This window comes from Callorhinchus milii, unplaced genomic scaffold (genome assembly GCF_018977255.1).
Source record: "Callorhinchus milii isolate IMCB2004 unplaced genomic scaffold, IMCB_Cmil_1.0 Scaffold15, whole genome shotgun sequence".
In the NCBI taxonomy this organism is placed as follows: domain Eukaryota; kingdom Metazoa; phylum Chordata; class Chondrichthyes; order Chimaeriformes; family Callorhinchidae; genus Callorhinchus; species Callorhinchus milii.
Window position 1 is genome coordinate 12,563,664 of NW_024704756.1, and position 72,089 is coordinate 12,635,752.

The window sequence follows — 72,089 nt, forward strand, 5'->3', positions numbered from 1 at the left end:
ATCCAAAGCATCTTTTGTTCCAATATGTTACAAAAATTACATGTTCATGCATGTGTGTGAGCTTTAGAATTTGCCTCCACCAAAGAAAAGACAAAAATTAATTGAAAGATTGCCTTTATTAATAATATTCCTCTCTGCTATTCAGAAAATGCTGCTAACTTCGGGAAGGCAACCTGAAAGGCACCGAATGAAGGACAGAGTAAAAATAATGTAAATGTGTTAAGAGAAATTAAATGTTGAGTAAAGTTAAAACTAAATTAAAATCAGGGTTCTACCTCATTTTCGCGGAAACCTATCAAATAAACTTATTATTCACCATTTGAACCAGATATTCCCCAAGATTGTTCCAATTTACACTGTCTATCAGGATCGACAAATTTGCGTAGACATTGGCAATACCCTCTCCCCAAGCACGCAGAACACTTTCAATGACAAGGAAGAATTTGCACTATTCCTGGCATGAACTCAATAAAACCCTCACTGATTCTCTCCACACTTAATATCAACGCACGTGTAATGGAGTCTCTGAGATTAGTTAACTCAGCATTGACTGGGTATCAAACCTGTACGCCTTATTGCTGCATTAGGTGGTGCTTTACCCACTCCTTGTCAGGCCTTAAATGGTGCTCCATAAATTCTTTTTTGCCCTGTTTTTCTACTGTCTGTTATTACCCTTGAGCCATAAACCCAGCCCCCTCCATCCCCCCACATGCCCCCCCAGTGTGGTATCCTTTTGTTAAAGTATCTTTTCAGATGATATGTGCTCAGAGCTAAAAGAGGAGTATCAAACCTGATGGTATTATGAATTCCATTATGTTTTTGAACCTTTTAGCAGAAATCAATATTGCAACATTCAAAAAGTAACCACAGCCTAAATTACTGTCACCGTGTTGGATACCCCTGATTCTGCTCCCTGGAGTTTTCATCAGCAAGGTTATAACAGTTCCTTTAAAGTTGATATATTTTCTCTGTGCTGCACAAATTGTTTGCATGGATGGCCATGTCAAATTGACCCTGAAATGAGCTGAAAGCCTCTGAATTGCTTGAGTGAATATGGCAGAGACAGTACTAAAGCGTTCACACCCATGTATATCATGTGCAAAGTATAGTGAAATCCCTCCAAGATCTGTCATATACAATATTTATTTGGACATTCAATGAATTAAAGATCTGTCTACAAAATCATAAAAATTACAGAATAGGCGGAGTTCAAGATGATGCTAATTCATCCAATAGATAAAATAAATATAATACTCCTTGAATTTGATATAGCGCTTTTCACGTTTTCTAGACGTCTCAAAGATGGAACAACTCTAAAAAAATGTTTTGCTTTTCTCCCATATTCCTAAATATTGTTGCTTTTCAGATGGTTATCCAATTTCCTCTGAAATGAAGTGGCCTGAGGTTCAACAGCCACTTGTGCAACCATGTTCTAACAACCCTTTGAGGGAAAAAAGATGGTTCTAACCTGGCACTTAACCCGGTGGACATTTTGATATATTCAGTTCACATAAATATAGTAAAATACAAAAATAAACATGTAATAATTATTAATGATGTTTTCAAATCGGTGCTGTAAAAATATGCAAAGGAATTTCTATGCAAATATTTCTGGCAATTTATCTCTATACACTATTTTTCGGTAAAAACTGAAAATATTGAAAGCACTTGAATAATCTGGCAAGGCATTCGGTTTGTAAGAAATTATAGGCTTAGGCTGTTTGTCAACAATTCTGAATATACGCTGAATATACCAAGCTGAATTACCAGAATAAATATTCACTGCTAGTTAAGTGAATTTTGACTAATTTTCTAGAATTAGCAAAGAGATCAGCAATTGAATGAATCCACTTGCGTGACAGCTTGTGATCAATTTGTGTATAATATGTTTGATCTTGATCTACAGTAGGGTTACAAAATTGGAGTCAATTGAAATTTCAGAGAGAAAGAAGTACACAAGTAAGAGACATTTTATAGTGTTACAACATTTCCAGTTTTCTTCTTAAACTAGCCCGAAACTGGTTTTGAATTTCAGTTGAAGTGATGGTAATTATTTTGCAACGAAGAGTATAATTTTATATCTAAAAACATAAAAAATCGAGAGGAATTGAGAGGAGGCAGTAAAGACAAATACCCCATCTCTAAATGCATTCAGCTTGTGCTTTGAGATATCAGAGTGGGCTGGAATCACTTCCACTGCCTGTTAACAACAATTGGCAGTAAATAGAGTGCAAACTACTATCATATATGATGTTTTTTCAGCAAATGACATAAGGCATTTGTCATTTTGGAGTTTAATTTATAACGCACACCTTTTTTTCTCCAAATAGATTCAAGGAAGAACTTTGCTCACCAACCTGTAGAGGGTGAGCTAACCTAACCTAAGAACATAAGAGAATAAGAATGTGCTAGGAAAAAAGACCAAGGTCCATCTAATTCGCCTTCCACCACCCTGGCAGTCACTTGACATGTCGTGTCCCAAAAATATGCACTGTATCCCGCGATATTATTTTCTAGCAGAAATCTGTCTAATTTGTTCTTGAAACAAATGACAGTTTCTGCTTCCACTGCTTCCCTAACTGTCCACTATCTCCCTAATGTAGAAGAATATTCATTGTATATTGTACGTGAGTTTCCATTCCTCAGAGTCCTGAACAGAGAAGTGGCCAAATCACCAATATGGCCTTGGGATGTTCTGACGAAGTGAAAGGAGCTATACAAAATGTAATTTGGTGTTGTTTCTGATAGACTTAAAAACTGTCCACTAACCGAGAAATAACTTGATATAAAGGAGGCAAAAGTTGGAAAGAATAAAGATTTGAAACCGAAAAATCTTTCTCTGGAAAAGATACTTTAACCCAACGTAACTGTCAATGAGAGTTGGATACTGACAGCATGATTCAGATCAGAGTAAAACATAAGGCGTACAGTAAAAATCCCAAATCACTTTACTGGTGAAAACATGTTTGAGTTCACCTCAAAAGAGCATTCAATTTCTATAGAGAAGCTACATTTAGTCACGAAGGAGAAATTACTTCTTGCAGAGAACATTTTGGGTTCTTGGAAGAGGAAGGCTTGTTCCAGCCTTTAGAGAACAATATGTGAAAAGGTTTGGGCCCTTTTGAAACAGATGTATTAATGATTATCTGTTGAGCAAACTGTGACAATAAGAGAACTCATGAAATTTAAAGACCTGATTGATGCAATCTGTGTCATTGCAGATATGCTGTGGACTGATTGATAATTTCAATGCAGTAAGCAAACGTTTAGTCACATTGATGGGCACTATTTATTGTGGAACAGAATGTTCCGGTTGAGGCATACACATGAAACACTAAAAAAGGGTGCAGTAGGCATTCATTGGTATAATAAAATTTGATTACACACAGTAATACTTAATAAGGTATCTTGGTGTCCATCTGATTAGTTATAGCCACAAGCTAATTCATCAATAATATTCAAAGAATTAAAATATAGATTGTTTGACAACCCCTGTTCCTTCCCCCACTTTTCCCGCTCACTGGATGGGAAGCCTAACCTTCAGGCACATTGTGGTCGCCATTTTACTTTATTGGAAAATTGATTTTGTGTAGAAAAGATTCAAAGCAAAATCTTGTTTATTCTTTTAAAAACTCTGAATGACTGATTACAATGCACTTTAAAGAGTGGACTATGAGAGAAGTTGTAAAACCTATGAAAACACAAACTCCCATGTCATATTATCCCCTTGTTTCGATGTCATTCTATATAGTGAACACAAGTGTCAAAATCACTTGATTTTTCTTTTTTTAATTGTACATTAATCTTTACAGCTTTTTCATTGTTTTCTTTTCTGAATGATTCCATTAATTGCACAGAAGCCTCTGTTGTGTTGGCTTTGATGTTTGGATGTTGTTATTTTAAGGTCACAAGAAAAACTCGAATATTGCACAAGTGTAGGTTGCTCTAAGGCAAGCTATGTGTTTGATTAAGATGAACTGTTCTTTTAACCAAAAGTGAAGGCAGGAAAAATAACTGCAGACTTTGTGATGTGCATTTTAACACTATGTCTACATTAACGTGCCTATATCACTGAATTCATCAGTGAATTAATTCATAACTGTTCTCTTCATCCCAAATCTGACAGGTTTAGAAAGGCTTGCTTAATGTCAGGTGGTTATCAACAACAACAACCACTTGCATTTATATCAGGGCGCTAGACAGTGAGGGTTTTTTGGGCCCGAGCTGGGAGTTGGGGTCAGGAGGGGTGGAGGGCGAGGGGGTTGGGGGTAGGATGGTGGCCGAAGGTATAACACATCAGAAGAAGGAATATGTAATATGTAGGATAGTTATTTATGGAATGGAAGTTTGATCAAAAATGAAATACAAATCCAGGCTGAATCTGCTCTCTAATCTGTTTCTTAAATTACTTATATCATCGCATATTCCTTAGTCATATTGCATGACCCTACTGTCTCACATTTGTGTTCCTTAAGCATGCCTTGTAACACTTCAAATGGAGGCCACAAAAGCTAATCTGCACCAGAGTGCTTTTATTCAATGGTCAAAGTTAATAATATTTGAAGGCCTGATGAACTACAGAACACAGTATTTGGTTATAAACTATGTTCGTCGAATAATGCTCAAATATGCCTATTAGTTTTTTCAGAATAGCAACAAACACATTCACATTTTTAGCTTTGAATGTCCAAGAAAGCAGTACTAGGTGTGAGTTCACATTCCCATGGTTAGATTTACAAAGACAACGTACTGGAGGCATATTGGAGATGAAAGCACGACCAATGGATGCAGAAAACACATTAATTTTTTTCCTGTTCTCATATATTTTCTGTTCACTTTGCAGCTCCCACCCACCCAACCCCCCACACCTCCCACACCTACAAAAATAAAAGTGCTGTTGGAAAAAAATCCATGTAAAATCTTCATGCTGAAACACAACTTAATGGTAATAAATGTACAGGAAATGTACTTTTTCTTCTTAAGCAAAGATTGTCAAAAAGTGGAAGGTAATTTGACAGCTAGTTGCAATTCCATAAATTCTGTTAAAAGGACTAAATAGGAGGGCAGTAACAAATTTAATAAAAAGGCAATTTATCTTTGATGTAACGTGGTAGATTTTTCGAAGGGATTTTTCTCCTTTCTGCCAGAGTGAATAGGCTGATTGCATCGCAGCGAACATTGCCCTTCCAAGTAACATCTTGTCTGCACCAATACAAATAATAATGCATCTCCAATTGCAGAGAGAAAAATTCAGAGGTTCCACTAGTTTTCAATATATCCTGTGATACGTGCTTCAATAGCTGAGCCACTATATATCGCTATGAATCATTCTCAATTTAACTTTTGAACTATCAGAAAGCGATCAAAACTAAAAAGAGTGAAATGTCTACAAAAAGAGTGAAAGTTATTGAGATGTTATCTCAATTTCTTATATCAATAATGACTTCTTTCCTCCTACTTACAGAATTGCATGGCAAAGCAGTCCAAGTACCTAGCTAAATCAATATAGTAGTAAGACAGAGCTACAAGTATAATGCAACTGCAAGGCTGTGACCCAGATGGAAAAACAACTCTGACTAAAAATAGTTGATTAAATCAACAATGTGATCATTGCCCTAACTGGCTCATTAACAAGTATCTGACTTCAGAAGAGATTTTATGTTGTTTGAGAAACTGACCAGAACTTTGCAGTGGATTTTATACTGGTAAAAGAATGCATTTCTGCAGAAAGGAATAGAGAAATTGCAGCCATCTACAATACTTTGATATTAGGTTCACTAAGGTGACGATTCTGAACAAAAGCAAATAACTGAGCTGATACTACACACAGCTCTGCTATTGTAGTTAACAGAGAGTTTTTCAAAAGGTTCTGTGTTGTGTATTGGCATGAGTTGCAGGTGGGAATTAAGTTCAATTACAATGGGGGCCAATCTGAAACTCAAGAGCTAACCTTAACCCTAATTGGCAGAAAATGTGGAAGACAACAGCAAAGTACTTTATTCAAGGGCAGGGTGAGTACACAGCTTTTATGCCTATAACACATGGCCTTTGGGATGGCCTCCTGATGTGAAAGGCGCTATACAAATTTAATTTTATATTTTTTGGTATTTGTAATATTCAGTAAATCCATACCAATTAAATAAATAAATGAAAGGAAAGCTTATGTTTTCATATTATCCTTTATCAAAGCTTTCAGTACTTCAAGTTTGGCTCTTGTTTGCCCCTTTTAAGTGGGGTATTTATTTTCAAATTATGCATTTTGCTATTTGTACAGACCTAAATGCCAGTCACTGTGACATATATTCTATTAATGTAACCAATCGAACAAACTGCAGGGTGTTAAAGGTTAGACTTGAATTGGAGCACTGTGGGGTGAAATTAATAGCACATCACAACAGGATTATTCTGTGTGATAAGAATTGGTTATGCAATATCACAGATTTCACCCCTTTGTTTGAGACTGTCTTCCATTATATATAAAACCATACTAGATATGTCACCACAAAACATTCTAAGAAACATTTCCTTATGAGACCCATATACACAAATGAAGTGCTTTAGTAGGTCATTGAGTTAATAGGAATTAATTGAACTGTATCTGTCTTCATAATAGATTCTGAATATTTCAGCAGTGGTCACCCAGTCACAATGGAATACTTCTGTATCTTTATAGCACAGTGGTATTTAACTAAAGCTCCAAATTTTCTCCTGTGATTGTCTCCGGATATTTTAATCAAAGCAGAACATTTATTAGAACAGCTCCCTTGAAGCAGTTTATTGCATTGCATTTTTGTATTAACATCACACCTTTGACTTATCACCATAGCAACTGCTGTTATATAACATAGTCAGCAATAAGCTTTGATGTTTCGTGGCTGCAGCAGGATATTAACAATAATTGTTGCTCAATTAATTTAAAAAATACATTTTGTATTTTTATTACTTTCTGAGAACAGAAATACAATGATAATTTAGCTATTTGCTAACACAGAACCATAATCTACCCTCCAGGAACAAAATAAATATTTATAAGATACAAAACTCAAGTTTTATATAATCAAATTGCACATCCTCCTTGACAAAATTGAACACAATACATAAACAACAGTAGATCTTGAATGTGTATTTTTGGACTTGATGAAATACCGAACCGACAATGATCCCTCAATTAAAGTCATTCACTTTGTGGCTGTTTGTGGAACATTGTTGTGTGCAAATTGACTGCCATGTCAATGCTCAGTCTAGGCTTTACAGTGAACCCTGTGAGGCGCTTTGAGACCTCCCCCACCTCCCACCACCTAACGTGATAAGGGGCTCTATCAAATGCAAGGATTGGAATGATTATTATTGGAGAGTATATTGGTTTGAGAGAAAAACAGCCAATGCAGTCAGTTTATATAACATGTTGATGCCTTGAAGCAGAATTCAAATCTGTTGCATAACACAATAAATGTGTTTGTCAGCTGTTGCACATTGGGAAGAGCACAGTTCAACTTTTAAATAGATTTTCAATAAATATGCCTATTTATAACAGAAATAATAATGGTTCACCTATTTGCTTATTGATGTATCTTTCAGGCTAATTTCTTGTGTTGAGTAGCATATTGTGGAGATTTCTAGGTTAATGCAATTTACATTTACTTTATACACAGCTGTCTGAACTGACTGAACATGTGGTTAGAAAGGGAAATAAGTCTTAAGGCTGGCTTTGAAAGAGGGGAGAGAAGGGGTGAATTGGAGGGACTCCAGGATGGAGTTCCAGAGAACAAGAATAGATTGGGATGGATTGGATGTGGGAAGGGCGAGAGTGGGGGTGGGGGAGTTGAAATTATGAATAATATTTCTGTTTCCAGATGTCCTTAAAGATCAATTGATTTTGATTGGGAAATTGTTATGTTTCAACCTCAGGTTACCTCTGGGTGCCATTATGTAACATACTCTGGTAACATATTGCATTGACCTTATTATTCTTGACAGGACCTGCTTGTTCAGTGCAAATATCTGTGATCGGTTACCATTGTGACACTGGAATGTGATGACCACTCTTAAGCAAATGGCACAATTGGACTGGGTATAACTTATAGGCTAAGTCTAAAGATTAATGGTGGAAATAGGAACAACCATGTTTGCTGGAAAATATATTTGGTTTTCTTTCTGTCCTTTGTCCAACTGAATAACACCAGTGGTTGAATAGGAGGGCTACGATTACATAAGATATCAGATATCCTCTCAGGTAAATTTGCTCTCTGCATAAAATTCTCCATAACAGGGTCAGAAGTCTCAAGCCCTCTTGCTGTCGATCTGTAACTCAATAAGCTCCACTGGGTGGAACATTCCTGTCTGGAGTAATACTAGACATTATTCAGTTGATACTGAACTACCTATTTTCTTGCTATAATCACCACAAGCTTGTTGTGTCATCACAGCCAAGCTTAAAAACAAAGATGTAATACAAAATGAATGGGGTCCTAATTTTCACAAGGATTTCCCTGCTTAGCTGCATATTTCATATTCTAACAACAATTTTTATTCTTAAAGAGCAAGGATTGTGAAGATATAGGCTCTTAGAAGATGTTTTGCCTGGTTATATAAGCTATATGACAGTGCAGTGTGATGATGCTATGATTTGGTATGCATATGATGGGAGGAAAGACATTGTCTTGCAAGCCCTATTGGTTCTAAGTAATTGGATTAACATTTCTTGTCACTATCATTGATCCAGTAACAGCCAACTCAATGCAAATTATTTGGAGCTATTTGTTTATTGGGTTCCTAGTATGCATTTTACATTGTTAATACTGAACAGGAAGAATCCATCTGGGAAATATTAAATAATTCAACTTAACTGACAGACTTCTTGAGACCAAGATCAAAATTATTAATTGAAAGACTATCTGCCCCTTCCAATAATCCTCATATCAATTTTGCAAACACTATTGTTCAGATATTTCTAATGAGCAGAACGCCTTGTGTTTTAGTCAGTATACAGCAACAAAATTACATTTGTAAAGCGCCTCTTTACTGAATGAAGAGGCATAATAAAAGTTCCTCTTCATCCTTCCAAAACTATATATCAAATCCCACGCACCCTGACAACATATTTTCTTGTAGAGAGAATTATGCATGAGGCAAAGTGCATTCACATCTTTGAGTTTTCTTGTCTCCAGTAATGTTCTTGTATGTTTGCAAAATCTGTCTTTGCAATAGCAATGTGCTGTCAGAACCACCTAATAACTATCTATAGTCCACATTTTGTTGTCACTGAAATGTAAGCTTTTGAATACATTTTAAGACAAGTACTGTACCAGATGCTAATCTATTCAATAATGATTGCAATTTATTCACCCCATGTGGGCAATGTTTAACAATGTTAAAAATACTGTAGTTCAGTGATTATCTAATGTGTGATATTCATTGTGGTTGTTTGATAATATCATTGCCTAGAAATACATGAAATTATGTCTAAGGACGTAATTGAATTTGAAGATTTTCCAGTTGAATATTTTGTTTCATGTATTGTATGAACTGAATACACACAGAGATGGTCAAACATGTAGCATTCTTTTTAAAATAACAGCTTTAATAATGGACTCACTAATTAATCAGTCACAAGTTATAATATCCCTTATGTTCCATAATTTTCCATTTTTATAAAGTGCTTCTTGGACAGGCTAATGACACAAGCTACACACGAAACATTGTTTTATTAAACATTACGCTTGATCTTAGTTGCAATTAACACAAACACTCCATTTGAAATCTATTTCCAAATATGAGCATATTTAACATTCATCAGCTCATTTGTGAATATGAACCAAAGCATGACGGAAATGGATGATCAGTCACTAATATACAACAGCGGGCCCAATGACACAACTGATGGTTGCAGGCTGAGGAAATTGTCCAATTACCTTCACAAGAATATTCGTCCCAAAAAGCATCTTGAAAGGACTTTAAATACCTCAGAGTGCAATAAGCATCACAAAGAGTTACAAAATTTTCAAATGATTAGTGGCATATTATTCATTGAAAAGCTAATGCACTACACGAACAGACAACAGGGGAAGAGAATACAACAGAGGTGAAAAATCAGAATAAAATATTGCTTGGTTTTGCTTTGTAACAATGATTTGAATAGCGAGACAAAGGCACAAACAAATGCAACAGTAACATACATCAAATCTATTTCCATTTCACTTTGAACCAAATCTCTATTCTAAGCAATATTGCATCATTTCACAATTAATTTACAGTAATGGGTACTTGATCATTTCATAAGCATACAGTATTAAGTATGTGAAACTATTTAGGCCATATCAACCCATTAATGTAACATGGCTTCACTGTGGTTTTCGTCTGTAAATAAGAAAACATAATGAACCATAAGTATTCACTAATGATCTAGTTCCACCTGCACTCACAAATTAATGTTTTAAAATTTAAATATCTTTCTTGAGTGTTTGTGGAATACTCCTGTTCAAAACCAGGCTTCACATGGCTATTTTTATTGTAAATGAGAATTGTTTTTGCAAATGTCAAATTTGTTTGCTTAACCTTAAGAAATACATAGAAATAAATTGAATGTCAGCAATACCTGCAAACGGATTAAGTAGAAATGAAGCTTAAAGAGGCATTGGCTTTGTTGAAAAGTGTTCGGTAAATCTTTTTCTGTTTGCCACACACCAACTGCTATGGTATAATGTAATTCACATCAATTTCACATTTGTGCCACATAATCATAACAGCAAAACATATATAGAGCTATTCTGCTTGGAAAAAGGCATTGCCTCATTAAAGTTTGCAACTTTGAGATTTTTATGCCATTGTGTTTTTCCAAAATACAGTGCAAATGTAAGTAAGCTTGGTGTTTTAATTCCAATCAACACTCAGCTACTACCAGGAGGTAAATCTCATTGATCCGAATGAGCTGAACCAGCTTGGCATATGTGATTGCAGATTGGAGTCAAACTGCTGGCTTTAACTTAGTTAGTAAACCTTTGGAAATATTTTACAGCATATTAGTCTTATGGCAATATTGAAAAATGTCACATTCAAGCACATGATTGCTGGATGAGTTATGATGTAATTAGTTTCATTTCATTGGGTTTTAACAATTATCAGAAAATGTAATTTGTACAATTATTAAGGCTGGGCAAAATCTTGGTCTGTTTCAGAAACACAATGACAGAGCTAGAAATTGTACCAAAAGATCAATCCAGTATACAGTTACTGTTTTTTTTAGCTCTGTACATATTGATTAAACCAGACAACATGTGGCAATTAGAAAGAATGAGGGTAAATTGTGTTATGGAATATAATTATTACATCACATATCACATTCCCTACCCCTCTCTCTCACACACACACACAGATACATACACACGTTTGATATGTATTAAAGGCAGAACTGTTAAAACACAATCATGTTTTTTTAAGATTTAAAACTAAACACTTCGCACATTGTGGAAGATTATGTTCACACTGTCAAACGGGTACATTAATTACAGCACACACCCAATGTCCTGTCCGTTGCCTGGATGTGCAACAAAATCAAGAAGTAACATGTATAAGATAATACATATGTTTTGCTTTGGCTTGCTGACTGTATAAATTAGAAGGAATATGCAGTTTTTTCAAGTTCATACCAGGTCATACCGAATGTTACTGATAATAAGGAAATCCCAAGTTTGGTGACAGCTCATAAGTTTTCAAGTAAAGAAACAAAATCTCAGAAGTAGAAAAAACCCTTTCGCAAATGATCAATCGCTGTACTGTGTTCTGCCGGCCGCCATGATGTCCCAGTGAAAATAAGCCATTTCTAAACAAATGTCATTTAAAATCAAACTGAAACAAACTCACATTATAGAATGTGAGGACCCGAAATGTTGACTTCACTTTCTTTTCTACATAGATGCTGCCTGACCTGCTGAGTTTTCCCAGCTCGCTCTGTTTTTGTTTCAGATTCCAGCATCTGCAGTACTTGTGTTTTGTTCACATTATAGAAACTGTTTGGTAGTGCAATGGCACAGGGTATGTCTGTAGCACCAGTGAACAATGCCAAAGTGTGATGAGATGAAGCCATGATCTTAATCAAGTTACCCAGGTGAGCACCAGGTGAAATGAAAAGGCTTCCCATTGGGAAGAAAGGAGGGAATGGAATAGAGAATCATAAAGAGTCATCTCTGAATTGCTTTTAGTCTCCTCTTTTCCAGTGAGCATGAATAGCATTGACAGATCCCTGAGAAGAGACTGTCCAGGGCCAGGAAACAAAGGAAATGGGAGAAAATTAAGGAGTATTATTCCCTTATAATTCAAAAGAAATATAATGTATGGCATATGCTTGAATTAAAAAAAAGGAAGTTCAAATCCATTTAAAATGACAGAGCAAATGCCTAAAATGGTGAATTCCCAGTGTAGATGTATTTAGACTTAACACATTATTTATATCCTTTAGGAGTATTTGAACCATGTAACTATGTAACTATGAATATGTAACAAAATTGTATGTAGTTTGTGTAATTTTCTTCAGATTATTATGTTTGTCTTTAAACTGAATTCACAGTACATAATAATGCATAATCTTTTAACTTTTTTCATAAATATACTTAAGATTTAACAAAATATACATTTTCAAATAAGGTAATATTAAAACAGTTTTAGGTTGTAATTTTTTTTTTTAGCAAAAACATACTGAAATCCATACGTTCAGTAATGTCACCAGCAAGACTGCCAGTTAATGCTACAGCAATTGGTTATATTATCAGTAACATTCTTTCCCCAAATCTTCAAGATTGTGCATGTGCTTCAGATATACCCTTTACATTAGAGAAGATAAAGAAGGCTTTCAAGAAACTGGTTCATTACAACAGGAAAGTAGAAAATAGTTATTATTATCATAGCGCACATGTTCAGCTACAAGTTCTACGGTGCTATTCGCGTGAGCAGGGACCGGTCGAAGCTTGTGTCACCGGCAGCGGTTATGGGTCATGAATATTAATACACGTCGGATGTTGGTCAAACGTTCTTGCAGTGAAGTCATGGCAAGAAAAGGAAGCTGGGCCCGATTTTCTAAAGGGAGGACAGCTAACAGCCACCAGCACCAGGCTGGGCCGTTAGGACTTGCCTGCAGGAAAAAGGCAAGTATTCCATTAAAAATAATAACAATGATAATCTTCCATTTGATATAATGTTAAACTCAAAATTATCGCCCACAAAATACACAGTCAATCCACTTTACAATATAGTCTGTGAAGCGCTTTCAGTCATCTCAATGACTTGATAAGGCGCTATATCAAACGGAAGGTTTATTATTATCTGTAGGATGACACATCCGAGCTCTCCCAGCTCTGTACTGGAGTGTCAGCCTAAATTGTATGCTCAAAGTCCTGATAGGGGGTTTTGAACCCTAACATTCCAATTCAGAGTGATTTCTGATTTAAAAATACCAAATAGATCAAAATTTAAATTTCCAATTGCATTAATCCACAATGTACACATGACAATCAAATCACTGTCAAATGTATTTTTCATTTCACAGATATAAAATACATGGATTAAATCAAGATACCTGAGGATCTGCATCCTTTCCTGGCATTGAGCCAAAGTGGCTTACAATTCGAGTCTTCAGGACTGGTTTGAGTGAGTTAAACCACGTATATGCTTGATCATAAACTAAGTTATGGAGACGAAGCAGTTTGGCATATTCGTCTCCCGCTACCTGTCACGTAGAAAGATAGGAGGGTTACAACATTTAATTTACACAACCTTCATTTAAACCGAGGTCCAGAAAGTGAAAGGACTTAAGTCTTCTAAGTCATAGTCTTAATTTATTTCCTGAAACATGCTGTAAACTGTTTATCAGAATTGATTTATAGAGACTGATTCCTCGCCTTTGAAATATTACAGTATCTCCTATTTATTTTTCTTTGTTTTAGTTGATGTTCGGTCTTGCACTGTTTCCATATAAGCTTTTATGTTATTGAGTAATTGTGTGTAGGGTAATAACTTCTTACTGAGATTGATAGTGTAATAGTTTTTTGTCGTGAAACACAGTGTACAAAACTCCTGCTCAGACTCTTTATAATTAAGAATGAGGTGTCCTAGCAGCATCTCAGTCAGAGTGAATCACTAATTAAAGGACTGGAGGCAGTGCATTTGAAGCACTACTCAAATCTCAGGCTTTGGATGGCAAATATAAACCACTTGTGCTTTGATTGAAATGAATACTCTGCCTTATCTATTAGCCTATATGTATTCATGCTCCGAATCATCAATAAAACCATTAAATAATTGATTCATACGAGCAAGAATTGACAGACCAAACAAAAAAAAAGTAATTAATGTTTTTCATTTCTATTGCCTGTGTAACACATTTGATTTTATTTGTAATTGCTTTGTGTTTTTTTATTTGCTCTTATCTTCCTTGAATTTAATCTTTTCAGGACATTAATTGGTTAAAATCATTTGCAATACCGTAACATTACAGATAAGATACAATTCTACATGACATGCTATGAAATCCACATCAGCTGCCCTCGGCTGCAAGTGCAACAAAAACACATGGAAGTTTACAGAACGCAACACAAAATGACAATTTATGATTCCACCCACAGTACTGCTGACAAAGTATTACCTTTTGGTCTGCAAGATATTCAATATCTGCAGTAGTGTAGCCATCCCTCTGACCATGTTGCAACACCTTAAACCTTTGTTTGCCAACAGTCTCTACAACAGAACGTCCGTCAGAAAATAGCTCTGCATTTTTGATCTCGAGCATACAGCCGAATTCAGCGAACCTGTACCAAATGAAATGAATGCAGTTACGATCTGACTACATCAAACGTAAATCATTTGCAACCAACTGTGCATTCAGAACTTTGTTAAGAGAACTAGATTTCATCTTGCATTGCAATTGCAAATTTTTGCATAAAATGACCCGTTTCTGTGCAATAATTATCAATAATAGAAAGAGGATAAATTCACTTTCTGGAACAATTATAACAACAACTTGCACTTATATAGCCCCCTTCACGCAGGGTAGAGTCTCACAGTGCTTTGCACACCACACAGTTATCTGTAACGGGAATGCAAATCAGCTTTTGATACTCTGAAAATGGAAAAGTTTATAATTTTTTTTAATATCTCAGTTCATAAACAAATCTAACAACTACGTCATTTAGACAATGTTCTACAGTTCAAGAAGGTAACTGCGACTCACCCCTTAACTGGATCGCTTAGGCACATTCCAAACATCTTGGTTCCAGTCTCCATGCATCTTCGAATCATTAACCGATAACAAGGCTCAAAGATGTGCAGTGGACATGGTACAGTGGGATAGGCCATAGTGCAAATAAATATAGGCACATTTTGATATAGACTGGAAAAAATATAAATATGACATAGACTTAAGAGTTGATACATAAATCAGCCTGCTAACTATTTCAAGGTACGGTATGTCATATATAATTCAATAAATCTCATCTGAAAAACATTGTGAGCGACTCAACTTACAGCGTTGCTATTTTTAAGAGAAATATATAGCTTTCTTTTCCTTTGTCAACAAGATGTTCGACCCACACAGAAAACCACCACCATGCTTAAAAGTTTCAAAAACAAATTGAGAGTTCAACATATGCATGACACCAAATTACGGCAATTTGCCTTTGTCTGGAATGGAGTACTCACTCTATCCATAGAAGCACCACATCCTACTTAGCTAATTCTGGAAAGTATTAGGTGCAGGTTGGCAAGAACCAAGGATCCCAGAGTTTACGTTTAAGTACCATGGATGTTTAAGCAGCTAAAACTACAAAGCTCACCATTGCAAACATTGTGTGACAAGTTTCCCATTGCTTTTTCAGCTAGGATCACCCTAACCTTTAAGGCTTTAACTTGGAGGGTTAAGAGGATTCAAGTTGGATGAATCCCTGTCTCCTCTGAGTTCTGCTCATGAGCTAGGCTGGTTGGTACTGAAGAGTCAGTCGTTGCAGTGATTAACCCATTTTGGTTTAACAATCTGGTCATTTGAAAAGTGTGTCGGTTAATTTTAATTGTGAATTTGATTCATATCATTGAGCTTCTGGTAAATTCCATCAGCGCTCACCATTTCAACAAAGGCATTTGAAAACACCAACACAAATAGATTGGTAAAAAGTGTTCTGAAAAACTACCTGTATGAAGGGAGCTATATAAACATACGTTTTGGTGGTGCTAGGTCAATAACTCTTTTAACAGTTTGTCTTTTAAAGGGGAATACTGATGACAAAATATCCTAATTTGTTAGGATTTTACATGAAACTTGTCTACCTTGACAATTCTGCCACCTCTTCCTCATAGACAGTTTTTCTTTCTGCAAGTTCTCCAGGCAAGTAATGAGCAATTAGTTCCTCTATTAGAACAGTCTTGTTGTACTTTCTCAGTTCCAGATGCTGCAGAAAATAGACAAGAGATATCTTTGTTAAGTCTCCTTTCTCATAGTGTAAAACCTTGCATTTACTGACATGTCCAGATAGAATCACGGTGTTGTTTAATTTGGTTTTACTCAAATTAACCTAAATATAGCCAATCTTACAAAAATATGGGTTGATAAGGGACAGCCAACACAGATTTGTTAAAAGCAAATCATGTCTAACAAACCTAATAGAGCTTTTCGATGAAGTAAAGGAGAAAGTGGATGAAGGTAGTGCAGTTGATGTAGTTTATGTGGATTTTGAAAAGTTGCTTGATAAAATGCTACATTAGAGACTTGTAAGCAAAATAGAAGCCCATGGTATTAAAGGGACAGTGGTAGCACGAATAAAGAACTGGCTGAGAGACAGACAGTAGAGAGTGGTGGTGAATGGTTGATCTTCTGACTGGAAGGAAATGTGCAGTGGTGTCCCTCAGGGGTCAGTATTGGGACCACTGCTGTTTTTGATCTATATAAATGACCCGGACTTGGGTATTGGGAGTACAATTTCCAAGTTTGCAGATGATACTAGGCTAAGAAAAGTAGTAAACAGTGAGGAGGATAGTAGCAGACTGCAAATGGACATAGACAGTCTGGTAAAATGGGCAGACAAGTGGCAGATGAAGTTTAATGTGGAGAAATGCAAGGTGATGCATTTTGGGAGGAAGAATGAGGAAAGGCAATATAAGCTGATGGTACAATCTTAAAAAGGGGTGAATTAACAGAGAGACCTGTGGGTTCATATAAGAAAATCTTTGACGGTGGCAGGACAGGTAGATAAAGCTGTTAGAGAAGCATACAGGATACTAGGCTTTATAAATAGGGGCATAGAATACTAAAGTCAGGAAGTTACGATGAACCTTTATAAAATACTGGTTAGGCCTCAGCTAGATTACTGTGTTCAGTTCTGGGCATCACACTTTAGGAAGGATGTCAAGGCATTGGAGAGGCTGCAAAGAAGATTGACCAGGATGATACCAGGAATGAGGGACTTCAGTTATCAGGAGAGGCTAGAGTAGCTAGGATTATTTTCCTTGAAGCAGAGAAGGTTAAGAGGAGGCTTAATAGAAGCTTTCAAAATTATGAGGGGATTCGATAGGGTGAACAAGGAGAAACTATTTCCACCGGCGGGTGGGTTGGTAACCCGAGGATACCATTTAAAATAGTTGTTAAAAGAAACAGAGGGGAGGCGAGGAGAAATGTTTTCACACAGCGAGTTGTTTGGATCTGGAATGCATTGCATGAAAGGGTGGTGGAAGCCGATTTGGTAACAACCGTTAAAAGAGTAGATAATTATTTGGGGGGGACAAGTTTGCAGGGCTATGAGGAGAGAGCGGAGGAGTGGGATTGATTGGATAGCTATTTTCAAAGAGCCAGCACAGACACAATGTGCCAAATGGCTTCCTTCTGTGCTGTAAAATTCTATGATTTTATGATATCCAGTTCCCTTTTTACTGTTGTTGTGGACTTAGGTTCAATAGCACCTTGTGACACAGCATTCCATGTTCTTATGGCTTTATCCCATCCGATAATGCAACATCCCTATTGGAGTGTCAATGCAAAGCATTGCATTGGAGTGTCATCCTCTAAGACTATGTGATTCCAAGTCCCAAAGTGGGGATTGAACCCACAAGCTTCTAACTCAAGAGAGGAGACTGCTACCATTGCAGCAGGCTGACACACATACAAAGTTACCTCAGGCAGCCCTTCTTTACAAAGAGGACATTTTGGGCTGTGATCCAGGCATCGTTCGAGACATTTCAGACAAAAGGTGTGTCCACAGGGCGTGGTGATGGGTTCATAGAACAACCTGAAATTAAACAAACAGGAAACAGACCCCAATGTCTTGCAAAATGAAAGTGACTGCTTGGTTAGCACCCATGAAGGGTTAATAAAACTAGAGTATTACCCCAAAATTTCATGCTAAACTAGAAAATCTCCGGAACCTCTGGAACTCCCTGCCTAAATCTCTCTGACTTGACCCGTCTTTGCCTATCTTCAAATCACACCTGAATACTTTCCTCTATGACCATGTCTTTGGTCACCTCCCCTTTTTTCCACCTCCAGCTCGGTGTCAAACCACACCATTGTTTTAAGTGGTCTGATATGCTGTGTGAAGGACGTTGTAAATGCAAGCTGTTGTTGAAATATAGATGTATAAAATAGGACATGTGATGTGTTAATTATAACCAATGAGACCAAGAACTATAGAAGGAACTTACTTATTTCAGCAGTCAATGCAATTGTATCAAATACATTGGAGGTGTGTGGTTTGATCATGAGGAACGTGTGGGACAGGTTGAGGCTGAACTGGCTCCAAGGTGACATGTTTGGTAAAGAATGTTAGAATCAAGCCCACCCACTGTGGTAGTCTCAGCTGTCAAGTTCCTGAGCCAGGTGGGTCCACACTATTCCAGGGCTCTACTGATGACAACACATCTAGCCTGGCTCATTGGCAGGACTTGGAAGGGCAGACCAGTCACCGGGGGCAGTTAACAGGTTAGAATGGTCTTAGTTGGGGACAACCAGCAGAAAAGCTTGCCAGAGTGTGCTATCAATGGCTATTAAAACCAGTGGTTTTAGCTGGTTGGACTCCAGCAGTTACCCCAACACATACTCCGGGTCCCCAAGCCTTGGCCCTTGCCAACCTGCGCTTAATACTCTCTGAAATGAGTTAAGCAGGGTGCATCCCTCCAGGGAGAGTGTGCAATCCATCTCTGGAATGTTCCTGCATAGGTGAGATGCATGGAACCCCAGGTTTGGTTTGGATACCCTTAAGTCTGTTGATGGGGTTTCTCATTTGAAGGAACATTTTGAAACCGAGCGTCATCCTTTTGTTCCAAATGTTTTGCCAAGGCATAGTACATCCTGTTAGGGGACAAGCTGGAAGGGTTTCAATGATTGACTGAAATGAATGAAGGACAAGTTCAAGTTCAGCTGCAGTAAATAGGCAGCTTCACTTGACACTGCAGAATTTTGGAAATGGATTTAAAAACTTGAAGGGGGTGTATTCTCTGCGATTGTGAGTTTCATCTGGAAATGATTTGTATAACTTGAAAGACAGATGTTCTTACATTGCATGTTTTCCTGCAGTTGAAATAAAGGATATGTTTTAAATCAGTATAATTAATCCTTAGCATGCTGCAGACATCTTTGTTCTTTTTTTAACTGCAAAGTGAACTGCGCTATATATGGGCATCAGGTGAGGACAGGCTTGGCTGTGATATTCCCATGCTTGAATAGCCTGCCAACACTCACTGTTTTTACACATAAAAAATGGTTACTTAACAGGCACCAAATGATTGAAGGTGCCTGTGGCACTGTACCACAGTAAATGAAAAAGATCTCACTAATTAAATATCTGGCACTAAAATTACATGTTTCTGCTACTTTAAGACTTCAATCATCCTGAAACCCTTGTTTAAAAAGAAGGTAATTAATATGAAACAATGATTTTAGAAAGTTACATATATACCTCATACACAGGGAACACTCCAGGTCAATTGGATCCACGAGCTCTGAAAGAACTCTGTGTTCTTCTGTGTATGTACCCTGGCTGCCAGCATCTATGAATAAATCAAAAGACATCTCAAACACTATGATTCATCATCAAAGTTATTCAACAAAATATTAATGACAATAAATCCAATACATTTTGTCCTCAATACATGATTTTTTTTCTGGTGTAGACACATTTTGCAACTTTTTCTGAACATTACTTATGCCGTTTCAATATTGCACAGATAATATGTGATTATCAGAAATTAAATCTCTCTGCATTGAGAATGATTAGCAGCACACAGTAATAAGCATATTATATAATACAATTTACACTTCTATAGCTGGTGTCTCAAAGCACTCAAAGAACATGATCTATCTCGCAACAGATTAATGTAACTGAATACTGTACCTTGCTTAAGGTATTTACTAAGGCTTTCAGTGGTTCCAGGTGTATCTTCTCCAACAAAAAAAGTTTTTCTCTTCCGAACGTTAGCTGTTTCAGATATATTCATGGTTATCTCAGGAGGTGAACTCTTCCGTGTCTTTTCATTGTTGAGGCAAAGGCATTTGTCATTCACCACTGGGGCTAGCTTAGTTAGGTTACTGCATAAATGAGGTTTCAATTCTTCTTGTGTGATACCACAATTAGCTTTTTCAGAATTTGCCTTTAAGAAAATAAAGCAAAGGAATGCACCACAATTCCTTAAACAAAGTCTTACAGCAGAATGATATAAGGACACCTCGTTACATGTATATACATATATATATAGAGAGAGAGAGAGAGAGCTCGCAAAATATAATCAATTCACTTTACAGTGTATTCTGCAGGACGAGACTAGAAGACGTGATAAGGCGCTATATCAAATGCAAGTATTATTATTATTTGCATTTCAGTACTGTGTTGTATGGTACAGCTCTGTTGTTGATCAAAGGTTTGTGATCTTACAGCTCGTGAGCAAAACACAATTTTACTCATTACAATATTGCTGTGCTTTGTTTGAACTAACCCAATCCATACCGTTAACATGTTTTGGTGTAACTGGGTTTGTTAATGTCTGAAGAGAGTACTTTTGGTTTAACTAAAACATAGTCAAATTATTGATAAGGAAATAAATTGTTTATAGTATCTCCACATCTTTGTCTACATTATTCAAAGTGTTTTCTAATAATGATATTTTGCATTATAATTCCCGGAACTAGAGCATTTAAAAGTGAACATCTACATAAAGAATGGAAAATCACATCACCTTTCTCATTAAACCTACCTTAAGTGGCCTTTCAATAAGGCTGCTGGAACTCAGAGAGTTCAAGAATGTTCCCTTAATTCTATCTCGTGGAGATAATGCATCGGGTAACCTTTCATGCACATATTCAGGAATGGATGAAAACAAATCACAAAGGATCTAGAAAAAAAACCCACAAATGATGCGGGATTGATAACCACTTAAATGTAATGAATATTAAATTTTAAAAATGCAATAAATGTAACATTGGTTAAACTGGAATTTTGTCAGGCAATTCTCATATCAACAGTTGTGCCATGCCTTTTCTTTAATAATGTACTACAAGATTGAATACTTGAAGTACAGTTAGTTAAAGCACAGCTTGAGAAAGTGCATTTTTATGAAGTTTTGATTTAATCTATATTTACCACTCTGAGGTTCTAACAGTGAAACTATAACTTGAGAAAATTGTGTGTATCTAATATTTAAAGATTTGTGTTATACTATTATTACACGCCAAAATGTTTGATTACCTTCTGAGCTTCCACTCTCGCTATTTTACATTCCGGATCCAAAGCGATACAGAGCAGATACTCCCTTAAAGCTTCGTCCATTTTCTGCAGACCGGCTAGTGCTTGAGCTTTTCTTAAATGACCCTCAAGACAAAAAACACACAGATTAAAAATGTTCAAGTTACAAAAGATGCCAATTGGAAACACGATGCTGTGGAATTTTCTGTCTCAGTTAAAGTGCAGAATGTTTCACCTTCAGCCAGAACGGTTGCAGTCTGCAAGCAGTGTCTCCATCGCGCAGTGCATCTTCAAAATATTTCAGAGTTGCATTAATCTGTGCACGGTTACTGTACAGTAAATGGTCTTTTGGTGCTGAAAATGGAGCAAATGTAAATTTGATCATTGGTTTAACTATGAAATGACTAAACAACAACGAGAACAACTTGCAGTTATATAGTGCGGGTCAGGGTCTCGGAGCACTAAAGCCTCAGTGATACTTGCTTGAGAATGATTGGCATTGCAATGTCTTTGTTCTGCAATAAGTTTCAATCTTTAACACAAAGTCAATACCCTTTTAAACTTGCTATCCTTTGTAAATTGTTCAGGTTTATATTTACCACTTTTAAGAAGTGAGAGGGTTTCAAAATTGACCACCCACCGTTGAATGGATAGTTTCTATGGATATTTTTTGACACCATTCCTGTATATTGATATTGGTCTTTGGCTGATTTTCTTTGCAATGTACATACATGTTTTTTTACAAAAAAAGAAACAGTAGCTGAAGGTGGTTAGGGGTGCTGGAGCTCACGCCAATTAAGAGAAGAGCTGACCATCTCCCTTCGTCTCAGCTCTGTCAATCCTCAGTCAAACCACAGGATGGAGACGTTACACTGAAACCCAAATGAAATGAGTCTGTTTGACTCATTTGTCCGGTTCTGATCCTGCAACCAGCAGGATTAATCAATCCTCTGCTTGGCTGAAGACCTTCCTTTTACGGTTATCTCCTCCTTCTCCCCACCACAAACCCCCCCACCTCCACACACCCCCCCCCACCCCGCCCGGCTCAGCATCAGCCGCCGCCACTGTTTGAACGCTCTGCGACACTATCCCGTGCGAAGGGCTGTTATATAAACCCAAGTCGTTGTTGTTGTCGTTGTTGACTGCTCGGCCGAGCGTGTAAGGAGGAGCTGTCGAATGGTTTTGCTTTCGGAAGAAACACATTTTTAAAAAAAAAAAAAGAATTATCGACCGGTTTTAAGAGTTCAGTTCTTTCGAAGTTGAATTTCAATTCCCAGTTAAATTGGAGAGGAGAAATTGGGGGGGGGGGGGGGTGGTGGTGGGGTGGAAGGAAAACCTATGCATTTATTTTATTCCTCGCCTGTGCCTGACCTTTTCAATGGGAGTTGCGTGTGTAAAGCAATACGTCTCGAAGTTTTTTTTTTGTTTGACCCAATTCTTACACCCAGGTTATACAACAGTCGCTGCATAATAGGGTATGACACGATGCCAGACTAGATCATGCCTTATACAACACGCCCTGCTCCGCTAGCCTCAATACAACACTATTCCTCAACAAGCACTTTTGCTGGAAACATAATCCCCCCCCCCCCCCCCGCCCACCCCCCCACACTTTTGCATTTTGTGTTTAACACCATCAGTGCTTTTAGTCTGGAAACCATATTAATACTGTCATTCTGACGCTTTCTTTCTTTTTTTTTTGGTTTCTTTCTGTCTGTCTCTCTTTTCTCTCCATCTGTCCCATAATGAGGGCTTGGGGTTGGGGGTGGGGGGGGGGCAATATATTTTATTTTCAAAAGCAAAACACACACACACACCAACAATTTGCACCTTGCAGACCAACAACTTCCAAAGCGAGTTGCACATCAAATCATTGCTGTACCCCCTTATCTACACCCCCTCCACCCCCCACCCCCAGACCCCACTACTCCCCCCCCCCCCCCACCACAGGCGCAGTTTGGAGACAGGAGAAAGACACCGACCCGCAACGTACGCGTTATATTATTATTGGGGGGGGGGGCGCATTCTTGCGATAGACGAGCGAAACCACAACAAGCGCCCAAAATAATAAACACACACACAGCCCCCCCCCCCACACACACAGCCCCCCCCACACACACAGCCCCCCCCCCACCCCCCCACACACACACAGCACTACCCCCACCACAGCCCCAGCTCCCCCCCCACCCACAGCTCCCCCCCAAACCACAGCCCCCCCCACACACAGCACTCCCCCCACACAGCCCCAGCCCCCCCCACACACAGCACTCCCCCCCACACAGCCCCAGCCCCCCCACACACAGCACTCCCCCCACACAGCCCCAGCCCCCCCCACCCCACAGCCCCCCCCCACACAGCACTCCCCCCACACAGCCCCAGCCCCCCCCACACACAGCACTCCCCCCCACACAGCCCCAGCCCCCCCCACCCCACAGCCCCCCCCACACAGCACTCCCCCCCCACAGCCCCAGCCCCCCCCCACAGCCCCAGCCCCCCCCACACATAGCAATACCCCCCACACAGCCCCAGCTCCCCCCCCACCCCACAGCTCCCCCCAAACCACAGTCCCCCCCAAACCACAGCACTCCCCCCCCACCCAGCTCCCCCGCCACCCCACCAGCCCCCACACAGCCCCACCACCCACAGCCCCCCCCCCACACACACAGCCCCCCCCACACAGCCCCCCCCCCCACAGCCCCAGCCCCCCCCCCCCACAGCCCCACCACCCCCCCCACACACACACAAACCCCCACCCACAGCCCCAGACCCCCAACCCACAGCCCCCCCCCACACACAGACCCCCCGCACACAGCCCCCCCCCCCCCTCTCCCCCCCGGAGCGCCGTTACCTAACGCGATGGCTTGGTTGTACTTGTGGAGGGCGGCGCGGGGCTGTTTGGTTCTGTACAGAGCGTTGCCCTCGTATCTGTATCCCAGAGCTCTGGTTTCCGACGGGAACCACTTGGTCAACAAACTGCTGATGACCACATTGGTTTTGTACGCGTCCATCTCAGCCACATCTCCCCCGGGCGGCGGGTGCTTCTCCTCCTCCTCTCTCTTCTTCTTCTCCTCCTCCTCCTCTTCCTCCTTCTTCTTCTTCTTCTCCTCCTCCTCCTTCTTCTCCTTCTCCTCTTCCTCCCCCCCCTCTTGGCAAAGTTTGCAGGGGGTCGGCTTGTCCCCGGCCTCCCGCTCCCTCTCCCTCTCCAGGCAGTGTTTGCAGAAGCTGTGGCCGCACCAGAGAGTGACCGGTTCGTACAGCATCCCCGAGCACATGCCGCACGCCAGCACCGGGCAGGCGGGGGGAGGGGGAGGGGGAGGGAGAGGGGGGTCCTGGTGCCTGGACCCCCAGCCCTGACTCCTCCCGACGCTCCCGGCCAAGCAGCTGACCAGCCAGTCCAGCTGCTGGGGTCCGAGCCTCCGGCGCCCGGAGTCCGGCCGGTGGCCCCCCGCCAGGGCTCGGCTCAGGCGGTCCGCCATGGCCAAGGCAGTCGACTTGTCTTGGGGTCCGGGTCCGGGGGTGGGGGGGGGGGGGGTGTGTGAGGAGGGGTGGGGGGGGGGGGGCTGCCACCTCTGGAGGATCTCCAGGGCCAGCGGGCGGTGCCTGGCTCTGCTCTGCTCTGCTGCGCACTCCAGCAACACGTCCCTTGTCCCTGTCCTGGGAGCTCGGGGTTGGGTTGTGTTCTCTCTCTCTCTCTCTCTCTGTGTGTGTGTGTGTGTTTGTTTTATTTAAACCAACTCACAAACACACACACACCCCCCCCACACACACACACACACCCCCCACACACACACCCCCCCCCCCAAGAAAAACAAACGCTGTCAAACTGATCCCTCCAACCCAACCAAGACGACTCTCATCGTGTGGCTCCCGAGTGCTTCTTTTATTACCCACTCCCAGTGCAAAAGAGGGGAACCCCCCCCCCCTCCCCTCCCCCACACTCCACACCCCCCCCCCACCCCACCCCACACCCCTTACAGACACCGTTAACCTCCCCCCACCCCTAAAAAAAAGTGTTATATAAAACATCACATGACGTTTCTGCCTTAGATCCCATTGGCCTGACTCAGACTGTTACAAAACCAGCAACTTCTGAAACATTATATTGTTTGGAGGTTTTTTTTGGGGGGGGGTGGGTGGGGGTGGGGGGTTTTGGGGGAGGGGTTGAATTATTGGGGGTTTATGTAGTCCTGTTTCTGTGATTGCAACTGACTGCGTTTTTCAGCAATTGCACACGTTGAGAGAGGGAGTGAGAGAGAGAGAGAGAAAGGAGGGAGAGGAGAAGGGGGGGAGAGTAGGGGTTGTGTGGGTGGGTGGGTGGGGGTGGGGGGGTTTGCAGGACAGATCACAAGCTGAAATGTACAGTGCAACCTTTTTGATTTCTTTTTAATTTCTTGCGTCGTCTGCCCGAAGTCGTCGGATTGGAATGCAACTCAGAGCCAAGTGAAATCGGCAACAAATGACTCGCGTTATTAACACAACAATAACTTGCATTTATATGACCGATACAATTGTTGATATCGCCTTTCGTTGCATAAAACCATTATTTTTTCGGGGGACGGGGGGGAATTGCTACGTTTCCAGTCATTTTTGAGTTTGATGTGAACACTGAAGCACTCAAACGCTGAGATATGTTTACAACTCATATTTCGTGACTTTGACCTACACACTCTTTTAAGCATTTTATGTTCTTTTTGGTTTTCGTACAAAAAAAAGGACATGTAACTGTTACAGCACCTCCTCTGTAATAAATATCCTTTTTTTGTTTTTGCAGGTCACCTGAATGAAAACCAAAAAGACTTAAAAGTTTAGACTTTTGGGTGGGCTGCGCATAGCTACCACGATCAGTGACATAAGATGTCTTTATTTTTCTGGGCCATTTGCGCGAGGTTGGACTAATGCATTCTAATGTATACACGTCTTGTGTAATGCATTGCTCCGTGCTACTTTACATAAAATATTTTATAATTCTGCTCGAACTTCCTGTGGACAACCTGAATGTTATTTCCTCCCCCCCCCCCGCAGAATTGAACACGAGTTTAATTCTCTTCAAATAATTGCTGTATCCATCTGACCTGTCAAATAATCTCCAGAACAGACTTTGTTCTGAATGTCCTGTGTTCAAGCTGTGTCATTCTATGTAATTCCTCAAGCAGGAAAGAATAAGTAGACAACAGTTTTTCCCCCACTCTAAATGAAACTGTTACATCATCTTCTGACCACTGCTTTAAATAAACATGAAAAAGACAGCTTCACACAAACTAAATATCTGTAAAAGCAATCTATTGTTTTAATCGTGGAGAGTCAAAACCCTCACCTTAAGATTTAACTTAGGGAATTAGTTATATAACAAATGGTTACCTAACTGAAAATAAGTTACATAAACTTTTAACATTACAAGTCACGTACATTTTAAAGTGTTTGTAAGCCATGTGTATTCAATTAGGTTTACGCCCCTAAACTATTGAACACACTTCCTCAATCCCTCCGCCTTGCCCCCCCCACCACCCTCTCCTTTTTGAACTCCTGCCTGAAAACCTTCCTTTTCGACCTTGCTTACGGTCACCTCCCCCCCTCCCCCGGCTTGGACTCAGGCTCCGCCACTGTTAAGCGCTCTGAGATGCTACCCTGTGTTGAGGGCGCTATATAAGGGCAAGTTGTTGTTGTAGGTTTATCATGGCTGAAAAGATGTTCGCATCATCTGCAGTTGATCAAGGATAGGCAGCTTTTCCAAGGAGAAAGCAGTTGCTGCCATTACAAGTCTGTCTGTTCCGGTGGACCTTAAAAAAACTCCTTACACTATTTGAAAAGAGGACTTTCTCCAAGTATCTTGGCCAACAATCCTACACATTACAGCATTTACTTCATGGCTGTTTGTGTTACCTTTCTGGTTTGCCACAAAAATATTCGACTGCCCTCGGCATTAGTTTCCTGTCAAGGACTTATAATATTGCAAGTCTTCTTTAAACTTTGAGACATGAGGTAATTAATTAGACCAATTAACCTGGAGGATTTTCGACCAGGACACCAGGATAAATTCCTTTTGTGTTTTCAAATAGTTTCATGGGCTTTCGCGTTTCGCCCACAAAATAGTCAATTCACTTTACAGTATATTCTGTGAAGCGCTTTGAGGTGTCTCGGAGATGTGATCAGGCACTATATCAAATGCAGATTATTATTATTAAACATTTGGGAAATGGGTCCTCAGTTTTAACCTTAATTTTGAAAAAAAAGCACCTCCAGCTATGAAGCAGTTTCGATGCTGCATTGGAGTATCAGCCTATGCTATGACCAGTGTATGGTAAGAACCCACAGCCTTCTGACCGAGGCGAGTGCTAGCAACTGAGCAAAGCGGGCAGATACCTTGTCCAGAACAGTATTAATAGAGGAGGCAATAAAGGTGCAGTGAAAGTGAGATGAAGGCTGGAGGCAAGAGCAAGATCCTTTTACACCGTTTTTCTCTGTAACCTGTATAAGAGTGCAAGAATTGTTTCAAGAAGCTGCCCAGCTATGATGTAGTTTTCCAGTCTTGCAGAGGCTTGTGCTTGCCAACGAGCTGATGTTTTTGAGGAGGAAAGATGTGTTTCAAACAATGAGGGTCAAGTTGTCAAAGTCTAGGAATGAAGTACAGGTATGAACATGTAGTGAAGTTACAATTGAATTCCTTTTGATAGCTGACCACGCCTAAAAGACTCACTACTAAGCTCATTCAAAGAATATATGCAAAGAATGGCCATTTCAACCAATTGTACCAATAGACTAAAGTAAGTTAGTAGAAGACATTTTTTTCCAGCCAGTGGCAACAGATGAGTTTTAAGTGGGCCTTAGACCAGACATTACTTACAGATTTCGGATGAGTAAGGGAAACGGAAGAGAAAACAAAAATAGTCACGATAGATTTCCTTGATAAATTATTCCCGTTTTATTGCATATAAAGTGGAAAGAACAATTTGAATCCTTTACTGTGCATCATATTATGAGTAGAATAGCTTCAAAAAACAAAAATGAACAGTGGAATAAAATAAGCTCCAAGGTGACATGTTTGGCAAGGAATGTTAGAATCGACCCCACCCTCTATGGCAGTCCCTGTGGTCTGGTTACTGAGCCAGGTAAGGTCCACAGAACCCCAGGGCACTGCTAGTGATAACACAGCCTAGTTGGCTCACGTCGGCAGTCCTGACACTGTTCCACTCATTTCCCGTTAACGCTGCAAGCCAAAGCCCTAACAGGTAGTGTGGTCCTAACTGGACAAGCAGCAGGAAAGCTTGCCAGACAACACTATCAATGGCAGCTATGCAGTTTTAGCTGGTTAGACTGCAACAGCATTGCACACCCCAAGCCTTATTTTTTGCCAACCTGTGACTAATACTTTCTGGAATTAGGTAAGCAGTATGAGTCTCTCCAGGGAGAGTGCACATTTCCCATCCCAATAAATATCTTTGGAATTTCCCTGTACAGATGGGATGCATGGAACTTTCAGTTGGATTTGGAGACACTTAAGCAAGGTGATGGTTTCCGCAATGTGTCAGGCATTCGGTTGAGTAAATAAAAATGTGCAAGCATTTCAAGCCAACAACCAGAAAGTGTAGGGCATGGCTAACATGTAGAAATGGCAAAATGACCCAACTTGTGCCACAGAGACTCTGAAAGTACATCAATAGATGTACCTTGATCTTCTGTGCAAAAATATTTTTAATCTAATAATTTTAGAAATAAATATGAATGTTGAAACCACAATTGGTCCTCGGAACATGTATGCCTCAAAATGATTAAAGTTTATATGTTTTGCAGCTTTAACAAATATATACAGTATATTTTAATGGCTACAAGTGAGTTCCTGATTAAAGATATTAATCACGACTTTAAAGGTTTATTAGAAAAAACTTTGTGAAAAAAAATTAATCTTGAATTTTCAGAATGCTTCTTTTTTCCAAATCATTCATTTCTTTAAGGATAAGTGCAACATTATATCTCAATTCCTGGAACTTCACCACTGGTACCTGAAAATAAAGCACAAAAAACTAGTGAACTGAACATATAAGCGAACACAAGAAACTCACTAATTTTGCTTCAAAGCCTTCTGTGTACATTGAGATTAGCTCATTGCAAGTGTAACAAGACCCCATTAATTCAAAAAATTAACAGAATATGAGAAATAAGTAAAAGGAGAATGAGCAAACTAGGTAAGAAGTTTATTTCAGTTGCTTAATGTTCAGTCATTTCGCCCATAAAACAGTTAATTCACTTTACAGTATATTCTATGAAGTGCTTTGAGACATCTCAAAAATGTAATAAGGAGCTATATTAAATGCAATAATTATTAATTAGCTACTTCTGATGTTTGAGAAGCTTTATTGCTGTAATATTTAACATTGGTTGGTATTAAGTCCTGGTATTAAATTCTTTGCTTCAGTTATTGAGTAGTTCAGATATTTTTTCCTGGAGGAATGCATGTTTGCTCTGTATTGGCAATTTCCAACATTTAATTTGTATGTGAAACATGCTTAGTTTTGCAGAGTTGCTTAAAAAACCCCTCCAATGAACAGAAGTGGAATAGGTCTTTGTAGGCTTCACTAATCACTGTCTATTAAATAATCTTTCCCATTTCTACTTTATACATTTAAATCAGCTTTCAATCCAATTAGCTAATTTACCATTAATTGCATAAACCCTAATCTTCATTATAAGGCTCAAATGGTAACACGAGGGCAACAATTCCCTCAAGTGGCATTGCTCCAAGTAGATATTAGCTTCCTTCCAACTGCATCTGGCCATTGAATGAACAATACACAGTAATTCAATTAATTTTTTTCCACATTGATTATTGAAAGAGTATAGCACAGTTACATAAAGGAAACATATATATGTAGCAGTGCTTTGCAATGCACAAACAAACACCATAAGTGCTTGAGCCAATATCATCTGAGCTGTCACGAGAAGCATTAATGCTCTGATACAAAGATAGATGTACAACTGTGAGGGAGATGCATACAAGGCTACATGAGGGAGAGGGGAATAGAGGGGTATGTCTGGGAGAGGGGATAGTGAGGGGCAGTGACTCGTGGAGTATAAATACTGGCACTGACTATTTGAATTGAATGGTCGTTTCTGTGCTGTATCAGTCTATGTAACCAGAATATAAGTGTTTGACAAAACACTAGAGAACAAATACCAGATGACAGATTGCCCTACAACTAAAACATGATTGATATTATGTCATGTGACAATTACACAATTCCATGGAATTTTACAGGAACTGATATTACTTATATAATTTTTACTGAGAACCCTAAGGAATGGGCCGAAGTCCATAGTGCAATGCACTGTATAGGATTAAAAAACAGGTAGCAGGATAACAAGAACTGCTTAGGAAACACCAAGATTGGGGATTAAATGACTGTAAATTACATGAGGATTTAGTTTAGGAACCAATTTCATACAATGCTTGTTTAAAAAAAATCACAATCTCTGCAAATACAAACACTGAGTGACTGGAAATAAAACAGTTTCAGAACAATGCTTTTTTCCTGCAGTATGGCCAACAATGCACTATCTATCTTCTCTCCATTCAATCCCCTTAATTTGGGTTTATTTATTTAAAAACAACAACAAAATTACAAGTCTTTCATTTTGTATTTCTGCAATACTCTTTATCCTTGTTCTTTATTAATCTTATGCTGCTGCTGTCCTGACTCTCTTGGCACCACCTCGCTTTTGTTTGTCCCTTAATAAATACATCACAGCATTCAACAGATTAAACAAATGTGTCAATTTTATCACCAGGCATTGGGCTTGCTTTCAAAATATAGCACCAATTTTTTTCATCACTCTTTCATCTCATTTTTCTTTCCTCTCCTTTCTTCCACTTCAATTTCTTTTATCCTTTGTACCCCCAAAACATTGTTCTTCAATCCTGGAGATATTCCATAGTATAAGTCAGCAAGATTGAACTCAATCAAATGCATATGGGATCTAACAGACCAATTGTAAAATGACATCAGCCATGCTAAACCCTACATGATAGAAATACGTAATCTGTTTCCAGTAATGAGCTCCAAGACTTCTCTTGGGCATCTTGCCCAAGGCATCCAGTATGAGCAGCACTGCCAAGGTCAGTAACAGAAATTACCCATCACACTTCCTGAATAGTTGCAGATGTGGCTTGAACACAAGCAACAACCGTCCTGGGCCCACCCAAAGATCCCAAAGCACAAGACCGGAAACAATGAAAAGGCACATGCTGTTGCTGTCATTCACATGACTTAAGATTAATCCACAACGCGCTGCAAATACTTACTTCAAAACGATGAACATTGCCATCAGATAGCTTTAATTGCATCAGTATAGAAGGCTGTAGTGCACGAGCCAAAGAGCTGCAAACAGAAAATTTGTGTCAATGCAAAAGGAGAAAATCTAATTTGTTAAGCACTTCCTCCGATTAGGATCACTGCGCAAGAAACAAATATCAATACCAAGTTGGCTGAGTGTTGCCCCATATAAAGGTTAGATCATAAGTTTGGATAAGTTCTATTTACCATCCTAGGTTGTCAATTACACCAATTGCTATTTGTGCTATGGCTTTTAATAATACCATGAATATTATAATTCACGACTGTGGCCAACAGGGTTTTGAGTTATCCAGATGAATCACAGATGGCAGTTATTTTTAAAGACAACTTTGCACCATGCAGGATACCAGAGAGAATAGAGGCAGACTTTGATCATGTACATAATCATAATACCCTTGCATTACATTTCTAAAGGGCACCACCTTCATAGTAAATATTTGGCAAACTTTTGTTTGTTTAAATATATACCATTATGTATGTACATTGTCCTACCGCTTGCAAGGGACAGAAATGTCACATCTCCTACGTTCTATTTCCCAACTGCATTTTCTGTTCCAAACACTTCCATGGAGAATATTTAAGACTTGTACTATCTTTTGCTGGTTGATCCTATACTACAGCAATCAAACAGCAGATGCCAATGCACATTCACATTCACTAAAATAAACAGAAAAATGATTCATATGGATAAAGTTTACCTTGAAGAAATAGCTACATCAACTCGCCACCTAAAGTCTTCAATACCAGGCAATCGAGTTCCTTGCTGTAAAGCTGCAGCCTCCAGTACTGAACGTCTTAAAAAATACAAAAAGGATAATATTACGAAGTGTTTGAAATGATTAAACTACTACATTTTAAGCGACTATTTTGGCAACCAAAATCCGTCAAGTCTTAATAAAAAACTGTGATGACGAGGAGAAAGATTAAGGGCCTTATCATGTCTTTGAGACATCCCAAAGCACTTCACAGAATATACTGTAAAGTGAATCGACTATATTTTGTGGGCGAAATGTAGCAGCCAATTGTGCACAGCAGTGTCCCACAAACAGTCGTGGATTGAGTGACCAATTTTACATTTTTTTTAATATTTAAGAGTAGGGAGTATTCATGTCCTAAAATGTCAAAAAGGATGAAAAAACAGAACTAAAAACAGAGAATATTTATACATATTCTTAGAAATTTTTATGCAAATATTGATAGCATACTCTTCTTGTACGTTGCTGTTTTAAAAATATATTATTTGATAAAACAGCAATTCCATTTAAATCTAATTCTTATATCTCTATATCACTATATATCAATATATCGTGGAGTCCTGTAGCTTAGCGGTTACAGCACTCGCCTCACAAGCGAGAGGACCTGGGTTCGATTTCCAAGCAGGGCAAAATATTACGCAAGTTTCCCAACTCCACCCGCCTCTGTTTATCTAGTAGTAAGTAGATAACCGGTTGTTAATCGATTGGTGGATCGCTTTTCCGGGAGTAATAATCCCTTCAAAAAAAATTAGAAAAATATTAACTGGCTTAAAATTCAAAATCCATTCTCTGGGAAATAATTATTGTTGTAACCCATATTAATATCAGCATTTGGGCAATTCATAATTATTAACTAACCTGTTACCAAAAACAACACTGGCAAAGTCAGAAATAAATTCTTCTGGAATCCTGAAATATAAGAACACACTTAGCATCAGGTAAATTCTGATCATAAACATGTTAATGTCTACTAAGAATGAGGCTGAAAGTATTCAAATTGCTAATAATTTTTCAATTCTGCGTGACAGAATATGCAAGTATACCTGCTGATCTTTATGTATACTAAGTGAATATGGGCTGAATTGCTCCATATACTGTCTATACCACATTTTTATTTTTAATGAAAAACAGAAAATCTTAGCATGTGCAAATAAATGCCCAACACTTTATAATCCTTGGTTGCTATACCACTCTTCCTATGATTACACATTTGCGAAATGAAATCAAATCAGTTTTGAGATAGACTATTCCTATGATTGCTGTTACTTGAAACTTTTGTCAGGTATCTATTTACAACGTGTTTTTTCTCTCAAGTGTAGTCTTCTGCTTTAACTGAGGTGACTGAAGTTCATTTCAACTATCTATTGATTGGATTAATAGAGCTCTTTGTTTTGAAAAAAATATTGCAATGACACACAAATACATTTTGTAAACTATTAGCTAATTCTCAGTCGATACTGTTTTATCATAGGGAGCTATGATCAGTGTGCTTCGTAAGAATAATAATAATAAACCTTGCATTTAATATAGTGCCTTATCACATTGTGATACGTCTCAAAGTGCTTCACAGGATATTCTGTGCTGGTAATAAACATTCTTTTATGTCCTGTCAATGTAATATTTTAAAATAACAACTCTCAAACTATTGTTCTGTCTGGCACAATTGACTAAATGGGAAATCATATTTTCTCTCTGAAAGGATGATTTAAAAAGATGTTTTTCATTTCTCACATTACAGGTACCTTCAAATAAATTACTGTTTATTTGTGTCCCACAGTATACAAATATGAGTAATGCTTTCCAAGAATATAGCATATAGAATATACCCATAGTTAAAATAGGTCATTTATTTTTAGTGTCAATATTTATATCCTTATTTATAAGAAATTACTTCTAACTAGCCTTACTCTCGGTAACACAAATACAAATGACAGCTGACCACAAAAGGACAAACAACATCACATAAATATTTGATGGTGATTAACAACAACTGGCTAAAATTGGTGCTCTACAATTTATAGATTTTACTTGAAATCCTTCAAGTTGTCTTGTAATTATTTGAATTTCAGGTGGTTCTGCAACATATTCAATTTAGTTTCTTAAATTTGCTGCACTGTATGCAGAATATAGCCTGAGTTCTCGCACAGTCAACATTTTTGTTGGTTAAAATAAAACAGTACCAAATCAAACTAAACTGAATCTGCAAAACAATAATGAATCCTAGCAAACAAATCACATATATATTAAAGGATTTTAAGTGGAATAGTTATTATTCCACATTTGTAGAGAGCCAGATGGAGATGATAAACACTGCATTCATCTTTTGCAAACAGAAGAATAAAAGTAGAACTTTCTGAATATCTGTTGCTTAATATTTAATGCTTTGCAAACTTCAGCTTTTGAGTTTTTTTTAAAAAGTCTTTTAAAACCGTGACACCAATCCCTGGGGACTGATCTAAAAATAATAAATACTACAGCTCCTCTGCCATCTAGTTGCAATTAAAGGCATTGCAAATAAAGGCACAAAGGAATAACATTTCATTGTCCCAAAAAGGAAAAGGAGCACCATAAATTGCTACAAGCTGAATACAGCTCATGTCCTACGTTACTCATGGGTTCAAAGACACATACATAAATGTTCTGGTTATCCTCCTCAGATTTTCCACTGAAATGAGCACAAAGGAAGCACCGGATAATGTAAAAATAATGTATATTTTGACCACATTATGTTTTGCAGATTTTACCTTTCTTAATTCTTTCAACTTGGGAACATTACACCACAGTAGTACAAAATACTTCAGTCACATTTTTGAGGACCTACACCTTCAGAGGAGCCAGTAATGAAACTGCTTATCTTCCTAATCAGATAGATCAAAACAGTAATAGTTTGAGAAAGCAGCTGTACATACCGAAGATCCCTTAGGTCTTCTTTAAAAACCTGAGGAAATAAAATTCCAATCAGCTAGTGTTAAAATATACACTTCTGGTTGTTATAAATTAAGATATTTATATAAAAATGGAATACATATACATTGGTTTGTAAACCCAATTGAGTAAAAGCTAGAGCGATTCTATAATTGGTTTTACACTTTTTTAACATACTATATAGATATATATATATATATACACACACACACATCAAGGCGAAGCATAGTAGAAACAGAACTTTTTTTTATACCTCTGTCACCTAGTGTCAGCATCAAGTTCTCCCCAATTTGGTATAACATGCACATATGATAACTAAAACCTCCTCTTCTCTGTCCTAACAATGTGCCTAGCAGCAATTTCTTTACACAGTAAAAAGCATCAATAAGCTGCTCCAATTGGCAAACCAAAGCTACTTTTATGTAAAATATGATTGTTCCTGCCACAGTATACGTGTGTGTGCATGTGAACTATGTGTTTTTGTCTCTCAATAAAACGTTTTAATAATGTACAGCTCCATATCAACCATGGATTGTCTATTACAACCTTTCCTGGTTGGGAATACATCATTACCATGAACATAAAACGATGTATTGTATGTCCTTTGAGATCAATCCTGTAAATACAGTTGTGCAACATGGGTGTTGTTGCAAAACAATAATGAGTGCACAATTAAGATAGACAAATATTCTCATGAATGCATCTTCCTTGATCTGAATTTACATTAACTACTTATAAGCCCAACTTAAAAAAAACACTAATATTTTTCGTCGATTCCTCTGAAAAGGTTTAAATTAATGATTTATACTGCATTTCTTCAATATTGTTACTTACTTTGTATCATGCCTTAAAGAAACCAGATACAATTTTTAAAAAAAAACTCCAAAGTATCAAATAAAGTTTCAGCTGCCTGCACGAGTTTGCATTTCACCATCTACCTCCTTCCTCCTTCACTTTCAAAGCCCTTCACGGCCTTGCTCCCCACTACATCTCCGACCTCCTAACCCCCTACCAACCTGTCCCCTCAGCGGGCTTCAGTCTGTTTCATGTCCCCCGCCTCGCCCACCCCACCATCAGCCACTCTGCCCCCACCCCCAGCTCGGGTCCAAAACACTGATTGTCCAGCGCCTTGGGACGTCCTCCTGACGTGAAAGCCGCTATACCAATGTAATTTTGTTGTTGTTGTTCTTACACTATTACATGGAATAGCTGTACACTATTGCATTTCACCATCTAGCTCTTTCCTACACTATTACTCACCTCCTGTTTAAGGGATGACTGTGGTAACCGTAGAGCTTCTCTAAGTAATGTGTACATGCCTGATAGGATATAACTTAGCTGTTCCTCAGACAGGCTCATGTTTTCAGTGATGTGCTTGACGGATTCCTTGCAGTCTTTTCCTTCTAGTGCATTCACAACAGCTGAGGGACACAATCATGCTTATTACTACAACAACAAATATGATCTCTTTGAATGTTTGGATCGTATGTGAGACAGTACTTCACTCAATTTTAAAAATATCATCTTCATCTTCCAATATTAAAACAGATCTGAAAGCGCAGTCTTTATAATTACACAATCGCATATTACTTGTTTCACCAAAATAAGGGGAAAATACAAGGTAATCCTGAACAATGACAACAGACTGCATTCAACGGATTTCAAAACCCTCTTAAGTATCCACTCAACTTGATAATTGGAAAGTCAAAATACTCATACTTTTTAACAAATTACAATGACACAGTATATTTATGAATTTTAGGTGGGAGGGAGAAATTGCTTGTTTGCAAAGTCCTGTATGAAGTGCCAAACCCTTAAACGTTCCAGCGTTTTCCCTGTTCACAAGATACATGTGAAGTTTGAACAAACGAGAATGAAAACGAAATCGTCAAGCTAGTGTTACGTCAACCTTCACTTGATTTAAAACTTACCTTTAAGAATTCTTCTGAACGTTTCTTTATCTAAATCTTTCAATTGTTTCACCATAGTGTCAACCTCTAGGGGTATTCGCCCTCCCAGGAAACAACTTCTGTGGGACATTCTGATACCCCTAAAAATCTGAATCAAGAGAAGGGATTATCAGAATCTTCTTGGTACAAAAAACATTAAGGATAAGGCTTTTGACAACCTCCTGATGTAGTTCTGATCTAACAGCAAGCCTTGCTGCAATTTCTACCCAATCAACGATTATTCTGACGAAAAGTCATCGACCTGAAACGTTCACTTACTTTCCTCTCTCTATAGATGCTGCCTGACCTGCTGAGCGTTCAGCAGCGACTTCTGTTTTTATAATACTTGTTCCGTTTACGAGCTCCCCTCAAAGAACGGCCAGAGACTGAGGGGCGGCGAAGATGAAGAGGTGGCTGAAGCCTCTTCAAAACAAAGCCCAGGTAGATTGCCGGCCCTCAGACAACTCCACCTCTAGTATCCCACCTTCACACCCCCCCCACCACCATCCCGCCCCCATCATCACATACATCCTACATCCTCCAGCCCGGGGGCTCCCATATGGTCCAGCAGTTAGGACGCCTGTTTTTTACCCAGGCAGCCCGGGATCGACTCCCGGTACGGGACATCCAACGCCCCGTGACATCTTTCCGACGTGAAGGGCGCGATACAAATGTCAGTTGTTGTTGTTGTTGACCTCCGCCACCGAGCGTCACATCCGGTGCCCGTCTCCCCACGCAGACCCTCAGTCACCTCCCCCCCCCCCCCGCCCCACTCCCCCAAATCAGTCCCCGGCTCCCCCGCGTCCCCCTCAGTCACCTCCCCCTCTCCCCGCCCCTCAGTCACCCCCCCCCCTCTCCCCGCCCCCTCACCTGTACCACCCACCTCAGTCGACGCACCCCGACCCCGCGGTCCTGCCGCTCCCGCCTCCCTGAGCCCGAGCCGCTCGCTCGCGCGCTCACCAGGTGCGTCACTTCCTGTTCAGAGCGCGCGCGGGGGTGGGTGGGTGGGGGGGGGCGGTCCTGACTGGACGGAGCGACGCCGTCAGTCAGGGCCGTGCGGCTTTTTTTTCCGCGAGTCACTGACTGGCGCGAGGTGGAGGAGGCGGGTCAGAATTAAAAAAAACAGTAGGTTCGGGCGGGCGCCTACATTTTTTATTTTTTTGTTGGGGCGGAGGGAAGATTGAAGAAAAAAAATATATTTTTTTTAATGTCATTTTTTTATGCGCATCAATTTGACGAACCTTTTGTTTTCTGTCGTGACCCAGTTTGAAAAAAAAGCGTTTTTTTAAAAAAAATAAGAGAGAAGAGAGAGAGAGACACCAACCTTTCAATCAGCGGGAGTGGAGGTCAGGCGACGCGTCTGACGTCGGGCTATTTTTCGGGCCACGTCGGGCTATTTTTCGGGCCACGTCGGGCTATTTTTCGAGCCACGTCGGGCTATTTTCGGGGGGGAGGGGCGGCCTTGGGCTACGAACGGTCTTGTTGATCTGCGTGGCAAAAACCGTTGGTCGCGCGCGGGGCGGTGTCGAGGGAGAGAGCGCGAGAGCCCACCCGCCCGCCTGGTGTCGCTGGCGCGCACGCGCGCGGGGCCTGGCTGGAAGTGACGCGCTGGCGGGCTCCGGCCTTGGGAAGCGGTGACGAGAGCCGGGGAGAAGGTGAGGAGAAGCCGCTGAGGGAGGGAGGGAGGAGAGTGGAGGAGGAGGAGGGCATTTTGTTTCCTTCTGTCTCCGTATTTAAAGGAGAGAAGCCGGTGTGGGTGAATGTGTGTGGGTGTCCGGCCGAGGCCGCTCTGCAGCCTCTGGGCTGTCCCTCAGTCCGCTCTTTGGTGCGGACATTTGTACAGTGGTCATTGCGGGCCCTCCCCCCACCCCCAGCAAAGACAGTTACTCCCCCTCCCCCCACACACACTCTGGGCTTCCACCCCCCCCCCCCCCACACACACACACACACACTAGGCTTCCATCTCCCCCACACACACACACCCCCACACACACTCTGGGCTCCCACCCAACCCCCCCCACCAAGCCTTGGCTCTTGCCAACCTGCGCCTCCATACTCTCCGGAATTGGGTAAAACCGGGATATTTCCCTCCGGGCGGAGGCAGAGCGAGAGCGAGAGTGCGCGCGTTCCATCCCAACAATCTTCTCGCTGGGATTTCCATGTGCAGCTCGGATGCAATGGGAGAGGAAGGGAAGCCGAGCTGCTTCCTGTCGCGGGTTGGCACGTTTCAGTCGTACCAGTCCGTCACCATGGCTTTGTGCCTTGTGTTGGGCAGATGTGTTTTCACTTTTATGTGTATATATATGTATGTGTAAGTTGTGGTGTTTTGTATGTGTATCTCTGGAGGGGGGATTCCCAGCAAATTAATCAATTGTAATTGGGTTTAGCAGTTGCATTGATGGAGTATACCATGGGTATGCAATTGGTTCAGTGTACTGATGCCTTCTGCACGCTTACAAGGTCAGGGAGCGACTCCAGAGATCCCAAGTTTTCCTGAATGAGCCTTGCCAGCATTGGACAGTGCCAACCCGTATGTACTGAGTCCAAGGCCCAGGCAGAAAATGTAGTCGGTTTCTAAACTACTTGTACCCAAATTAGAGGTCATTAGCTGTCTGTTGCCCCTCGTGCTACAATGTTGGCACTGCAGTATAAAGAAGGCAAATTCCATCGTTCTGTAACCCCTATAAGTTTGAATCTCAGCCTGAAAATGTGCTGCTTGATGCTGGCTGTTGGGTATAAACTCGTTTTTATGTGGTGAGGATGGTAAGACAGAGCAGCTAATTAAAGCTCTGGTGAAATAGCACCTGATTGTGTATGTGGCATTGTATTTCAACACTGGGAGGCTGGAGAGTGGGGGAGTGAGCGAGTTTTTAAATTATGACAAGTTAATTTGCTGTATATCCAGTCTAGCATAAACTTTTAGCACACGATATTTGCTCATATTTTTATCAAGGCCTCAATCTCAATATATGCTTTGCTTTTTCCATTGAGCCACTAATTGCAAATATTTTTTTAAGTTGTTGGATTACAATTTTGTATTGTATTTCAAATATAAAAATATATTAGTAAGCAGACTCAGAAGTGCAATATAGTTCTAGATGCCCTAATACTTTCCTTACAACTTACAACCAGCATTACTTTATATTTCTTAGAACGACTGTAGCTGACTTATATTACAAATAAGGACTAAACATGATTTTAACCTGTAGAACCATGTAGCTGCAGCTACAGTAACGTGAAGTGTTGTTGTAAAATCTAATTAAAAATTATAGATCACAGATACTTTATGATCCATACATTCATTGGTTTAATTAATACTGCAGTGAGATTTTACTCCTCCCTGCCCTGACTACCCAACCACCTTGGTTCAACTCTGAGGTGTGACGTGTACCTTTGCCCTCCCGCCAGTTAGATATCTTTGTTAGCATTTAGGTCATATTGCTCACAGGCAATATGCTAAAAGTAAAACGAAATTGTTGCTGTTCTTTATCTTTACTGCTATTGTGTTCTTGATATGGGAGGTATAGAAATTGTGGGGAACAAATGGATTTTTAAAAGTAATATTGTTTTACGCAATACCCAGAACAGGTAGAGTGCTAAAATTGTAAATTTCAGCTGTAAAACTTTTTTAAGTATATTGATCATGGTGCTAATTCAAAAAATTGTGCAGGGTTACCAAGGTTCAGTTGGAAAGTGAAGAATGTTTTTGGAGCTATTATTTATAGTGTTTCTTCAAAACTGCTTAGCAACAGGAGAAATATTTGTACAATGCTTGTATAAAACTTTTTTTTTAATCTTTTGCAGGTTTGCTTCTCCTACAGCACTTTTCACACAAATATGTCAGGTGATCTGTATGGAAAATTCCTGGCCCCAGATGAACCATTCCCCTTCTTACCACAAAGAGGACACACAAGTGACGTTGCCACTCTTGATGTCAGTGACTTTGGCTGCCAGTTATCTTCCTGCCACAGAACTGATCCTCTGCGCCGATTCCATACCAACAGGTGGATAGCGTGAATCGAGTGTGAAATATCACCTGGGGCCTCTGAATGGGAAGGGGGGATTCTGGTCTGAGCCTGAGAATTGGTCTGATTATTCATCTTGTTCCACAGTGATTGCACGTACTGTCAACATGGTAGCTAGTACGAGTCGCTATAGCAACACTTTGATATTCACTTAAACTATGACCCCCTGTGTTGTAATTCTCTTCCACAGGAAAAAACTGCAGGTGCAGACATTTAAAATCCATGCAGAGAAACTTGTCTTAAGTTACCATTGTGGTAAACTTCAGTTTTTCCAGAATGCAGAGGAACGTTACATTGAATTTTAGTACCAGTTGGACGTCCCACAATGGTCTTTTCTGTGCCTACTCATTATTATGTAAAATGAGTTTTAAAAGTAAACTAGTTTTTCTATCTTGCTGTTTCACAAAATTATTCCTGTTACCTGCAGGATGAATCTTGAGGCATAAGGAACACATCTTTCCCTTTCATCCATGTTGCCATCTTTGCAATGTTGACAATAATTGGCTTTTGTGTCACTTGAAAGGGAAGGGAAAATCAGCAAGAAAGTACTTGTGGGGATGTCCAGTAAAGATAGCAAAACTATTTGTTTCCTTGCACAGGTGGAATTTGACTTCCTGCGGAACAAGTGTGGCAAGTTCTGAATGCAGCGAAGAACTATTTTCATCAGTTTCCTGTGGAGACCAGGAGGATTCCTATTCTCTTCTCGATGATCAGGAATTCACTCAAAATGCATCCTTTGACCTGTTTCCAGAGGGCAGTGTTTGTAGTGATGTGTCTTCATCAATTAGTACCTACTGGGATTGGTCAGACAGTGAATTTGAGTGGCAGGTGAGTTCAAGGAACTATTTTTTACCTACAATATAGGCTGCTTTCATCTACAATCATCAGATAAGGGTTGCATGTCTGAAACTGACTTACAATGTGGTATGTAATGTGGGGGGAACTTCTAAGACATAAGTGAATTATTTGCAGCAATCTTATGCTGTCCCTGAATTTCTTTATTACCTGAGGTTTTGTTTGTTAATTTTGTTTTTCTACTCTGTTGTGTCCATGATTGAATGAAGATAAATGCCTCGTTTTTAACAGTCAGGGAAATATTATTCCAATCCCAATTTTACTTCCCAGCATACTTTTGACCCATGTAATTATTATAAAACAGGGTGATTTCTAGAACTCCATATTAGCTATGTTTCTCAAATTTATCAGGATTTGAATGCCAACGTTCTGTAATGAATAATATGAATAATAACATTATTGAGCATGTTATTGGTTAGGTAGAACTGCTGCACAAGGTTTTTCACAGTTGAACACAACCCCTTTGTTATTTGAGAGGTTGATAATCCAGTTTTAGTCCCTTGTATAAACTGTCTGATATGCAGTGTTTGATTACAGTTCCATTGCTCATTGAATCAAGTTGAGGCAATTTGTTTTCCCAGATCAAGGATACGAAATGTAATGCAGCTCTTTATCACAATATGGGGTCCTGACTGCACAATTTGTGTTGATGAGCACAAAATGTCTTCATATGTTAAGACAATTACTGTGGATGCTTTTTTTTAAACTCCCGCTCTCTTTGTTTTAAAGCTGCCTGGCAGTGATATTGCAAGTGGAAGTGATGTCTTGTCTGACTTGGTACCCAGCATTCTGAGTTCCCCTTGCCCTGTTCTAAAGAGAAGAAGTAAACAGCATCGAAGTTTGGATGAGCTTCCATGGAGTGCGATGACAAATGATGAGCAGGTCATTGACCTTTTATTCAAGGAATTTGTGTGTCAGTGATGAAGCTTGCGTATCTTAATATGGAGTCTCACATGCATATTTAAATTGTTTTAAAGAAACCTATTCTAGCACTGTAGAAACTGTTTAACATTTTCCCAGGTAAACCTTGGCTCAGCTAGAATGACATACGAATTTATTTTTTTATGAATAAACACAATAAGGAATTTGTTCCAAGACATTGTGATCATCATCAGACATGGCTGTGATTACATTCCTCCCCCAGATTAAGGTAGTGATAGTAAGACATTTAGACAAATTAGACTAGCTTGTGTACTAAAATGATTCATTAAGATAGATTTTCCTACAATTGTTATCAGAAATATTAACATTGCTCACAAAATAGTAGTGTAGCTTCTGTTCAACACTAGATGGTGCTAAGGATTTTTATATTAAAACGCCATATACGAGTGCTACTGCTGATTTTTATTTTAAAATTCATTCATTGCAATTTTGCAATGGACACTTGACTTAAAATATTAATACCAGGTTAAATCTTTACCTTAATATATTTTTATTGCAACTAAGGATATAAGGTATTCATAGTGTTGTTTACTCTTATTTTATTTGCAGCTTCACAATAATAAAACAAATCTGTGAAAAGAATTGATCTGTCTCAGCTGTACGCTCCTTAAAGGCACGATACATACTTGAATCATATTGGGGCTGAGTAGTTCTATATGAGATTGGGCACTGTCAACCCAGAATCAAACTCTCTGGGACGCTACTCCACGTGAAGGGTGCTATATAAATGCAAGTTGTTGTTGTATCTATGAATATAGATCCAAATCAAAGTCTGTCGAAAGTTCAGCAAAAAGTTCTGCTCTGACTAAAGTTGACTGCTAAAGGAGATGGAAAAACACACTTGTTCAGTTAATATTACTTTTCCAAAATTTGGGGTAAAGACATTATTGAGGCAGAATAGTGGAAGTTCTACTCTACATCTGGCCATGCTATGCTTCACCTGGAAGCCCTTGATACTGATTCAAGGTGATAGAAGTAGAAAATGTTTCACTGACACTGATCCTGACATTTGTCATTTTGATGAATGTAAAAATATCCACCAAAGTAGTTTGGTTACCGCAAACCATATAGTACTTTCAAATATATTTGTTTGTTCTCTCTTTATTTATATGTACTGTATTTCCTTAACAGAGACTAATTGTGAATATTTACCAGAATATCACTTTGATTTGTTTCAGGTTGAATATATTGAGTACCTGAGTCGTAAAGTCAGTACAGAAATGGGACTGCGAGAACAGCTGGACATTATTAAAATTATTGATCCAAGTGCTCAGATTTCACCGACTGACAGTGAATTTATCATTGAATTGAATTGTCTGACAGATGAAAAGTTAAAGCAGGTAAATCTCAAAGCCTGAACTGGTTGACTACATGTATTAACGTCTCAGACAGAGGAGTCTTTATAAAGGTATATAAGATTTTAAATGGGATTTTTAAAATGTTGGATGTAGCTTTTTTCACTCTTGAATTTCCGTTCATATTTTAGCATTTGGGAAATCCTAGAACAAAACTGAAAAAAAATCTTAATTGTAAACTCTGAAAGTTACTTTCTTATTCAAAATTTGCTGCTAAAGATGCTGCATATTTCATAGTTTTCACTGAGAATACAAGGGTGGGGGAAAAACATTGACGAATTGATCCAATTGGTATGTTGCATCCCTTCAGGTAAGAAATTACATTAAAGAACATGGTGCCCGGCAACGATCCGTGCGTGAAAACTGGAGGAAAAATAGTTACACTGGTTGCAGTGCCAGCGCTGTGAGCGGTGCCAGCAGCAGCAGTGCCAGTATGATCAGCTCAGCCAGCAGTAGTGGATCCAGTGGTTGCAATTCTGCATCTGCTGCTTCAAGTGCCAACATGAGCCGGGCACACAGCGATAGTAACTTGTCTACAAATGCCGCTGAAAGAATAAGAGACTCCAAGGTACATTTTCACTCCGTTCACTTCATGACTATTTTGTGCGCAAATTGGCTGCCGAGTCCACCAACAATTGTCTGCAAAATACACAGTCACTGCACTCTATTGTAAATTCCTCAAAGCATTTTGATGGGTTCATAAGAACCCTTTGTCAGATACGAGGATTATTGATTTACTTGATACCTCGCTTTTGTTTGTACTTGGCCAGAATTCTAAAATTAATGCGTTAGCTTGAAAGCTCGTTTTAGAGACTGTCAGAGAAATTGATGTCTGTGTTGTTCCTTTACTCCTAACTGCATTTTACCCACCCCCATCCCGATCAATTTAATTGAAGTGCTCTGGGACGCAACCCCGTGCGAAAGACGTTATATAAACGCAAATGCAAACTGTTGTTGAAGTTTATCACTGTACACTATCTAAAGTAACTGTGGCTTATTTGATAGAAACGATCTAAACAGCGCAAATTACAACAGAAGGCAATGAGGAAGCGGCAGTTGAAAGAACAGAGACAAGCCCGAAAAGAGCGACTAAGCGGTTTATTCCTGAATGAAGAAGTGCTCTCAGTAAAGGTGGCAGAAGAAGATAATGAAGGAGATGTGGACATTTTAATGTAACCAATTCTCAAAAGCACTGTACATTGAATTTAAAAAAAGAATGTTCTGAATTATAACACTAGTTAGCTTGAAAACTGGAGATGCAAACTGGGGCAAAACGAAATGGGGACTATTTTTGTTTACGTTGCGACTGTATATATTTTCTGGCATTTGGCAATTCTGTTGAATCTGCCTGAAAATGGATTTATTTAGAAAGTATTAAAATGTTAAGCTGTATAGTATCTCAAAAGACTTGATGGCAGCAACAGTAATTTGCAACATATATTCCTGTAACATTAATGTACAGTACACTATTTTAGTGAAAGCATTTATTATGTATCACTGTGGTATTTGAAATACTACGTGTGTAATGCATTTAAGGATAGTTTTGTTTTGATCTGCCTCCTGCATCACCGATCAATTACAAACCCTTTTGGAACATTGGTAGATAGGCAACATTTAACAATGGGCAAACTTAGTGCAGAAGTATGTTGTGCTTAGCTTGGGTCATTCTCAATTTTATATAGAAATGTTGAATTTTGTTCTGGACAACATTTGTCAAAAAATAATGCGATTGAATCCTATTGTATGCAAAAGTGCAGGATAAACAAATTACTTATTGTACTAATTTTTCCCCAAACTGACTGAGGCAATCTAGAACAATACTGTGCAGCTACAATGTATAGGTACCAAAACTGAATAGAAAGATGATACAAATATCCTCACAGGCAATACTATATTTACTTAGTCATTTTTAATTTTATTACAGCAGATAGGCATTTTGCATGCAATGCTGTACACAGAACTATAAACTGGATAGTATGTGTTCCTGTGTGTCTTCCTGTGCAAAGGAAAAGATACAACAGAATTAAATTTCAGTTTACAAGTTATGTTGGGTGAGGGCACCGGTATCACAATATTCTAAGAGGCAAAGATTGTCTTGATCCTGCTTTAGCTCAATGTGATGACAGTATTGTGAAATTCATTGTCGCCTTGAGTCGCTGTTTATAATCTCTTTGATTTAAACTAAATAACATTGGCAAGCATATGAAATGCCTTGTTTGAAAATTTAAAAATTATGTCTGATTTTTGATCTATGGAATTGTATGCATAGTAATACCATGCTTCAAGACATGGTAGCCTTGAGAATTGGTGGATCTAATTAACATTCACCTTGTCATGGTTTGTGTGGCTGAGTTAAGTCTGTTTGAGGCATAAAACTGTCCCAACTCCCAAGTTTCCTTCAAATAATTCTGAGAATAAAATCAATAAACTAGGTTTGTGTGTGTGTGCCTGAGAACTGATGGAAACTGCAGTAGCTGATGTGCAAGCATGTGAGAAATTAATGTGTGAGTATGTGAAACTGCAGGTAATGGATGTAAATGCGCCTAATTTGGGCTAAGTAATATTTTGCCGGGTGATTTTTATGGACCTGCTAGTTTAAAGGAGTGTTGCATGTGTTTTGTCTTCTCCTCAGCACAAAATTAAAGGTGTGGGTTGTTTACATGAAACTTCATTAATAGAAATGGTGAATATTCTAATTTATGAATGAATGTGTTTAAAAAGCTAAACCAATGCTGCTTGAATGCAGAACCACTATTATGAAATGGGTGTTTCATTAGGTAACACTGAAAAGTATAAAATTGCAGTACGAAAGATTGATGTGAATTCTATGATTCTATTTGTCTTTGACGATTGTACATAAATCTTTGATTCTGACATATTGATGTATTTATGAATGCTTCTGTGGCACTATGGAGTATACATAAACATGACTGAAGATCGTGACAATACTTGATTTTTCCAGTAATATTTCAAGATGAAGCAGTAATAATTTCTCTAGCTGCAAAGTGTAGTCATTTTGATAATGAGATTATTGCTTATATGTTTATTATGAGTGTCCCTCATCAAAGTCACTGTGCTTAACAGCAAGGAGAATTTTTTTGCTTGGTCATTCCATTTTGCAGGTTATTACTGTATCCTCTTTAATTCACTCAGAATTGTACAGAAAATTTGTATTAACAAAGATGTCAAATAAAAAATGCAATTTTTCATTTAATTTTTGAATAGCAATCTTTTCAGAGCGCCACAGCTTACATGTTTTCTAACATAGTACATTTAACAATAAATTGTAGTTATATTGCACACATTGCACAGACAATTGTGTGACATTTCTAATAAAAATATCACAAATGTTTTGTATTTAGTTTCAGTTCTGCTGTGGCCCTTTAAATATTTGTACATTTCATTGAAGTAAAGATCAGTGTTTTAGTATGAAAAGAACTGCAGTCTTGAGCATTTGATTTTTTTTTAAAAAAGTGACTTCTGTCTACAAGAAGCTGAAATGAACAGAAATATGGTACACTTTGGTAACAATTATGAATTCTCAAGGTTGGAATGTAAGCAAAACTATTTTCCAATACATCAATGTTTCTGCATATTTTTTAACATATATATATATGTGTGTTATCTATTAGAACTAATGACTTGGAGTGTTAAATTTAGTTGCTGCTTTTGAAGTTTTATTAAAAATATACAGCATACCAGATGAGTGTATTTAATATGCTGCCAGACATGTGTGCGTTCAATGCAAGTTTAATTTTACACTTCTCAAACTGTGCTTACCGTTAGTTTTGAGTATCATCAAGCCGAATGGCTGGACAACGGTGATGGACTCCCCAGCAGTCGTAATAGCCCAATATTATGCACACATAAAGGCATATTGTCATTCTAACTTTAGCAATTTTCTGCATCCTCCCTGACAAACTAATAGAAACTACCCCAATTCCCGCAAGTAGCTCTAAACTGGAGAACATTGCTAACTGAAGGATTAGACCTGTTTTGGATGCCTGGGGCCCATTTTCCTTGAAGAGTAAGGGCTCAAACGATTAGTCTTTTTTTTAAAAAAACTGGATCAATTGAAACACCTGCAGGTGATTACTTAGCCATTAGCTACATTACCGTTTCCACCTGTGCTGAATATATTACTAACACACTTTTCCACACTGCAGCCAGATTCATCTCCTGCCCCAGAAATGCAGAGCAAGAGTTTTAAAAGCTGCTGCCCTTTTCAAAATTTGGGTCAGTCACTGCACAATGGAGACAGAAGTGCGAATGTTTCCTTTGCATCAATATGAAATGGTCTGTGTCGTACAAAGAATGCTCTTCGCATGCCAATGCACAATTCTGGGGATCAGCATGTGCCTTGTTAATCCCAAACCAGTTACCTCAGGCTACATAATTTGAAGGTTATTGGTCTCTGGTGAAACCAATATAAAGTACTTCTCATGGTGTGGCCACATGATGTAGTGGTGCCCTCTATGTTCTCTTTTGGTGACACTATCACTGGTAAGAGCCTTAACATTCAGAAGGGTTGGTGGATGGAACAGCAATACTGCCTAATGGCGAACAAAAGTGCTTTGAATAGTTTTAGACTAACTTGGGTTACGGTGAGTCAACAGAAGAAATGTAGCCAATGTCTGCATTGTATCAGGGTATGTCAGGTAGCCTCTGCTGTAATCCAGGTGAGTGAATGAGGAACAATTCCTCACAGCCACCAATCTGAAAAAAAGACAATATAAGGTTAGTGAAACTTCTTCACTGTGTTCTTTACCCAAGACTCTGCAGCTTTGAAAGCAGGTTACGTTTTATTATTATTATTATGATAATATGATCTCATAAGAATAGCAGAAGAGAGCCAATTGGTCTGGAATGTTGCTTCTTGATTAGTCCCTGGATTATTAACATTTCCATTCAAGCCATCATCTGCTTTGATCTTCCCAACACGCTGGTAGCCACAGTTCTGGATGGAGGTATTCATGTTTGAGATGAATGTAGATGAATTTCTCTATTCTTCCCAGCATCATGTGCAGGAATCAAGTTGACTTCTAGGCTGTTGAAACATGACTTTCTGGTTGAATCGTCATTCATGACTTTTGACCCCACTCAGCACAAGTCTATTGTAAGATTTGTTTTAAAATCACGGTGTCAAGAGGCTCATTTCTTGCTTGTTAAATCGCCAGCCTGTAATGATCACTGGACTGGGATGACGGGTTACATACCAATTACTAAGCTTTACTAACAGTGGATAACACAGGACTGATGAGTGGAAACATCAGGGTGCTCATGTCTTCGTAAATTCTTTGCATTGCATTGAACAAATGGGCTTGACAGCGAACTAAAGTTCTGACACCTAGAGGTTCAGTCTTGTTGATCTTCATTCTTGTTTGATTGTATTGGCGTATTGCCTTCTAATACAATGGCAACAGTTCTCAATATCCTACTGCAAGTTTTTTTTATCAACTTGAATTTCTGATATCTTATTTCCTGGATTTTCCTGTGTATCATAAGCTCAGATGGATCCAACTGTGTGTAAGTGTGTTTAGGTTGGGACAAATCTAAATTTCAAAGGCATTTGCTTATTTGAATCATTTTAGAACAATTCATACCAAACATTTCTCCATTTGGAAGTGATTGGTCGCAAGTCTCCTTAATTTGAATTACTAACCACATTTATAGGGCTTGAAGTCTCAGTTCTATTTTGATTTTATATGGTAATAAACCACTTTTGTTGACAAAATTACTTATTTTGATTTTGAAGAAAGTGAAGCATCTTGGCGTTGGTTGTGATTTGTTAATTGCTTTTCAGTTTTATCTCAGTTATACCAACACGTCAAGCCTGCACTTTTCCGATTGTAATCTAAACCTCAGGCAGATAAAGCAGTCGTTTCAGACAAGATTGTCAAATTGAGTTACTTATCATTCTTGCACATGTATCGGTGATGTATTTTGCCGTGTCTGCTGATTCTTTCAATGTGAGCAGACATTTACTTTGAATTGCAATAATTTGTCTTGAGCACTTGAGTTCATACATATATATATATATATTTGCATAGTGCAGTGATAGTCTAACTGTGCCAAGTCCTTGGATATGGATTTTTTTTGCTTTATTGCACATAAATTTCCTGTGTACTTTGATGGTTTATGTTTAGATTTGCACACTAAAAATGACATTAGCTTGAATAAACCCATTATGCTCTTGATTCCTGTTTAGGGCTTTAAACTGATTTCATAATGGAAGTGTGGCCTTTATAGGCAACTTGGTGACATTGATTTTTTTGATGAGCGCTTCTGGAATTAGAACCTATGACTCAATTTCCATTAGAACGATTGTGTGATGACAATATTTTTAATGTCTGTTTAGCTTTATTGACCCAATATATTCGATTGTGTATTTGAAGCATGGTGTTTCCGAGATAACCAAAGTGAAAATCACTTTGATAATGCCACTATTATTAATGTGATATGTCTTATTGCTTTATAAAATTTACAGATGAACTTTGCTGTGCCACGGTCATTTTATTTTAATTCCCCAAGCATCGTTGTAAAGATGATGAGGAGCGATAAATGCTCCAGTTTTTATTATTGGGTAGTGTTCACACAGCCCCATGACAAATATAACCATTATTTAAAGGGAACAATATCCCATTGGGAAATGCATTATTTTCATTAAAATGTGCAGTTTTCTTTTGACTGCCTTGATTCTTCAGAACCCACTTCAATTTTCTTTTGTTTAAAGCTTGCTCTCTGTTTCCCATACCCTCGACTCTGATTTGACAGTTTATTTTCATGCCAAGAATAATACTGCTGGAAGCACTTACAATTTCTGTGTTTAAACCTCTATTGTAAAATTCTATTGCCATATTATGTCACCATCCTCATTTCAGTAATTAAATTGATGTTGTGTCACTTTGGAAGTGCAACAGTGGAATAAAAGCTTTATACAGGAATTATGTGACCTTAGTTACATGGGTTACGCATAATAGAAGCCGACTCAAGCAAATTAACTAATTGAGTACATTGTTCTCTGACCAAGAGAAGAATAATCAGCTGAGAACTGTTCACCATGCTATAATAATTTACCCTGGCAATAGCTGTATATAAATGTTTTTGATTGCATATTCAAATGTAAATTATCTTGTGAAATAATCAGTCAAAAATCCAACTGTTCAAACGAAAATAGATTACATCTCAGACAGCTTACATTCATCTTTTGTAGGCGTTCCCCTACAAAAAATACTACTATAAAATACACTTCTCTTTGACCGAGCCTTCAGCTCCCCTCTCGACTCTCTTCCCCCTCCTCGCTCCCTCCCTTCCCTCACCCTGACCATTTCCCCCCTGCTCGGGTCATGACCCAACTGTGCAGCGCCTTGGGACGTCCTCCTGACGTGAAACGCGCTTTATAAATGGAATCTTGTTGTTGTTGTTGTTTATAGTACAATCCTGTGAAATGCTTTGAAACGTTCTTCTGACATGAAAATCGCTCTATCAAATCCACAGTTGATGATGATTATTATCATCTTTTTTCAAATGGAAGATGTTTTGCAAACGATCAAGATAAAATGTACACAATGGTTTGTTTTAGTTTGAAATAAAACCAAAATATTACCTTCATTCACGGTGTATTTAGTTAAATGACAATTGGTTACATTCCACCACCAGATTATTAGACTAAAGGTAAAGTACTGCAGATTATTAGACCGTATGTATTAGTTTACAAAGTGTAAAAAATTACTTAACCTGCTGTCTAAGTTTTTTTTACTAGTATTAGTATTCTCCTTTTCCATGAAGAGGCATGCAATTTAATGACAAATACTCAAATGTCTCAAGTGTGTGTTTTTTTTAAAAGAACAGTATAATAGGTGGGAAGTATAACATCAAATGCTACCACCCCACCCCTTTACCCTATTCTATTTTTCCCCTTCTCCAAAACTCCACTGTCATGCTTGGTTGGGGAGAATTCAACAGTGTCAGCCCAAAGAANGCACTTCAGTTGTCAATGTTAAGCTTTCATTCTTCCACCAGGAGGTGTGTTTGAGCTGAACACAGAGGAAAGTTGGCAGTTTTCTGTGTCTTAATGTTTTGAGACTCTGGTTAATATGACCTGAGAGGGACCAGAAAGTGCAGTCATATTTTAAAAATAAAATTGAATGCAAGTTGCTTTTGTTTGGTATATTGATCAAGGAGATATCTACTTGATAGTTGACATCCACTGGACAGTTGAGATAATAATCATAAATAATCTTTGCCTTTGATATAGCGCCTTATCACGTCTTCGAGATGTTCTCAAAGCGCTTCACAGGATGTACACTAAAGTGTATTGTGTGGGCGAAAGATGTGGGAGATATCCTTTCATTTGACAGTGTGACAAAAACATGCCTTTTAATGATTTATAGATGCAACAAAAATATAGCAGCACTGAGTTTAGAAGATAAGTTTGGAATTATACTAGCCAAAATATATGTGTTAACATTGCTCGTGAGAAGCTGTGCTGTACTTTTGACACTTTATATTCTTTGGGAGGGTTTGTATTCTGAAGTGCTTGATGAGGTGCTGACTTTTTTTTATAAAAAAGCAAACGCAAAGCGACTATGATTAGCCCTTAGGCACTCAGGTTCTTAAGTGTTAATCTTCACAAAACTGATGACAACAGACTTTAGACTTCAAACACCATTGTGGACAATGCTAGAATCCACTTTGTTAATGCCAAACTGAATATAAACACTTGTATGTTACAGAGCACCTAAGCAATGGCTTGATCCAATTGTTTTAGGGTATTTTAGTTCAGCCAATACTGTTTCTGGAATTGTGTGTGTGTGTGTACATGTGCAAGCAAGATATTAAGAATCTATCCCCTATCTCTCAGTCCCAAACAACATTACCAGGATGGGCAAACTTGACCCAACAGGAATCTTAACTGAGGGTTATTGCAATCAAATTTCTTAATTAAAATGTAGCAATTTTGATTCTAAATTATTCATCTGGAACTCAATATAAACCTTTGAAAGGTCCAGCAATGAATAGGGAGACTTCAAGTGTGCCAGCTACTGTATGTTACTGTAGCTATGTATCCTGCCTTTAGGAATATTTTCCTAAAGGCAGGATCCTAGTTCCCATTGAAATTTGTTCTTTGTGTTCACACTCTCGGAATGTGTTTTTTTTACCCCCTTGCAAAAGCTAAGTTTGCTCCATCTGCTACAGCACTTCTTTGAATTGAGTGAACAAAGCTAGACTACACAGTACAGTCAACCCTTTAAGGGCAGCAGAATTTACTCACCAAGAAGAATATAATTAGGTTAGAGACTGTGTGTTTCAGTGACTGATGTGAATTGTGGAATGGGATATAGTTTCTCAACATTTATTTAATTGTTCGTCATTAATAATATACAAAATTAAGATCATTTCTTGAGAATGTTGAATTGTACAAGAAGCAAATCTTTCAGATGCTGCAAGATGTCTTAGTTGTCAAAGGGTTAACACCATTTGTTTGGTATCTGAGGCTGAAGTATGGATGTTTGATCTCTAAGATGAAATATGCAGGGCTCATTCAAATGGATTTGTTGCAGGTCCTCTTAATTGTAATGAATCAAGTTAAACATTACAGGGCAGGTTGCTTTTTTGGTTGTTGGTATCAATTTTACATTCTTTTCAGACAAAGCAAATACAAATTGTTTGTTCATTTGTCCAGCAGCATTTGACTTCAGCCAATTCTGAAATTGATGATATGGTAAAAGCAATAAGTATTTATCTAGCTGTAATTCAGGTCACCATGGTGTTCTGTAAATTGCTGCAATTATGTTCACCACATAAGTTGCTGTTAGCAACAGCAAAAACTAATAATATTGGTTTGAACTAAAGGTCAACACATTGAATTGCGATAGTCTCTATTAACCAGAAGATGTGCTGGATGGAAATGTTTTCCTGTCATGCTGTGAAAGGCTTACATTTATACAGAGAGAAACATTTAGTGGATTGCTAATGTGGAACGAGTTACACTATATCCTTATTTCAACAAATCGGCAATGTATTCATATATTTTGTCACAATAGCATAAAGACGACACAGTAGCACATCTTCAAGTTTTGATTATTTATTGTGTGTACTTTCACATCTTTCTTTCTAAGTATATATCTTAATATAATGTGGGATTTTTAATACAAAAACCAACCTAGGGGCTGAGGAGAGCACTGCACATGTACACTTAAGTGAATCTGCACTCCGGCCCCATCTGGGACATTCTGGGATGCTACCCTGAGTGAGGGGAACTATATCATTCAAGATTTTGTTGTTTTCTAATACTGAATCAAGAACGTTTCAACTTCATTCTTTTGAAACCAGCTTGCAATAAAACTCGAATGATCACACAGTATATGCATCCGTTGCTTTGCTAAAACCACCAATTAAGTAGTTTTAGGTCAGTTGCTTGGCATTCGATTGTTGTTCCTAAAAGCTGATTTAGACTGCAATTTGAAGCTAGTAAATAGGATATTAGGTGGGAGTCCAACGCTCTCAAATTGCAAATACCAGGAGTCGAACTTTTTCTCTTATCTTTTAAATCAGCACTTTTTTTTAAGAAGCATTGTTCTAGAAATTAAATTGTTGTAAACTGAAATGAGAGAAAAGCTCTTGAGCCCACAGATGTTTAAGGGGATTCCTGTTCATAGTCTAAAATGATAACTATGCTGGAGTAAAATAGACTTCAAAGAGTTAAAACTTTATTCAGAACCCAGACAGGATCAATATTCCAGGGAAAAAGTCTAATAAAGTGGAAGACAATGGGATTCAATCACATTGAGTTCTTGGGAAAAGTTATTAGCAGCAAATTGCATGCTTGTCTACTGCTGAACATTGGTGACATAAAGCAGTCTAAAGATAATACGAGAGACTTGAACAAACTCTGGCAACTTTGGGCCTATACATTCTCCATCACCTAGCAACAAAAGCAAATAATTTCTTGCTTTCTTATTTGCTGAGCTTTTCAACACTTTCATCACTTATTAAAGTTCTTTCTGCAAGAATTGACCTTTGAAATCAACCCCAAAATCTTTCCGTAACTAGGTCCATGTGAACCGAACCTAGAAACTTTTCCTACTTCAGATAAAGGGGCCATTGAAAATTTAACAACTATTTGATTGAACTAGTTATATTACCAGTGGATCATTTAACTACTCATGTATTGGCTGATAATCCATGAACTTAAGACCGAGATCCATCGAGTTTGCCTTCCAACTTCCTGGCAGTCTCATGCACTGATAAAGTGTTTCACACGTGTAAAAGTTGGTTGTGGCATGTGGTGGCTCAAAGTTAAAGGATCTCTTTAATGTTCTCCCCACAGCAATATGCCAATGGAACAAACAAAATATCTCATCAGGGACTGTGTGCTTCAGATTCATGGCCAACTCTTCATAAAACTCTCATACCTCACTGAATCATCTTCCATGCATTTTATCACCAATGAAAATCCTCTTCAGAAGACTATGTAATTAAAACTTGGAAGTATCATAGATATTCCTTTGGAAAAAATGATGTACTTATTTACTTGATAAGCATTTTCGATAGCAAAATTACACCTTACGGAAAAATATCAACCATTTATTTTCAGCAGGAAAGGGGAGAAAGCAAATACTTGAGTTATGAAATATTATTAAATGGATAGATTTCAGAGCATTGTTTACAGCACTTAATTAGCAGAATTAGTGTGGATTTATATTAACACTAATATTAATAGTGTTAATATAAATCGAGTAGCAAATTATTTGTTCTGCATTTTAATGCCTCCCCAACTCTTCCCTCCACAAGCTACAGATCATACAGAACTCTGCAGCTCGTGTCCCCTCCCGGACCAGGCTCTGTGACCCCATTACCCCCACCCTCACCCGGCTCCAATGGCTCCCCATCCTTCAGAGGATAGAATTCAAAATCCTCATCCTCACTTTCAAGGCCCTCCAAGGCCTTGCCCCCTCCTACATCCCTGACCCTGTTGCTCAGCAGGCTCTGGCCTGCTCTAGGTCTCTAGGTGTAATTAATTAGAGAAACTAGGAGAACATTAAAAATAATTAGTTTACTGGAAAATGTATAATTCCTTAATGAGTTTCTTTGCTCATTTGCACATGAAGATTCAGCAGTTCTATAACTATGTTTTGTCGATGGTTGAATCGGATCGCAGATAAAAGCGGGCAACTTGTCACTTACGGCAAATCACTCCTCGTGTTGGTAAAAGGAAGAGACCTGAGACCTCAACATGGAATGTGACTTTTTTCTAAAAAAGAGAAGTAGGTGGGTTTCTGATGTCGGGAATTAAAAGTACCGGAAAACAAAACCTTTCTGAGAAAGCAAAGTGGATGACACTGGAGTGCAGTGAATCGGAAAACAGAACAGATCAAATAATAAAGAAGACAAGGTGGAACATTTACGGAAGGCAGTTTAAATGATACTGGGCCTAGAATTAATGCAAATAAGTAACCAATTTGGAGACCTGGCGATCAATCTCAAGATGTTGAAATATTGCTTATTCGGGAGATTTTCGCTTCTCTTTCAAATTGCCACATCTCATCCCCAGACAATTTCCAAAAGGTGAAGAGCCAAACATTGGAGCTGTTGCTGTAATAAGAATCCAGGCTGTAACGATGAAAGCACCACAGATCTTATTTCACTTTCCTATCACTGCTATTGGAAATTGCAAAGCAAGTTGTTTGACTGAAGACAAGTGGACCACTTAGATTTGAGTTGTTGTCTTCAAAAGTGTAGCGTTGTCGATGATCTCTTTCTGATGTTTAAATGGAAAAAAATAGTATAAGTATATTATTCTGAACTAGCTTTATTCAGGGTCCAGATTAAAAGTTACTTTTCCCCAAACCTTCTAAGGCTTCCTCCATACAATCTATCTTTGAGAAGGTGTATATATGTGTATTCTTATATCGCTGTTAAGCCATATACAGTCATTTTGGGGGAGTGTTTGACCTTGAAATACCTAGGATCAAAATGTCACAGCATAGTTACAATATCACTCCAACAACATTATCCATGAGAACTAGAACTAGGCTCAGTTGGTAGCACTCTCGCCTCTGAGTCAGAAAGTTGTGGGCTCAATCCCCACATCGGACTTGGAACTCATCTATTCCAGGCTGACACTCCAATGCAGTGCTGAGAATATGCTGTATTGTCAGTAGTGCTATCCTTTGGATGAGATGTTCATCTATCTGCCTATTCAGGTGGATGTTAAAGATCCTACAACACTATTCAAAACGAGAAGTGAGTTTCCTGGCCAACAATTCCCCTTAATAAAATTGGTCACTCAGTTCATGGCTGTTTGTGGGACATTGATGTGTGCAAATTAGTTGTCCATTCATCTACAAAACAAACAGTCATTTGCTTCTTTGTATATCCTGTGAAGCATTTTAAGATGTCCTTCTGATGTGAAAGGCGCTTTACCAAATGTAAAGATTATTTTTACTTCTACCAAGAGTTAAGAAAATATTCCAATTGTTAAGTCGGAGCTACTCTTGAAGGTGATGGGAGCTCTCCATGACAATGTGAAGGTGTGATTTAGTCCGAGCAGTCATTGAATATTGTTAGACTTCTGGGATTGGACCTTGATTCACTTTTTAAAAGATTAACTACAGATGGATTAATGGGGCTTATTAAAAAAAGACATCTATTTTAGACAAATGCATACAATAGTTCTATGAATAGGTGGAGGAGTTGTTTCAAAAGCTGATTCTGGAAGAAAAAACATTAATTTACAAAAAAAGTAAAAGGCTCTATTAATTATCTGCAAAAATAACAAGCAATTTTGGTTTTACAATTTATTACTTCAACAAGAGAATTTGGGCGGTAATTGCAAGGCTTTCAAATGGAAACAAATACATTTCTGTCAGCATTAGGCAAGTCCATTTATTCACTAATTGGTCTTTAAACTGTTCACTTTTGGAATAAAACTCTTTTCATAATCTTGCTCAAGTGTATTTCACAAAATCACAACTCTTTGAGCAAAGATAATTAAAATCAAACCCTTTTCAAAGACAAGTGGCATTGTAGTATATATAATTGAAATTAATGTAATTGTCTGGATAAAAGCTGCCACGAAGCAGACACTTTGCAACAGAAGGAAATGAGCTACACAATAAAAACAATTGTGACATGAAGTAACTACTTAAGCTGTGACTATTACAGCTGTTTGCTGATAAAGATCTTGAGAATTGTTTTTTGTAATTCTGTCATGAACAGCTCTATCATATTAATGCAACTTTGAACAGGTGCTCAACCTATTGCTTTGGTGAAAACGCCACAAGAACATTTCCAAGCCCTACATCTTCTGCTGAAGTAGTGAATAACAGAAAGTAAATGCTTTTAGATCTTGGGATACAATCAGAAAACGCACTTCTGTAGCCTCGTGTGCTTGCAGCAACCAAAATCTGCTCAAGTACCATAATATTGAGTGTCTTTTTCTGTTTGTATTCATGTTATGATCACAGAGGAACAACTGACCATCATGAACAAAGACACAAAAGCACATCTCTGGGAAAGAAAGTGTAATTGCCCGTGTATACTATAATCTTTAGGAGTTGTTGCAAGTGTCTGTGGTTTTCTGTGTAGCTATGGGTGGGGGGAGTTTCTGGGTGCATGTTTCGATGACTTCCATTTATGCAATTTACATCCTACCAAATATACATCGATGGAAACAGCATTAACATACCACCCCTGTGATTATCTTATGTAAATGTTCTCAGTTGGTAGCACTCATTGCCTCTGAGTCAAAATGTTGTGGGTTCTGTCCTTAGATCAAGACTTTGAGCTCATAGCATAACCGCATAACACTGCAGTGTTGGGTGGAATGCTGCACTGTATTAAAGATTCCATGGCACTGTTTAAAAAGAGAAGGATGTTCCTCCCGGTTTCTTGGCCAACAATCTTCCAAACATTTTTCCAAACAGTCTTTGCAATAAAATCCTGTGAATCACTTGGATATATTTTGGTAACCTGTTGAGGTGCTGTATAAAATACAAGGATTACAGTTATTTATTATTAGTATTCCGACGAGCTTTGATTTATATATTTAAGTTCCGAAACTTAAGGAACATTTTCCTCCCCATATTTTCAGCTCGACTCGATCTATCTTATGTAATAGCAATTAGCTTTGCAAGGCTGAGACACAATCTGCACCCCCGAGTGTTGTTGCTGAGTCTTGACTGATTGGTGTTTATCAGCCTGTGGAACCATTGTTGGTTCCACAGGCTGTTGAACCATTCGCTCAACCAACTGGACAATCCAGGAAGTCGACTGTTTATCATGCAATGCTATCAGGTGGATGAGAACCCATCAGCACTGTGCCAGGAAAATGCATACATTTGTTCTTAGGTGTTAAAAATCTGAATATGACCAGCAAAGTAGCTCAGTGGTTAGAGCACTCGCTTTGCAAGTGAGAGACCTGAGTTCAATTCCCAGCAGGATGAAACCTTGGGAAAGTTTCCTTACACCACACGCCTAATAATAATCCCTCAAACAATAATAAATTGGTAATTTTCAATCTACGACTGTTTGTGGGACATTGCTGTGCACAATTGGCTGCCGTGTTCGCCCACAAATGTATAGTCAATTCACTTTACAGTGTGTTCTGTGAAGCGCTTTGGGACGTCCTCCTGACGTGAAAAGCTCTATATCAAATGCAAGGATTATTATTATTATTTATTATCATTATTTAATTATTCAAAAGAAGACTTATTGCTGCTAAAATAACTTAAAATAAAACCTGCGTTAAGTATGTTCAGAAATAATATGTTAATATGGGCTTGAGCGATACTTCCATTAATATAGCTAAGCACATTCTTTTTTCATCTTCCGTGAAGCCCTCAAAATAAAATGGTGATCTAGAATCGAATGTCTTGCAACGGAATCAGTACTGACTCAATTTATAAGAATTAACATTCAGAGTAACTGGTCAAAACAGTCAATTCACTTTACAGTATATTCTGTGAAGCGCTTTGAAACGTCTCAGACATGATAGGGAACTATATCAAATGCACAGATTATTATTATCTTTCTGGGGCAAAATATTTCATATTCTAAGCACTTCCAAACATTTTCTCTCCCCCTAGCAAAGACCCACTCCTTTCTTTTTCTATTATCGCTGGTAAGAAAATAATCTTTTCCAGCTTTAGAGTTGACTGCAATTTCCGATCTGCTTCTTATTTTGTCTGATTCTCCACCAATAACTTTTTAAATCCATCTTCCAGGTCTTCACTTCAGGGCAGGAGTTCAATCAGTGCAGTATCAGCGCATGCAGCCAGGCAAACACAAGAGTCCAGCTCAGCAAACATATAGCTATGTGTTGTGCAGTGATGATGACACAAGGCTGTTTGTGGAGAACAATCATTTCACATTACATCCCAGCCAACCTCCCAAACCAATAAAAACACATCTGAAACTAATTCCACAAACTATTTCAACCCATTTATTTTTTTCTGGCAAATAGTTTTGATTTTAAAAAAATTCCTATATTGCGTAACATTGATTGTTGTGAAACAATATGAGATGAATTTGTTCTCGGAATAATACAACACAAGTGGAAGGTCAGCGAAATGGCAGAAAGTATGTAACCAACCCGTAAGTGAGGAACCATCAGATTGCTCTATATTGGCATTCCAGAACTGTAACTAAGCAAATCATCCAGCAAGGTTTATAATATTTTTTGTAATCTGTTGTACTGTTTAGCCAAATTCCTGTAAGTAAAGCATTTTCTAACACTCAAAGAGTTATCCTCACTTCACTGAGTTTACTGCCTTCCAAGAGAGTCGAGAGGTTATCCATACTTGACTGTCTATTCTCTGAGCGCTTTGAGATGTTTTAATGATGTGGTATATCAAATACAAGGATTATTATTATGTTGGAATATTGCTCAATATTGCTAGTTATGTCCTACTAAATCTGGGGTGTGTTGAGATGAAAGCACAGATCTTGGAAGGAACAAATTTTGTGACATCCTGTCTTACCGGTATACTAAGCATCCAGTTTCCTTTTTAATTATCTTTACCACGTCACCTAGTTCCTTGTTGCAAATATTGGTCTATGTGAGGAATTTTGAGTACCACGATATGAGATTACACTTATGATCCCAAAAAGGGATACTTCCTGAAGACACAAGTGAGGAAAATATCCTTTCAGATCATGGCTACAACTGTTTGAGCAGCAGGACTGCATTTTAAAAGGACAATGTGAAGACTGCCTCAAAGTGCAATGTGTTGGAGATAATTAAAAGTTTAAGGTAATTGCCTTTATTGGGTTCATGCTGTTTAACACCACTATAAAAAGGCACAGAAATGCCAGCATTAATTACAAATTTGAGTGAATCTGGGGCCTTGGATTAGCATTTATTTTAATTGCTCCTCGCTCTCCACTTTCTTGAATGCAATTCATCCATAATAATCATTGGGTTGTTGTGACTGCTCATCAATTATACAGAGAAGCAGGATTTTGAGTACTGAATTCACAAGCATCACTACCCCTGCTCCTGCCAGCATGGGATTTCAATGGATGTTTTGACCTCTAACAGGACTCTCTACGCCTTCAGTAATGCACCTGCAAAGTCTTGCTTTTTTTTCCATGTTAAACTCTTCCTTTCAAGCAAAACAAGAATACACGCAAGGCACCATAATGAAATCAAAGTGTGTTCATACCGGCTGGTCACATTTGGTGCCCTCTTGTTGTGGCCCTTTGGTCTTGTTCAAGTGCAAATGAAAGTTATGGCATTACTTTGTTGCCTGGTAATGTTGTATCATATTGGTTTCCATGTATTCCTTCGTTGTCAATGGCTGAACTAGATAATGTCAAATGGGAGCATTCGTTTCAGCAAAGCTAATGGTGCCATAATTGCCTCCTCTTCAGTCAAGTGTAAATGTTGCTATTCTTTATGGTTACCAGCTTTCTGACCAGATGTGCGGCATCAAGATTTTTGCCGAAGAACATCACAAATACTTTTAATACTTTGCTGAAATATGCTGCAATTTGACATTTCCTTTTTACTGACATGATATTTTGTTCGTGAATATGTCGTCCCGTTCCCCCCGACCCTCCGGTCGCCCCCGTTGCAACACATTGAAAATAAAATGCATTCATGCAGAATTGAATTTTGCATTTAATTGCAAGTGACAATGTACGTAATTTAAACATTTGTTTACTTGATCAAAGCCGCATACAACTGTTACAGTGGGATTCGAAATGCTTGGTGTAAGGAACCTTATTCATGATGATACTGTATTACATGACTGATCCTGAACGCTATCATAGGGACAGTCATGACACTATATCATTTAGCATTTTGCTCATTGACTTAAATTCTTCAGGTCTCTTCATACCAGTTTCAGTTCCCTTATTTCAAAGGCACACGCATATCAAACCATGGCCTTTTGACACTTTTGTGGCATAGAGCTTTTACTGTCAAGAATGTTATGTTTTTAAATGTTATCCGTGCAACGATATTCAGTAGCTATAAGGCCAAATAACTCCAGCACAGACCGAGTCAATAGGCGAGATGATTGAAATAACTACAACCAGAAAGTAGTGTTTTGAACAAGACCGCTACTGGAATTGTAACTGTTTCTATCCTATATTCATATGAAATGTGCTTTCTTGAGAATGAAAGTTTTGATTCCGAAAAGCAGAGGATTTTTTTTCTGGTTTTGTTTCAATTTGTGTGAAAAGGACAAAACAGTAACAATTCCCTGCATTTAAAACCTTGCACAGATTCCTATCACACACAACATACAAGTTAAAATGTTATAATATTTTAAGCAACTCTCTTCCAGAAATTCACTGTAGATTGAAGTACTGTATTTTAATCTTAGCGTTGATGTTATAGGGATGAAGATATTGGGTTTACTGCTTGTTTTTAATATTTAAATAAATAATTCAGTTTCTTATTTAATATTTCAAACTGTCCATTAATTGTTATCGGCTTCACCGGCTCTCAGCGTAAAGATTTCAAGATCCTCATTCTCACTTTCAAATGCCTTCATGGCTTCAACCCACCTTACCTCCCCCCCACAATCCCGTGATCATTCTACCCTCACTCCCTCCACTCATCAAGCACTGGCCTTTTAAGACATTCAAATACAAGTACTTTTCTGCCCTCGCTCTCTGGAAATCCATTAGAGTCCCTCCGTTTTGCCTCTTCCCTGTCCTTCAAAACTACCTTAAGGTCTATCTTTTTCAACTGTGCTTTCAGGCACAATCTGCCCCCCTCCGCAGTTACTTTTTACTCAGCTACCACCACCCTCAGCTCGACCCTGCCAGTCAGCTATGTGAAGCACTGTGAGATGTCCTCCCAAAGTGAAAGGCGTTATGTAAATTGTTGTATCAATTGGAAATGTATTGAATTTTATTATATTAAGAAAACATAAGCCACACAATGATGACTAAAAACACAACACATTCCATATGTACATCATGCTCCATCCAAGTGCAATGGGTTCAATTCAACTTGCCTCACTTGAAGCAGCACCACTTATACATGTGATGTGGAGTGGGAGAGATGATAAACTGCTAGACCTTGCTTCTTGTTGTTTGAATTTTTTGTGTGATCCTGTATGCACTGTTTTCAATTAAACTATATGATTTGTTGTGTGTGTGTGTGTATATATATATATTTAAAATATTGAACATCTGTAGTCTCCCCTTAAACACAGGCATATATGGAGGAGAGGTAAGGTAAGCAGCCCAAATCACCATTATTTTGAGTTCCTTGATCCGCTGGGGTTTCTGTAATATTAAATCCTACATTTTGGTGGTTTGTTTTGTAAATGACACATAATGCCATTTGTAGAGTGATCCATTAGTCTACTGGATAGAGCAAAGACATTTTGGATGTTCTGATTACTGGGACCCATTCAAAGAATTAATGAGCTATCTAAACGTCTCCTAAATTTTGATTCCAATATCCGGACGGGGAAAGCAATTTTGGTGTGCATGAAACTATCAATGTAACAATAATCAGTCTTGTACACACAATAAAAATTGGACTTCAAAGATATCATTAGTCCCTCGATCATATGAAATTTGCCCAGTCCTTATAACTGTTAACAATCTATGGCTCCAGTCTCAAGTACATCAAATATCACACAGATGAATAAACCTCAATGATTGAACAAAAAGCAGAGAGCAGTATAAAATACAATTCTGAGCTATTGATGTTCTGAGAGCGTTTGGTTCAAACTTAAATGCAGGTTTGTGATTGTGAAGGGGTTTATGGTATATTATGAAGAAACATTTACCTCTCCCAGCTCCCGGCCCACTTCCCCTGAGTGGATTTTTACCTCTAAACAACACCCTTTAGCTTAGATGGCAGATCAGTGAACTAAAAACTAACACAGTATGTGATCAGAAGAAGACCAATCAGTCTATGGAGTGCACTGGCTTGTTGGATCAGTTTTCCTTAGCCTAAAAGAATATCCACTTCTGCTGGGACACAGAGAAGCAGTGACTGTACTCATTGCTTATTGTGACTAATGCATTAACGGTTTCATAGGGGAACTGCCAGCCAGAGTAACCAACCAAGACAAGTGACTTTAACAGTTGTGCTACCAAGACAACAGGTTTTCTTCAATAAAAATTTTAACTGATCTCTGTTTGGCAACAAATTGGTGGAAGAATAATTGCAAAATAATTGGAATATTCATTTACCTATGGGGGGGGTGGGGTGGCAGGAATGTATTTTACTTGCTACCTCACAGTCAAAACATTTTCTAGTGATAATATGCCTATTATCAAAATTAGTGTTCAACCAACTGAGAAAAGACGAGCCATTAAAGACGTTATGGTTGAGCAAATTGACATCAACTACATCTTAATGCACACAGTGCATTAGCAAAAGAACACCAATGAATGAGACATTTTCTGATGCCTCTGTCAATTTGTCACCCATGTGCAGTCAGGAATGTGCCCAAGCTCTGAATGCAGGACTAAACAAATAAATAAATTGCAATTTTATCTTTGTTGATTGCCCATATTGTAAATGCTGAGGATGTTGTTAGTATTCAGTAAGTGGTGTAAGGGGTAATTTGCTGATAGTTAATTCCTTTTGGTCACAGATTCATCTGTCTCAAAGTCATCTCCTGCAGTGGGGACAAATAGAACTATCAGAAAAGAAATGAAGCATGATAATAGAGCAAGGTGGAAAAGACCAGCGAAGTGGACCTAAATAGGGCATATGTCACAAATACATGGTGACCGGGGATGCTAAATATTTGATTTTGTGGTTACTTTTCTAACAATGGTTTATGTAACGTAATCATTTGCGATTTATTTTTCCACACAATTACTGTTTCACTAAACAGGTTTCCCAGGTTAATGAAGTTTGAAATGTTTACGGAGAGAGTAACTGGAAGCTTTTCAGTGGCATTCGAAGGTGCAATGACAACCTTTGTGTGCTTAAAGGGACGAATGTTCTGTCTGCCTGTCAGCTGTTGTGTTGGACCATTGTGGATGAAACAAAGATCACAAACCAGCAGCACCTGAATCAAAAGGCATAACAACTCAATCTTGCCACTCAACTACACAAACATTGTTGTCCAAATATCAGTAAAAGTATGTGGGTAACTACTCAGAACAACCATATGTTACTTGTACTTATGTCCATTTGTGTATGGAGACACTGCAACATAGTGCTCTTTAATGACAATATTGATTGACTTGGCAAAGATGATTAAAGTATTAATTTCCCTGGATGATATAAAGGAAGAGCAATAGAGTATTCATGTCGCAAACATTATACAACCAATGTATTGACCTGACCATGACACACAATGAAGGGAATATCAGCGAACTATCTGGGGAGGCTATGTTAACTGGCATCTCTCCTACATGTGCCACCTCCTGGGGCAGAGTTTTGTAGGAAATTTACAACTTTTGTTTTGTTTTTCTTGTACAGTATTAACACATCACTTATTATGCTTCCAAAATAAACCGTGGGACTGCTGCACTGATAGAGGTTATACAAAACTGAAATGCAATAGATATATGATAATCTAATGATTTTAAGAAATGACATCAACTGTATCTGTTTTGTGACATTGTGGCTTGCACTTTGATCAATATCCAAAATCACATTCTTTCTCAGAATTGGACTCATTTGTTTTCCCAACAGGTTCTACCAGTTTCCAATTACAAAAATGCCCCCCCAATGGGCTGAATTTCTGTTCAATTTGCAGTGCAGTTAAATAGACTCTGCAGCATGATGTGAAAAGCATTCATCAGTGATGTATATTCTGTGAAATGTTTTGAGACATCTCAAAGATGTGAAAAGTGCTAAATCAAATGCAAAGATTGTTTTTTTTATGTAAATTAAATACCAGATCCTATTCTCTCCTCCCTGCCAGTATTGACAGTGTTTCTGCACTGTACCATTGCCGAGAGGGAAGACTTGGATCACAAAATGCGCATTATTCAAACATGGGAGTTCTTCTCCCTCATTATCCAAACCAAACAGATTTCCATGAATCCCAACCGCCACATAGAAATCCCAGAGAGTTTGTTGGAATGGAATGCACACTGTCTTCCTGGAGGGATGCGTCCTGCCTGCCTAATCCCGGAGAGTAATAGGCGCAGGTTGGTAATAGCCAAGGCTTGAGGACCCTACAGTGTATGTTGGGGTACTGCTGATACATTGGGGTGGCAGCTAAAACTACATAGCTTGCCATTGAGACCAGTGCCTGGCAAGCTTTCCCTCTCCATGTCCAGCTAGGACTACCCTCCCTGTTAGGACTTTGGCTTGCAGGGTTAGTGAGAGCTGAGTGTGAAGAGTCCCTGCCCCAATGACTGGTTGAGGTGAGGGGATTATGGGGGAAGAGAAGAGTCTCCCATTTCTTCTTTGAATCCTGGCTGGTTATATGCCCATCTTCTTTGATGTTCCTACCCTACTGCAGTGATAACATTAGAATCAGAACATTGTGTAGAAAGAAATCGAGTGATTCCTCAATAAGATGAAATAGGTATTGACGTTCTTGAAACATGACAGACCAGTGCTCCTTGGTACACTAATGATGCGGTCCCATTAATTCAATTCTAATCACCCTCTTAGCACAAGAAAAGAGACACTAATACCAGCAGGAATACTGGTACAATAACAGCACACAATTCACTGATTTGGGGAAACATTCCATAAATCCCAGCACTTGTCTTATACATTCTTTATACCAGTTGTACAGCTGGATGGGATATAGAATTGCTGCCTTTTTGTTGAATATTTAATTTGTATAGAAAGGAAAATAATTTGAGGAAATGTGCGCAGAAACATTTCATTTTTCTTTTATTACCGCTAGATCCTGAAGTTCCATTTGGTGATATTGCTGCTTTGTCCTGTCTTTAGTGTTGATACATCTTTTCCAGTTTTCTGTTCTCTATTGGAAGTACTGCTTTATTTGGTACTTACCTTCTCCCTCAGCCAAACCTGATGCTATTCAAATCCAACATCCACATAGACCACACTTTCCACCAGGATTTTTCTTCTCTACCCTGAGAGCTCTCAATCTAATAAACCCAATTGAATTCTCGATTGCTTGAAGCTCCAAGAGTTTGAAGCATTCACAATATTGTGCTCTTGATGCTGGCTATTTTTGTTACAGGTTTATTGTTTGAACCTCGCAGTGCAACATTAAATCGGTTAATATTAATATTCCCATTATATTTATCCATCTTGAAAAATGTAGCTCTTGTAATAGTAATAGAATTATTCAAAAAGTAATTAAATTTTGAGAACGCCCTGCTGTGAGACGAGTGCAATTTATATTAATGTGGGAGGAAGTTTCTTGGTTCTCGTCAAGTGAAACTTACAATCTGATTTGCAGTGATTTAATGATTTTCTTGGTGCTATCGTACTGTGGGCAATTTGTCTCCATTCAAGTATCTGAATGGGTCTGGCTGTTGTTGCTCTATATTCATTCCTGGAATTAAAAACTCCTTGTAATGACCACGCAGGTGCAGATAAATTTGGCTTTGGTCCAGAGTATAAAAAAGCACAATAGGGGTTCTTTTATAGTGATCTGCATTCAGATTTATAGCCTATTTCCAATAACTGTTGCTTTTGTTTAAGGCGTTGTCAAAAGAAAAGGGGTTTGATCACTAATCTTGTCCTGAAAGGAGCCAGAATCCAAACTACATACTTCAAAAAATTAAATTCTGCTTGAAAACATCTCAGTGTCTACAGATTTTCTTGTTTTAGGGGCTTGCTGTGCTTATAATGGCCCCAGACACCTGGCTTCATTCTCTTTTAAAAAAAATAATTCTCAAACCTGATTTTTTCCTTTTTTTTACATATAGAGGATTTATATTGTCTTAGGGAATTGATGGCAACTTTTAAAGTTACTTTCGTTGATTGTGTTATGAATTACATTGGATAATCGTTGATTCTTAAAAAAAAGAGAAAATGTTTAGTAGCCGTCAACTATCCTTCAGCAACTCTTTACTGTGGCAGCTTCATGATACTATGATGCCATGCTATAGGCAGAGTGGGCAGTCAATTAATGCAGTCTCTTCAACTTTAAATATATAGGCATATGTTCCTGTATTAAATGCTTCGGGACCCTACCCTGCGCGAAGGGCGCTATTTAAATGCAAGTTGTTGTTGGTGTTGTATTATGAAAACAGATTGATTTTGTCTTTCTGAAACAAATTCCAATCATAGGCTTAAAAAAAAATGTTGTCCCTGTCCCATACCGATTACCCAGATTTATATTAGCTCAGATTATATTCTGTAAAAGCAGATCCCTCTGTTGAAAACCCAACAGGTTGTACTCATCATTGTTGACCCACCAGCGAAGGTACCAGTCAAAGTACATTTCATAAATATCGAACATGGATACCCAATCGTAATTAACAGATCCGAGGGACATCCGATTAATTTCCTCCTTATCGCCACCTGTCAAAACTAAATGTGTCCCCTCAGTATTATAGTACAATTGTTCCAATTACGGTTCATGATGTTGCCATGGAAATGAATTCTCCAATTAAGTTGCTGTTCCAATTCCCCATAAACTACAGTCTCCAGAATGGCTGTGAGAACCAAATGCACATCTATGATGTCACAGTTACACACTTATACACAAAGATGTCTGAATACACAAACGTGAAGCAATGAAAAAAACAATTGTGGCCTTTTGTTTCAATACAATATTTGCACAGGAGCCGAAAAACTATTAGTTATTTTATTTCGAATATTGTATCACACGCACTTAAAGAAGATTAGAGAGCTTCTTTCAACAACAACAACAACAACAAGATTCCATTTATAAAGCGCCTTTCACGTCAGGAGGACGTCCCTTTCAAGCAGGAATTGAAAAATAGTCTTCCTGGTTGGGACCGTAGCAAATGATGAGAAATAACTTTCAACAGTAGAGCAATTCAGAGCAGGAAGTGTGATTTACACTTCCTGCTGTCAATCATTCTCTCCCAGGGCTGAGCAGAATTGAGCATCCTATTAATGTCATAATTTATGGCATAATTTCAGCCTGGACCAGTTAAAAAAAGCTCTCAACTCTGAGTTAGAAGGTTGTGGGTTCAAGCCACAGGTTGAGCATTTGAGCTCATAGTCTGCTCAGACACTCCATTGCAATACTGGGTTGAATGAACCATCTGCTTGTTTAGATGCATGTTAAAGATCCCCGTACACTACTTGAAAAGGGAAGGGAATTTCTCCCAATATCTTGGCCAGCAATCTGCCAGATAAAATTGATCATTCACTTCATTGTTGCTTGTGGGATGTTGCTGTGGGCAAATTGGCTGCTGCATTTACCTACAAAATACCTAGCCATTGGATTCTACAGTAAATCCTGTTAAGTGTTTTCAGACGTTCTGCTGATTTGATAAGGCACTATATCAAATGTAACTATTACAGTATTTATTATTTTTAAGTACATGCACTAATAGATACTGGGCCCTCAAAAGCTCTCAGGTGTTCCATTTAAATCACAGTGGTGCAAATCAATGTTCTGCCAACAGCAGCTTATCAAGATTCACTTTCAGGTTTCAGCTCAAACATGATATAAAAAAAAGCACTCTAAAGAGAACAAACTAAATTTGGCATCATTCAACCAACTTTGACTTAATGGATTCTAAGAACTTTTTTATGATTGATTTGGTATTGATTTCCTGGTTGTAAGACACATAAAATGCAATATACCTGCACACAGAATGAATGTTAAATACAATGTACATTGGATGGCAAGTGAGTAATAATACCATTTTATATACTGTCAAAGAAAAGTTCATTGTTGTCCCAAACACATCACTTCACCTTATACAAAACTGCATTTGAGATGTATTTCCATGTAATAAATAACAATAGTAATAATAAACAAAAGTAATGATATCCATAATTGTGAACTACTAAACAGTTTAGTTATTTATTTTTGAAAAAAACTGTCTTTAGGACAGGTTTTCTAAACTATTATTGTATTTAGCCATCAGCACCAACATATATGAGGAGTTCACAGTCCATATTACTGAACGCAAATTTAGCAGTTCTCTTAGAAACATGACCAATGTGGATTCTACTGATTATGTTGTTTTCTTCATACATGGAGATTATCATAACAGCCCAGAATTAGGTTTATTCAAATGCGTGTTCTAACAAGGCGGAGGATGTACAATTTTCACCTATTAATGATATTGACAATTCTCCAACTACTGACTGCACTACCCATTCTGGGAAACATGTAAGAAACAAAATACAGTAATTGGAAACAAAGACTTTTTGTTTGCTATCCAATGATCTCCAGCTGGTAAAAGATATCCATGGGAATATGAGATGTGGACAGAATTGGGCTTGGGTGTGATGTACTCCCAGTCGACCATCCTATTGATATTCACTGTATATTGTAGTTCACGCATATTGAAAAGTCACTTGGGTATGGTAATGAAGAGTTACCAGTGCTTCAAGAATTGAACCTTAGTATGCGCCAATGCCTCAAGGAGAGAGATGGCGAATAGGTGGAGGGGAAGAAGGAGATGCCATGGAATCTAGTTGTATTTCAGCAATTGTTGAAGATTTCTGCCCTTTGCCTGTGTGTCGTGACCAAAAGGGTTATGCAAGGGAGATTGCTAATCTACACCAAAACCGATAATTACATTCTCCCTGTATTTTTTTATTGCACTGACTTGAATTAAGTATGCTGTGATGTGATTTTTTTTTTAAAAAAGACATTGAATATAAAACTAATTTCTGTGCCAGACATAAGTCAAAATATTTTAAAGCA

At 38.6% G+C, this 72,089-nt stretch overlaps 3 protein-coding genes across 5 annotated transcripts; 1 reads left to right on the forward strand and 2 right to left on the reverse strand.

Moving 5' to 3' along the window:
- Positions 1–11,930: 11,930 nt before the first annotated feature.
- LOC103178288 (LON peptidase N-terminal domain and RING finger protein 3) lies at positions 11,931–25,414 on the reverse strand (the record flags this gene model as incomplete). Its single annotated transcript, XM_042340691.1, has 12 exons — positions 11,931–13,123; positions 13,568–13,717; positions 14,633–14,795; positions 15,218–15,376; positions 16,306–16,427; positions 18,143–18,257; positions 19,923–20,013; positions 20,358–20,613; positions 21,214–21,351; positions 21,705–21,827; positions 21,937–22,055; positions 24,550–25,414. Coding segments are annotated over 12 exons (2,460 nt in total), but the record flags the coding sequence as incomplete, so codon positions are not given.
- Positions 25,415–28,596: 3,182 nt separating this feature from the next.
- Positions 28,597–39,077, reverse strand: commd5 (COMM domain containing 5). 3 transcript variants are annotated; one of them, XM_042340556.1, is made up of 8 exons: positions 39,001–39,077; positions 37,659–37,785; positions 36,988–37,148; positions 35,712–35,740; positions 33,661–33,711; positions 32,746–32,841; positions 31,996–32,071; positions 28,597–29,698 (listed from the first exon to the last, which is right to left on the reverse strand). In XM_042340556.1, exons 2-8 carry the CDS (start codon positions 37,765–37,767, stop codon positions 29,597–29,599), a joined length of 624 nt encoding a protein of 207 aa, XP_042196490.1. In that variant the 5' UTR covers positions 37,768–37,785; positions 39,001–39,077; the 3' UTR covers positions 28,597–29,596.
- A 120-nt stretch (positions 39,078–39,197) lies between these two features.
- fam199x (family with sequence similarity 199, X-linked) lies at positions 39,198–48,288 on the forward strand. Its single transcript, XM_007892954.2, has 7 exons — positions 39,198–39,331; positions 41,481–41,680; positions 42,301–42,529; positions 43,286–43,438; positions 44,677–44,838; positions 45,164–45,421; positions 45,859–48,288. Exons 2-7 carry the CDS (start codon positions 41,514–41,516, stop codon positions 46,027–46,029), a joined length of 1,140 nt encoding a protein of 379 aa, XP_007891145.1. The 5' UTR covers positions 39,198–39,331; positions 41,481–41,513; the 3' UTR covers positions 46,030–48,288.
- Positions 48,289–72,089: the final 23,801 nt, after the last annotated feature.

Coding starts and splice junctions, on each gene's coding strand:
- commd5 (XM_042340556.1), bottom strand. CDS start 37,767: ATGTCCCACAGAAGTTGTTTCCTGGGAGGGCGAATACCCCTAGAGGTT. Junction 32,842..33,660: donor AGTGTTGTTTTTGGTAACAG/GTTAGTTAATAA, acceptor GTATTTTTTAAG/ACGTTCAGTACTGGAGGCTG. Junction 29,699..31,995: donor GCAATGTTCATCGTTTTGAA/GTAAGTATTTGC, acceptor CTTTATTTTCAG/GTACCAGTGGTGAAGTTCCA.
- fam199x (XM_007892954.2), top strand. CDS start 41,514: ATGTCAGGTGATCTGTATGGAAAATTCCTGGCCCCAGATGAACCATTC. Junction 44,839..45,163: donor CAGATGAAAAGTTAAAGCAG/GTAAATCTCAAA, acceptor GCATCCCTTCAG/GTAAGAAATTACATTAAAGA. Junction 45,422..45,858: donor AAAGAATAAGAGACTCCAAG/GTACATTTTCAC, acceptor CTTATTTGATAG/AAACGATCTAAACAGCGCAA.